The sequence below is a fragment of the Theropithecus gelada genome, chromosome 4 (genome assembly GCF_003255815.1).
Source record: "Theropithecus gelada isolate Dixy chromosome 4, Tgel_1.0, whole genome shotgun sequence".
Taxonomy (NCBI): domain Eukaryota; kingdom Metazoa; phylum Chordata; class Mammalia; order Primates; family Cercopithecidae; genus Theropithecus; species Theropithecus gelada.
In genome coordinates, this window is record NC_037671.1 from 1,748,033 (window position 1) to 1,817,887 (window position 69,855).

Genomic DNA, 69,855 nt, shown 5'->3' on the forward strand with positions numbered 1-69,855 from the left:
ACACAGACTGGCAAATTGGATAGAGTCAAGACCCATCAGTTTGCTGTATTCAGGAGACCCATCTCACGTGCAGAGACACACATAGGCTCAAAATAAAGGGATGGAGGAAGATCTACCAAGCAAATGGAGAACAAAAAACAGCAGGGGTTGCAATCCTAGTCTCTGATAAAACAAACTTTAAACCATCAAAGATCAAAAGAGACAAAGAAGGCCATTACATAATGGTAAACGGATCAATTCAACAGGAAGAGCTAACTATCTTAAATATATATGCACCCAATACAGGAGCACCCAGTTTCATAAAGCAAGTCCTTAGAGACTTACAAAGAGACTTAGACTCCCATACAATAATAATGGGAGACTTCAACACCCCACTGTCAACATTAGACAGATCAACAAGACAGAAAGTTAACAAGGATATCCAGAAATTGAACTCAACTCTGCACCAAGCGGACCTAATAGACATCTACAGAACTCTCCACCCCAAATCAACAGAATATACATTCTTCTCAGCACCACATCACACTTATTCCAAAATTGACCACATAATTGGAAGTAAAGCACTCCTCAGCAAATGTACAAGAACAGAAATTATAACAAACTGTCTCTCAGACCACAGTGCAATCAAACTAGAACTCAGGACTAAGAAACTCAATCAAAACCGCTCAACTACATGGAAACTGAATAACCTGCTCCTGAATGACTACTGGGTCCATAAAGAAATGAAGGCAGAAATAAAGATGTTCTTTGAAACCAATGAGAACAAAGATACAACATACCAGAATCTCTGGGACACATTTAAAGCAGTGTGTAGAGGGAAATTTATAGCATTAAATGCCCACAAGAGAAAGCTGGAAAGATCTAAAATTGACACTCTAACATCACAATTGAAAGAACTACAGAAGCAAGAGCAACCACATTCAAAAGCTAGCAGAAGGCAAGAAATAACTAAGATCAGAGCAGAACTGAAGGAGATAGAGACACAAAAAACCCTCCAAAAAATCAAAGAATCCAGGAGCTGGTTTTTTGAAAAGATCAACAAAATTGATAGACTGCTAGCAAGACTAATAAAGAAGAAAAGAGAGAAGAATCAAATAGATGTAATAAAAAATGATAAAGGGGATATCACCACCGACCCCACAGAAATACAAACTACCATCAGAGAATACTATAAACACCTCTATGCAAATAAACTAGAAAATCTAGAAGAAATGGATAATTTCCTGGACACTTACACTCTCCCAAGACTAAACCAGGAAGGAGTTGAATCCCTGAATAGACCAAAAGCAGGCTCTGAAATTGAGGCAATAATTAATAGCCTACCAACCAAAAAAAGTCCAGGACCAGACGGATTCACAGCTGAATTCTACCAGAGGCACAAGAAGGAGCTGGTACCATTCCTTCTGAAACTATTCCAATCAATAGAAAAAGAGGGAATCCTCTCTAACTCATTTTATGAGGCCAACATCAGCCTGATACCAAAGCCTGGCAGAGACACAACAAAAAAAGAGAATTTTAGACCAATATCCCTGACGAACATTGATGCAAAAATCCTCAATAAAATACTGGCAAACCGAATCCAGCAGCACATCAAAAAGCTTATCCACCATGATCAAGTGGGCTTCATCCATGGGATGCAAGGCTGGTTCAACATATGCAAATCAATAAATGTAATCCAGCATATAAACAGAACCAAAGACAAAAACCACATGATTATCTCAATAGATGCAGAAAAGGCCATTGTCAAAATTCAGCAGCCCTTCATGCTAAAAACTCTCAATAAATTCGGTATTGATGGAATGTATCTCAAAATAATAAGAGCTATTTATGACAAACCCATAGTCAATATCATACTGAATGGGCAAATACTGGAAGCATTCCTTTGAAAACTGGCACAAGACAGGGATGCCCTCTCTCACCACTCCTATTCAACATAGTGTTGGAAGTTCTGGCTAGGGCAATCAGGCAAGAGAAAGTAATAAAGAGTATTCAGTTAGGAAAAGAAGAAGTCAAATTGTCCCTGTTTGCAGAGGACATGATTGTATATTTAGAAAACCCCATCGTCTCAGCCCAAAATCTACTTAAGCTGATAAGCAACTTCAGCAAAGTCTCAGGATACAAAATTAATGTGCAAAAATCACAAGCATTCTTATACACCAGTAACAGATAGAGAGCCAAATCATGAATGAACTTCCATTCACAATTGCTTCAAAGAGAATAAAATACCTAGGAATCCAACTTACAAGGGATGTAAAGGACCTCTTCAAGGAGAACTACAAACCACTGCTCAGTGAAATAAAAGAGGACACAAACAAATGGAAGAACATACCATGCTCATGGATACGAAGAATCAATATTGTGAAAATGGCCATACTGCCCAAGGTAATTTATAGATTCAATGCTATCCCTATCAAGCTACCAACGACTTTCTTCACAGAATTGGAAAAAGCTGCTTTAAAGTTCATATGGAACCAAAAAAGAGCCCACATTGCCAAGACAATCCTAAGTCAAAAGAACAAAGCTGGAGGCATCACGCTACCTGACTTCAAACTATACTACAAGGCTACAGTAACCAAAACAGCATGGTACTGGTACCAAAACAGAGATATCGACCAATGGAACAGAACAGAGTCCTCAGAAATAATACCACACATCTACAGCCATCTGATCTTTGACAAACCTGACAAAAACAAGAAATGGGGAAAGGATTTCCTATTTAATAAATGGTGCTGGGAAAATTGGCTAGCCATAAGTAGAAAGCTAAAACTGGATCCTTTCCTTACTCCTTGTACGAAAATTAATTCAAGATGGATTAGAGACTTAAATATTAGACCTAATACCATAAGAACCCTAGAAGAAAACCTAGGTAATATCATTCAGGACATAGGCATGGGCAAGGACTTCATGTCTAAAACACCAAAAGCAATGGCAACAAAAGCCAAAATTGACAAATGGGATCTAATTAAACTAAAGAGCTTCTGCACAGCAAAAGAAACTACCATCAGAGTGAACAGGCAACCTACAGAATGGGAGAAAATTTTTGCAATCTACTCATCTGACAAAGGGCTAATATCCAGAACCTAGAAAGAACTCAAACAAATTTACAAGAAAAAAACAAACAACCCCATCAAAAAGTGGGCAAAGGATATGAACAGACATTTCTCAAAAGAAGACATGCATACAGCCAACAGACACATGAAAAAATGCTCGTCATCACTGGCCATCAGAGAAATGCAAATCAAAACCACAATGAGATACCATCTCACACCAGTTAGAATGGCAATCATTAAAAAGTCAGGAAACAACAGGTGCTGGAGACAATGTGGAGAAATAGGAACACTATTAAACTGTTGGTGGGATTGCAAACTAGTTCAACCATTGTGGAAAACAGTATGGCGATTCCTCAAGGATCTAGAACTAGAAATACCATATGACCCAGCCATCCCATTACTGGGTATATACCCAAAGGATTTTAAATCATGCTGCTATGAAGACACATGCACACGTATGTTTATTGTGGCACTATTCACAATAGCAAAGACTTGGAATCAACCCAAATGTCCATCAGTGACAGACTGGATTAAGAAAATGTGGCACATATACACCATGGAATACTATGCAGCCATAAAAAAGGATGAGTTTGTGTCCTTTGTAGGGACATGGATGCAGCTGGAAACCATCATTCTCAGCAAACTATTGCAAGAACAGAAAACCAAACACCCCATGTTCTCACTCATAGGTGGAAATTGTACAATGAGATCACTTGGACTCGGGAAGGGGAACATCACACACCGGGGCCTATTATGGGGTGGCCGGGGGGGATGGCATTGGAAGTTATACCTGATGTACATGACGAGTTGATGGGTGCTGACGAGTTGATGGGTGCAGCACACCAACATGGGGCAAGTATACATATGTAACAAACCTGCACATTGTGCACATGTACCCTAGAACTTAAGAGTATAATAAAAAAAAAAATTTTATATATATATATATATATACACACACACACACAAAAACAAAATCAGCCGGGCGCGGTGGCAGACGCCTGTAGTCCCAACTACTCAGGAGGCTGAGGCAGGAGAATGGCGTGAACCCAGGAAGCGGAGCTTGCAGTGAGCCAAGATGGCGCCACTGCACTCCAGCCTGGGCGACAGCGCGAGACTCTGTCTCAAAAAAAAAAAAAAAGGTTGATATATCCTATAGTGGTGAAAATTGATTCAACCAAGCTGTTGAGTTATCTACTGAATTCCTCTCCAAAGTGAAATTTATTCAAAAGAAGAAATTAATAGGATGATACATTGATGAAATCAGCCAGGACACAGGCAGGTACTGTTTTGGCGTTGAAGATACACTAAAGGCTTTGGAAATGGGAGCTGCAGAAATTTTAATAGCCTATGAAAATCTGAATATAATGGGATACGTTCTTCATTGCCAAGGCACAGAAGAGGAGAAAATTCTCTGTCTAACTCCAGAGCAAGAAAAGGATAAATCTCATTTCACAGACAAAGAGACCGGACGGGAACATGAGCCTATCGAGAGCATGCCCCTGTTGGAATGGTTTGCTAACAACTATAAAAAAGTTGGAGTTACGTTGGAAATTGTCACATATAAATCACAAGAAGAGTCTCAGTTTGTGAAAGGATTTGGTGGAATTGGAGGTTTCTTGCGGTACCAAGTAGATTTCCAAAGAATGGAATACCAAGAAGGAGACGATGAAGTTTTTTACCTTGATGACTACTAAGTAGTTGACATGGGTCCGGCAAAACAGTGCCTCATTCTCCAGCATCCAACCCAAGAAGCATACTCATGGTGGAATCCAAACAGATCCTTGCCTTACAACTGGAACATTTCCAGAACTTAATCCATGAGCACTGGATATTGAAAAGAAAACTGAAACAAAACCAGACCCAGCCCTACACTTTGGTTTGTGATGGTGTCAGCCCAGCAGCCTACCACTAAATTCCTAAATGCCACTTTGGACTAATTTTAAAAAGAATCCCAGTTTTTACTTTTACTCAATGGTGAAATTGGCTGCTCTTGTATTTTATTTAAAAAATGATTTTTTTAACCTTTATACAAAGAAACAAAAATACTTTAACTGCTGTAAACCTTCAAAAGTTAATAGAAGTGAGATCATACTGGTTTCTTATTTTGATTGGAGAGAAATTAAATTGCTGCATTTCGCAGTGACCCATTTACATGGCATTCTCAGCTTAGACTGCATGAGAAGAAATATATGTGGTGAAATGTTGGAACCATTTCTCTCTTGGTCTCTGTTTAATGTTGAAAGGGTGAGCTAATAGGAGGCAATTTCAACTTCACTCCCTCACGCTACCCCTTCCCCCTCCAGGCTGGCCATTTCAAGGATGCAAATTGCATTGCAAAATCAAACTGAATCATGAAGTATTTGGGCCAGTGCACTGTTTACTTCCATCTGTTTGCAGACACATTTGTGCCTGGTGTTTGGGAGCTCTTTGTATCAATGTTCTGAAAAGGGTCCCTATAATCTTAACCTACTCGAAACCAGTTTGGGATGAATATGATGGGGCTTCTGTGCTATTGCTGGGATTGGGAGAAATAAAACATGCAATTTAAGTGGAAGCGAAAAAATTAAAAATAAAATAAATAAATCCATTGCCTGATTCCATGTCTCCCTCCAATTACTGCCCCCATTTCTCTGGTACTCCTCATAGAATAATTCCTGAGTCAATTGTCTCATGATGTTTTTAACATATCAAATGGATTTATGGACAGTGTTTCAAAAGTCAAATACTTCTACAAGGCTTGTTATGAACACAGATGTCCCCAATCTTTCATGTACACCATCTCCTGAATCCTAGAGGCAATCTACTTTATTTTGCCTAATATTTTGATGGTTACATCTGTGCCTCCAAATAGTGTGTTATAGTGCTGTTTTGTTTTTCACTCTTATGTATCATCGTTAGTGTATAGCTCCCTTTCATATAACCCTGTCCTCTCAATATAGTCATTTTATAATTTTGGTTAGCTGGGTGTTCACTATATTATTATGACCACAGAAATGCTATTCACAGCTAGACTAGGAAATGCTATTCACAATTAGATTAGGAAATGCTATTCACAAGGATTATTTTCCTTCCTTGAATTGACTTTTTAATTTCCCTGGAATTAATAAATGTTTTATCCCTTCATGTGCCCAATTTCTGTTGTACTCATTATAAAATCTCTTCCAAATTTCCCTCCTGGGCCTCTGCTGTAGTTTGAATGTGTCCCCCAAAGTTCATGTGTTGGAAACTTGATCCCCAATGCAGTGATATTGGAAAATAAGGCCTAACAGAAGCTGTCTGAGTCATGAGGGCAGAGCCCTCATAAATTAATATCATTATTGTGGGAATGAGCACACAATAATGATATTGTCTTCTCTCTTGCCCTTGACCCACTTGCCATATGAAGACCCAGCAAGAAGGCTCCTGCCAAATGCTGGTGACTTGATCTTGGATTCCCAGCCTTCAGAACTGAGAAAACAAATTTCTGTTCTTCATAACTGACCCAGACTATGGCATTCTGTTATAGCAGTATAAATGAACTAAGACAGTCTCCATGAATATATTCAACCATGTCCCATGTTCTACCAACCTCATCTTTGTGAAGACACTTCCCTCAGTCCTGCCACCGGTGGACTGGTGCATGCACATCTGGGCTGACTTCCAAGATCTCTTCACCTCATCCTGGGCATCCTTCTGCTTCTCTCTTGTGTTGGCTCTCCTACTGCCTGGATCCCATGTGTCCCCTTTTTTGGTTTTCTCCATCATTTTTGTTTCTCATTTCATATAGCAGTATCCTAAGGGAACGTGGAAAGTAAAATCTGAAACCCTAAGCTTCTGAAAATGTCTTTAGTCTACCCTAGCACTTATTCCAACCTGGACTTGGTATGGAATTCCATATTGAAAACATTTTTCCTAGGAATTTCCATGACATTCCATCAACATTTTTTAGCTTCCAATGTTGTTTTTCTTGCCTTTTGATGTTTTTGGGATTTCTTCTTTTCCACCCACCTTCTAAAATTTCATTGTGATGTGTCTTGGTGTGGGTCTGTTTTCATCTACTATAGTAAGAACTTGGTTGGGGCCATTACAAGTAAAATTTTTGTCTGTAAACTTGGAGAGATTTTTTTGATTTTAAATAATTTCTATCTTTCCATTCTTTTAGAATTTGCAGTTGCTGGAAATCCTTGATAGCCTAGTATTCGTATAGTTCTTCTGTCTTTCTTGACATTGCTTTTCCATTTTTAATATTTAGTGGTAGTACAAATTTACTCTTCCAAGTCATCTATTGAAATACTTATTTAAATGATCACTTTTTGATTTCCAAGAGTTCTTTTTGGTTCTCTGATTATATATAATTTTATAAAATCCTATTCATCATTTATAAATGCCATATCTTACTATTTCTTTTAGGTATGATTAGGTATTATATCTATTTAGGTATTATATCTATTAGGTATTAATGGTGGCAGTGGACCTGTTAGATCTCCTGGTTATCTGCTTTCATGATACCATGAACTTTTCTTCACCACACTTAGCTCAGCAGTAATTTTATATTTATCTTTGTAAGTTCTGCTAAATGTGCATCTCCTTCACGACAGTGCAAACATCAAATTGTCAGCATCCTACTTTTGCTCTTTACTGTATCTTCATGGTCTAGTAGATCACATGATTCATCAGAGGTCTTGAAATACATGCCGGATGAGGAAATGTAAGTGTGGTTAGGCAGGGAATTCACACTTCTTTGATGAACTCCCCTTGATGTTCTCCCGAGCAATGCATCTCATGACCTCCTGTCATAGAACATTCAGGGACATTGAAAGAGTTAACTGGCATGGGATACAGAGTCATATTCACCACCAGATGGACAGGGAATCAATGAAAGATGATTCCATTAAGAGAAAATTCCCTGGGTCCACTCCACCTCCACCACCTGCTTAACCTATCTGAGTCTCCCTTTTCCTGTCTATACAAAGATATCACATATTGAGTTTCCCATGGGTTTGCGTTGAGGTCAAATTTGACTCTCTCAGTAAAAAACATGGTATCATATCCTGAGGTATATTAAGCGTTCCGCTACTCATAGCTACTATCCCTATACTGATTACAGCACTTGGATTGTTTCCATCATTTTGCTTTTATAAACCAAAATTCAAAAAACATTCTTGAACATATATTTTTTAGAATGTGTGTTGTTATCTTCTTAGGAAAAATTCTTGAAAGAGAAATATCTGCATTGAAATGTAAGCCCATTTATATTGTTAACATGTTTTGCAAATGTCCCCTCTAGAAATTTATACCCCAGTTTTTCATCAGCCTTTATGACAGCGTATTTTCCCTACTTCTGGCTAATATGCTCATCATTTACTTTCACATATTTCAAACTGACAGATTTTAATTTTCATTCCCATTTCTTTTTTATATATATATATGTAGTTTAAGTTCTAGGGTACATATGCACAACGTGCAGGTTTGTTACATACGTACACATGTGCCATGTTGGTGTGCTGCACCCATTAACTCGTCATTTACATTAGGTATATCTCCTAATGCTATCCCTGTTCCCCCCACACAATAGGCCCTGGTGTGTGATGTTCCCCTTCCTGTGCCCAAGTGATCTCATTGTTCAATTCCCACCTATGAGCGAGAACATGCAGTGTTTGGTTTTCTGTTCTTTTGATAGTTTGCTGAGAATGATGGTTTCCAGCTGTATCCATGTCCCTACAAAGGACACAAACTCATCCTTTTTTATGACTGCATAGTATTCCATTGTGTGTATGTGCCACATTTTCTTAATCCAGTCTGTCACTGACGGACATTTGGGTTGATTCCAAGTCTTTGCTATTGTGAATAGTGCTGCAATAAACATACGTGTGCATGTGTCTTTGTAGCAGCATGATTTCATTCCCATTTCTAATGTCATGTTCTCATTTTTCCTCATATTCATGAATCATAGAGTATATTGTCTGATATTTGATTGATTCTTTTCCATTTTGCTTTCTAATATTCTTTATTATTTTCCAGTTGGGATATAGGTACTTTAAAAATGTTGAATTTAACTAAGGAAAAAAAAAGCAGCTCTTGATATCTGACATTGACAGAAGGTTTCAGTGCTGTTAGAAGCTGTCCTATTGCTCACCACTAGGCCATATTATTCTTTTCCTGGACATAAACCATATTACAAAACAACATTAGACAAGGACACTCTGGGAACATGATAAAGCAAGACAAAATAGGGGCACTATATAATTTAGTGTAAGCACAGACAAAAACCAAGGCACTGTGCAACTCACAAAATACCAAACCTCTCCCCCTGCTGGCTAATATGAGTGATGGCTGTTTCTTTACCAACCACAACTTTATCCTTGTTCTGCTCTGCATTTATTATGGGTAAGATTTATTGAGACAGGCATAAAAATGTTCCTGCTTCTTAATAACACCAAATCTAGAGTGAACTCCTACTTCCTTAGCTCTCCCCAAAAACATCCACTCAAAGACCAAATCCTATACTGCATTCTTTCTAATACCCTCATGCTAAGATGATGTGCATTCTCTTCTGTGGCAACGAATATAAACCCCAGTTGTTCAACTACAGGTGTTCCTGGTGGTCTTTGGCTGAAAGACATTGAAATATGCTACCTTTCGTCTTTCCAATTTTTTTACATGTCTTTAAATTTGATCACCGGCATATGTTTGTATATTTGTAAGTTTGTGGTTGACATAGAGAAGTTTTATTTTTTATTTATGGCTTTTCATCTTTGGGTCATGCTTAGAGAATCCTTTTGTACTTCACGATTGTAAAACTTAACATATATTTTCATCCAGGTACAGATGATATGAAGAGAGGGAAGTCCCTGAGTGAAGAGAAACACAGAGATATGTTTGATTTGGGGAGAAAGCTGGGGGTGAAAGCTGGGGCTAATGAGCAAGAAGCAAAGAGTTCTAAGGTGGAGTTTTAACATTTAAAACCTGGTCAGGTGTGGTGGCTCATGCCTGTAATCCTAGCACTCTTGGAGGGCAAGGTGGGCGGCTCACTTGAGGTCAGGAGTTCAAGACCAGCCTGGTCAACGTGGTGTATTTACCAAAAAATACAAAAACTAGCCAAGTGTGGTGGCGCATGCCTGTAGTCCCAGCTACTTGGGAGGCTGAGGTGGAAGAATCGCTTGAACCCAGGAGGCGGAGGTTGCAGTGAGCCATGATTGCCCCACTGCACTCCAGCCTGGGTGGCAGAATAAGACTCTGTCTCAAAAAAGAAAAAGAAAAAATTTAAAACTTTTGCTTATAATTTTAAAATATGTCTACAAAGCCTATGAGATATTTTATATGGCACCTTCAATAAATACTTTCTCTTGGGCTAAGTAATGACTTATATATCTCCTTGTGTTCATCAGGTTATAGAAAACAATAATACCAAGAGTCTTAACGAAATATAGACAAGGATTAGCTCTGGTGATAGGCATTTTTGAAAATGTATGACCTTGAGTTGATAAATCATGCTTTGGTAATCTGTATGTACACTCTAATTGTTAAAATACATATTGAACTTTCTTAGGCCTGCTGTATTTTAGGGATATGTCTAAGACCCACATAACCAAATCCAAGGGTTCTATGTGAAGGTAATTTTAATGTATTTCAATCTAGGAGTCAAAACGTATCCTTTTTGTGGGGGAGATTGAAAACTAAGAGCACTCTAGATAAACACTATCAAAAATGGTAACTACTAGCTACACATGGCTATTTATATTTCAATTAATTGAATAAAACTTTAAAAAATCAACTGTCACACTATCCACATTCCAAGTGCTCAATACCCACATGTAACTAGTGGCTCCCATATTGGACAGTGCAGATATAGATCAACTTCATCATCACAGAATGTTCTGTTAAACAGCTCTACTGCCATAGACATTTTTATGCTCCTCTCAAAAGAAAACCTAATCCCCAGTGAGATGGTATTTGGAAGTGGGTTTTAGAGGAAGTGATTACGTCATGAGGTCAGAACTCCCATGAATTGAACTTGTACCCTTATAAAAAAAGATTCTAGAAAGTTGTCTTGCCCCTTCTGCCATGGGAGGGTGCAGTGAAACGACAGCTATGAGGAAGCAGGCCCTCACCAGACACAGAGTTAGATGACACCTTGATATTGGACCTCCCAGCCTCCAGCAATGTGAGAAATACCTTTCTTTTGCTTATAAGCCACCTAATCTAGGGTATTTTTGTTATAGCAGCCTGATGGATTAAGGTAACTGCTCTTGGTGCTACGTGGGCCTCAAGTCAAGTGCATTAGACGCATTTGAAATGAAAGGGTGACTGGTTGTGGTGGCTTACGCCTGTAATTCCAGCACTTTGGGAGGCCAAAGCAGGATGATCGCTTGAGCTCAGAAGTTTGAGACAAGCCTGGGGAACATAGCAAGATCCCATCTCTACAAAAATATGTTTAAAATCTACAAAATATATATCTATTTGAAACTAGCTGGACATGGTGGCAAGTGCCTGTAGTTCCACCAGCTTAAGAGTCTGAGGCAGGAGGATCGCTTGAGCCCCCGGAGAGTTCACTACTACAGTGAGCCATTATCATGCCACTGCACTCTAGCTTGGGTGACAGTGTGAGACTCCATCTCGGAAAAAACAAAAATGAAACAGCCAATACTATTTATCATAGAGACTGCAAAATCAAAGTGAGTCAGGAGTGAATCTCTATTTTGTGCTTTCAGGCACAAATCGTTCCCAGCTCTAAAGGGGAAACGTATCTGCTACCTCTGTTCCCAGACTAAGGACACTCTCTGCATCCAATCTACAGGTGATAGGTTCTCTTCTATAAGAGCCCAGGGCAGGGCAAACTTAGCGCTAGCTAAGTTTTGAGATGCAGGGAGTCCTGCTCGGGGAGAAAAATTTGGGGAAATGAAGAGGCAAAGGACCAGTCAAGAACCCTCCATAGTTTACCCAGAACAAGATTTCTCAAAGTGCAGTCTGTGGAACCCTTGTGGGCTGCTGAAACCCCTTCATAAATCCACAAGGTTAAAACTATTTTTATAATATAATGAAGACATTATTTATACTAAAGTAAAACTTGACAAGAATGGAGGCTATGGTACCAAACTGAAATAGTAGCTATTATATTCTTAACCACTTCTTAATTATAGAAGAAAAAACAGGTTTCGCTTAAATATGTCCTGGTTGAAGTATCAAAGAATGATTAACTTTATTAAATCTCTATTCCAGAATCCACATTTTAATATATCTTAAATGATTAAGTGGTAAGTACATATAAGGTACTTCTACCACATTCCAAATTAGGATGTTTGAGGCCAGGCACAGTGGCTCACACCTGCAATTAATTCTAGCACTGTGGGAGGCCTAGGCAGGTGGACCATTTGAGGTCAGGAGTTCAAGACCAGCCTGGCCAACATAGTGAAACCCCATCTCTACTAAAAATACAAAATTAGCCAGGAATGGTGGTGCACACCTTTAGTCCCAGCTACTAGGGAAGCTAAGTCATGTGAATCACTTGAACTCGCGAGGTGGAGGTTTCAGTAAGCCAAAATCGTGCCACTACACTCCAGCATGGGTAACAGAGTGAGACCCTGTCTTAAAACAAAAACAAATTAAAATGTTCCTATCTACAAAATCATTTTGTGAATTGTACTAGTCTATTTTTTATGGAATATCCTTTTTACTTGAAAGAATGAATGACAGGAATGATTATCATTTAAACTTGAATATTTGGCTGACACTTTCTCAAAAATGAACATGAGCCTGTCCCCTCCACATAATCCACTGACAGTATTATTCCCAATGATAAAAGGCGAGCTCTCAAGAGAAAAATTAGAATCCTGGAGAACTTGTACCCACCATTGTAAGCCTGACGGCTTCCCAATACTTAACAACCTTTTCTGGTGATATCTGTGGTAATATTAAAAAATTGATTTTTTGATAACTTGTAGTTAAATGTGTCAACACTGGAAGACATAACGTGGTGAAATTGTATTTCTTTTCTTTAAAGTCATGTATTATACAAGATGCATTCAATGTGGAAGACAGACCTATGTGTTTTAATGTAACAGCATGTGAAACAGTTATTGATAGTTTCATGTTCCACATTACAAACAACCTTTAAGAAGCTAACACTTCTATCATTTTAGTGTAGTATCAAGGATGAATATCCACAATTTTCTAAAAATGGTATTGAAAACATTCCTGGCCTAGTGAGGTGACTCACACCTGTAACCCCAGCATTTTGGGAGGCCAAGGCAGGAGAATCGCTTGAGCCTAGGAGTTCTGCCCCGGAGTTCGAGACCAGCCTGGGCAACAGAATGAAACCCACATCCCTACAAAAAATAAACAAAATTAGCTGTGGTGGTGTTTCATGCCTGTGGTCGCAGCTGCTCATGAGGCTGAATTGGGAGGATCACTTGAGTCCAGGAATTCGAGGCTGCAGTGCGCTATGATCGCACCACGACACTCAAGCCTGGGTGACAGCATGACACCACATCTCCAAAACAAACAAACAAACAAACAAAACCCCCCACAAAATCCAAAACAAGAATAGCAACAAAAATATGATTGTGTGAGGATGGATTTTTTTTTTCATACACTTCAACCAAAATAACAGATTAAATGAAGAAAAGGAGATGAAAATTCATTAATCTTCTAATGAGATACATAAGATTTACAAACATACAAAATGTAAAAAGATGCACTCTTCTCACTATATGTTTATTTTGGGAAATACTGACTTTGCATAAAAATATTTCTAACTTGCAATGCATTATTAATATTCTAAATGAATAACATAAATAATTTTAGTTTCTAGTATGGTAAATGTTAACATATATAACTCACATAAAATTACCTTTGGAGTCCTCATTAATTCCTAAGAGCATGCAGAGATCCTCAAACCAAAACGTATGAGAAACGATGACGTACTCCTAGCTCTGGATTAAGGGAGAATGTGTGACAAAGAGCATTTGGTATAGGAGGAGAGGGGCCAGGCCTTATCCTGTCTCTAGGACTGTGGCAAGGGCTTTGTGTGACCTAAGTCAGGTCAACCTAGGCTCAGGCTTGGGTCTGGCCCTCAGCCCCCATCTTTTTCATTGTTTTGTTTTGACAGAAGTCTATGCCTGTTCTTGTTCTTGTATCTGAGTCCTGGTCTCCAAGTCTCCAATCTCCTCTGTCACAGCAGTAGGAGTTACTTTTTCTGTCATTGTCCTCACAAGGCCTGGGGTAGCCCCTGCACACAGGAGTCTCTGTGGTATCGAGACCAATTGTTAGACCCATCCAGCTCTTGTCCTTCCAAAGCTGTTTCCTGGATTGTTCTTTCCATCTTTTCCCCAATCTTTTTCAGGAAATCAAATTCTGGAATTAGAGACCAGATCCCGGTTTCTCACCTTAGATAAACTCCTGTTAGGTTTCTAACAGGAATTTATTTTTGGCTCACCTACCCCCTCTCCCTGCCTTTGGCTGTAATAATCCTAGTGCTGGTTCAAATCCAAACTCATGGATGTCTAGACTGTAATTCACAGTTGGTTGGAAAATAGGGTCCATAAGCCTAGGATCACTTTTTTTTTCAGAAAAGGGAACTATAATTGTGTGCTATGGTATATGAAGGTTGGTGTGGGAGGGAGGCGAGAACAGCACTTGTGAGAAAAGTACAGGCGGCACTGATGTCAACATGAGCGGTTGTTTCACTGTAGCTGCCACAAAACAACATGTGGTCTGCAGCTACATTAATAAAGAGACTGTTTCTAGAATAGGGAGGTGCTGTACACTGGTCATTCATTTAGCCAATATTTGTTGAGTGCTGGCGATATGAAATGCTAGTTTTACATCTGGAAACTAAAATCAGGCAAAAATTGCTGGCCTTGAGGGGCACATGTTTTAGTGGGAAAATACAGACTATGAACTATAAGCAGTGTAACTAAGGAAAGTGTTTCTGGCAAAAGGTGCTGAGGCTGTGGGGCAGGTGATCCAGATTGTGGGTGTGTGGGGAGAGGGAAGATGGCTGTTTTACTAGAGTGGTCTGCGTGTGTCTCATTGGGAATGTGACCTTAGAGAAAAGATGAATTATCTATGAGGCTATCTGGGGCAGGTTCTTTCCAGGCAGGGGAATCCCCAGTGCAAAGGCACCAGAACAGGAGCACATCTGTGTTGTGTGAAGCGTAAAGGGGGCTCAGATAGCTGCAGCAGAGTCATTGAGATGAGGTCAGAGATTTGGGGAGATCATGTAGGCTCGAGGATACTGGAAGGGTTTTGACTTTGCTCTGAGTGAGATGGGGGAGATACAAAACAGCTGTCAGCAGAGTAGAGACTGGTACATCTTTTAAAAGGATCACCTTGGCTGCTATGCTGAGAACAGAATTGAGAGATGAGGGGTGAGTGAGAAAGTGGGAAAGCTGTAGGAAACTAGTGCAGTATTTCAGACTAGAGATGCTGGTTGCTTTGCCTGGGGTGTGAGCAGACAAAAGAGTGGGAAGTGATTGGATTCCGTACATATTCTCAATATGGACTTCATAGCACTTCCTAATAGATTAAGTCTGGGGTATGAAAAAGAGGAGTCAAAGAGGAACCCCAAAATTTCAGGCTGTGCAAGTAGAAAAATGAAGTTGTTGTCAGCAGAGATGGGGAAAATTCTGAAAGGGGCATATCTGAGGAGGGGGCACCACAAGCATTCAATTTAGGAAATGTTGAATCTCAGATGTCAGGCATTCAAGTGAGGCAAGTTGGGAATTTAGGAGAAATGTCTGGGCTGGGAAAATAGATTTAGGAGCTAATGCCGTATTAATGATATTTAAAGCATAGAGCATGCATAAGTCACCAAGGGAGTGATGGCTATAGAAGAGAAAAAGGACATGGACTGAACCCTGGACCTTCAGTGCTAAGGGATTTCATCAGAACACACTCCGACAGCAGACTGCACAGTTCTAACACCACATCTAGAAAGTATGTAAATCTGAGAATCTCAAATTTTAGTGTGCATAGGAATTACCTGGACAACTTTCTAAGATTCAGGTGGTCTGGAGTTGAGAATGAGATTCTGTGTTTATAAAAAAGTTGGGGCAGGCACTGATGGTCTTCAGATCACACTTTTAGTAGCAAGAATGTAGACCAGGATTCCCACGTAGCTGTGCGTCAGCCTCACCTGCAGCTTGTTATTCCTGAGCTCCATGTTCCACTTCTGAGATGGTGGGACTGGGGAAAGGCCTGAGTATTTTGTAACAAACCTACAAGGAATCCTGGTGATCAGCCAGAGTGGGAACCACTGAGGTCAGCGATCAACAGTGCCTAGGGTGGGAAAGGGTCTTAAGTTCACATTTAAATGCGATTTTTTCTAATTTAAACATAAAGGACTTTATCTATCTATCTATCTATCTATCTATCTATCTATCTATCTATCTATCTATCTATCTTCATTAGGTTGGCATTTATTTTATTTTGGGAAGGCCTGTGAGAATAGGCTTAAAGCTACATAGCTAGGATCTGAATCTATAATCCCATCCTAGGCGGAGTCTCACATAGGAATCACTGCCCCTGATGCTGGGCAGAGATGTCACTGTTCATACCAATGGAACTCTAAAGCTAGACACTGGACCTTGCAGATAGAACTGCTGTCACAACTGCTCCTGGCAATTGGACATCGCTGCTGCCACTCACACCACACTTACTAAAATGTATGCACAGTACCAGCTTGTGTCACCAGGCCGAGTCAGAATCCAGCAAATGGTTATCTGTTGGTGGAACCTAAGCCTCATCCCATATCCAGCTGTCAGAATGTTTGGAAAAGTGAGTTTTTCTCTTTTGTGGAAGGAGTTGGTGTCTGCCTCCTACGATGACTCTTTAAGTATGAAATTCTTTAAGTATGAAATCATACTCTTTAAGTATGAAATTCTCCTAACATGGAAAGAGGGTTCAGGTGCTGGGACACCGGAAGATAGAGTGGAAAAAGAATGAAAAAAAGTCAATTCCTAGAGCCGTAATCTGAGACTAAAACTGCATCTGGTACATCATAGACACTTGGGTTTGGTTGCATGAATGAGTGACTAATTAATTACATCTTTCAACTTATTCCCTTGATAGTCAGTTATGAAGTACAGCTTTTCCCTGATCAGTTTATAATCAGATAAGTAGAATGGCATTGTGAAATGGTGAAATGATTGCTCAAAACTTCTCATTAGGATTTTTTTAAATCTAGATTTCTAAGACTTCAGAGGACCTGTGTATACACTAATTTTTTTTTTTTTTTTTTTTTTTTTTTTTTTTTTTTTTGAGACGGAGTCTCGCTCTGTCGCCCAGGCTGGAGTGCAGTGGCCGGATCTCAGCTCACTGCAAGCTCCGCCTCCCAGGTTTACGCCATTCTCCTGCCTCAGCCTCCCGAGTAGCTGGGACTACAGGCACCCACCACCTTGTCCGGCTAGTTTTTTGTATTTTTTAGTAGAGACAGGGTTTCACCGTGTTAGCCAGGATGGTCTCAATCTCCTGACCTCGTGATATGCCCATCTCGGCCTCCCAAAGTGCTGGGATTACAGGCTTGAGCCACTGCGCCCGGCCTACACTAAGATTTTATACTAATATTTATATTTCTTTGTATATGCACGTATTTTCTGGAAAGAGCATCTGTGACATTTATGCTTTTGTAATCCTATTTTAGGAAACCCTCTCTCAAACCACATTTTTCCTCTGCTCTCACACCACCACAACAATCATCAAAACAGAAGACTTCTGTGACCAAAGGTGTGGAGGTTTTTCCCCACACTCCAAGCAGTGGAAATCAGCTGGGTATCCTCCAGTTCAACCTCAACACTATCTACCTGGAGATAGCATCATATCCCACAGATTGGGGGCTTAGTCCCCAAGACTACTCCACATGAGACACCAATCACAGGAGTTCCCACCACCTGCTTTGGGCTTCACTAATTTGCTGGAGTAACTCACAGAATTCAGGGAAACATTTATGTTTACTAGTTTATTATAAAGGATATTACAAAGGATACAGATGAAAATACGTGTGAGGTATCTGGGAAGCAGCATGGAGCTTCCATGCCCTTCCTGGACACACCACCCTCCTAAAACCTCCACTTGTTCAGCTATCTGGAAGCTCCCTGAACCCAGTTCTCCTGGGTTTTTACAGAAGCTTCCTGACGCCAGCATTCCTTCTCCCAAGGTATAGTGTGGGACCCTCTCTGGAGAGGGTCTTAAGACCCATAACCAGAAAGGCAGAAGATTAGAGTCCTGCCTTGGGGCAGGTGAAATGAGGCCAGAAGAGAGATTCTGATTCCTGAGCACTGCTGAGGTCTAACACACCCAACATTATTACAAAAGACTGTAACGAGGGAATATAGGAGCTAGGAACCAGTAACTATGGCCAAAAACCAATAAATAACACCACATACCCCCACTGTCTTAGTCCACTCACGCTGCTATAACAGAATACCTTAGACTGGGTGGCTTATAAACAACATAAATGTATTTCTCACAGTTCTGGAGGCTGGCAAGTTCAAGAGCAAGGTGTTGGTGATGATGGCTCCTTTCCTGTTTCATAAACCTGTGTCTTCTCCAAGTGACCTCACATGGCAGAAAGTGAAGAGAACTGCCTGGGGTCTTTTTGATAAGGGCAGTGATCCCATTCACGGGAGCTCTGCATTCATAACCTAATCACCTCCAAAAGGCCCCACCTCTAAATATCATCACACTGGGGATTAAGTTTAAACATAGGAATTTGGGTGGGGGATTGAGGACACAAACATTCAGTCCAGAGCATCCATAAAAGTCTAAAAAAATTATCCTAGGCTTGTCACCATGCTACTCAAACTCTAATCTATGAATAACTGATATTAAACCATTTCTTCACAAACTCTTCCAAAAAGGAACACTGCCCAACATATTCTATAACGAATGTTCTATAAGGCTGGTACCAAAACCAGACAAAAAAAATCACAAAAAAACTACAGATCACTATTCATGAATATAGATGTGAAAAATCTTCAAGAAAATACTAGCAAACAACCCAGCAGCTTACAAAAATAATTATACACCATGACAAAGTGACATTTACTCTAGGAATGCACGGTGGGTTTAACATCCAAAAAATCAATTAATGCAATATATAATATCAATAGAATAAAAAACTCCATGATTATCTCAATAGATGCAGAAAAAAGGTTTTGACCAAATTTGATACTCTTTCATAATAGAAACAGTCAACAGGTGGGTACAGTGGCATGTGTCTATAGTCCCAGCTACTCAAGGAAGCTGAGGCAAGAGAATCGCTTGAGGCCAGAATTCTGTTCAAGGGCATCTTGGGCAATGTGTTGAGATCATGTTACTAAAAAAAAAATAAAATAAAATAAAGAAAGAAAGAAAGAAAAAAAAGTCAACAAACTGGGAATTGAAAGAACTTTCTCAGCTGGATAAAGGGCATCTATAAAAAACCTACAGCTAACATCATACTTGTATTAGTCCATTTATGCATTGCTATAAAGAAATATATGAAACTGGATAATTTATAAAGAAAAGAGGTTTAATTGGCTCAAGGTTCTGCAGGCTATACAGGTTTCTGCTTCTGGGGAGGCCTCAGGAAACACAATCATGGTGGAAGGTGAAGAAGAAGCTAGTACATCTTACATGGCTGGAGCAGGAAGAAGCGAGAAGGGGGAGGTGGCACACACGTTTAAAAAACCAAATCTCACTACGAAATCTCAATGAAAACTCACTATCATGAGAACAGCAAGGGGGAAGTCCACCCCCATGACCCAATCACCTCGCACCACACCCTTCCTCCAACATTGGGGATTACAATTTGACATGAGATTTGGGCGGGTACACAAATCCAAACCATATCAATATTTACTGGTGAAAGACTGGTTGCTTTCCTACTAAGATCAGCAGTAAAACAAGAATATCCACTCCCACCATGTCTATTCAACATTACTGAAGGTTATAGCTAAAATAATTAGACAAGAAAAAGCAATAAAGTATATTTAGATCGGAAAGAAAGAAGTAAAACTATATTCACAGATGACATGATCTTTTATATAAAAAATCCTAAAGAAGCCACTAAAGAGTTATTAGAACTACTAAGTTCAGCAAGGATAAAGGATATAACACCAGTATACAAAAATAAATTATATTTCTAAATCCTTGCAATGACAAATCCAGAAATGAAATTAAGAAAACAATTCCATTTGTAATAGCTTTAAAGGAACAAAATACTTAGAAGCAAATTTAACAAAAGAAGTGCAAATCAAACATTGATGAAAGAAATTAAAAATCTAAATAAATGGGGTAAAGTTCATGGATTATATTTAATATAACTCAATGATTATATTTCCAAACTGACAGATTCATCACAATCCCTATCAGATTCCTAAATGACTTCTTCATAGTAATTTGCAAACTGATTATAAATTTATAAAAAAATTAAAGGGACACAGACTATGCAAACAATCTTGAAAAAAAGAACAAAGGGCCAGGCACAGTGGCTCATGCCTGCAATCAATCACAGCACTTTGGGAGGCGGAGGCTGAAGGATTGCTTGAGGCTAGAAGTTCAAGTAGAAGTTCAAGACCAGTCTGGGCAACACAGCAAGATCCTGTCTCTACAAAAAAATTAAAATTAGTGGGGCATGGTGGTACACACCTGTCATCCCAGCTACTTGGGAGGCTGAGGCAGGGGGATTGCTTTAGCCTAGAAGGTTGAGGGTGCAGTGAGCCATGATTATGCCACTGCACTCCAGTGTGCGTTACACAGTAAGAAACTGTCTCTAAAAAATAAAAAGAAGGAAGAAAAGAACAAAGCAGAACTCATTCTTTCCAGTTTCAAAACGTCACATAAAGTAATGGTAATCAAGACAGTGTGGTACTTGTGTAAGACAGACATAGATCAATAGAATAGAAATGAAATTCAGAAATAAAACCATGTGTCTATGGTCAACAGATTTTCAGCAAGGGTGCTGAGCACATTCGATGGGGGAAAGAACAGTCTTTTCAACAAATGGTACTGGGGAAACTTGATAGCCACATACAAAATGATGCAGGGGACCTTATGGTGGTTGAAATGTGTACTCCGAAAGGTTTGTCTAAGACCTGACCACCAGGACCTGTGAATGTGAACTTATTTAGAAATGGTGTCTTTGTATATGTAATTAAGTTCAGGTTCCCAAGAAGAGATCATCCTGGATTTAGGGTGGGACCTAAATCCAATGACTGGTGTCTTAATAAAAGAAAAGAGAGGGAGATGTGACATAAACACAGAGAAGAGACACAGACAAGAATGCCATGTGAAGATGAAGGCAAAGATTTCAGTGATGTATCTCCAAGCCAATGGAACAACAACGACCAACAGCTACCAGAAGTTAGGAAAGTATCATGGAATGAACCTTCCCCAGAGCCTTCAGAAGAAACTAATCCTGCCAACACCTGGATTTCAAACTTCTGGCCTCCAGAACTGTGAGAGAATACACGTTTGCTGTTTTAAGCCATCAAATCTTGGCAATGTGTTACACGAGGTCTAGGAAACTAATACAGGACTTTACCTCACACTATATACAAAAATAAGCTCAAAATAGAAGAAAGACCTAAATGTTAGTGGTGAAATTACAAAAATTCTTGCAGGAAAACCTAGGTGATAAATCTTTATGAACTGGCCGGGTGCAGTGGCTCACACCTGTAATCCCAGCACTTTGGGAGGCTGAAACAGGAGGATCACAAGGTCAGGAGTTTGAGACCATCCTGACCAACATGGTGAAACCCCATCTCTACTAAAAATACAAAAATTAGCCGGTCGTGGTGGCACACGCCTGTAATCCCAGCTACTCAGGAGGCTGAGGCAGGAGAATTGCTTGAACCCAGGAGGCAGAGGTTGCAATGAGCCAAGATCACGCCACTGCACTCCAGCCTGGGCAACCGAGTGAGACTCCATCTCAAAAAAGTATAGATATATATACATTTGTGAACTCAGGTTGGACAATGGATTCTTAGATACTATGCCAAAGTACAAACAAAAGATATTAGATAATATTGAGAAAAATTAGATGTCATCAAATTTAAAATGTGTATGCTTCAAAGGACACTATCAAGAAAGTGATCCACAATATATACATATATCAAAACATCACCCTGTACCTCATATGCGTATTTACTAACTAACAGTAAACATTTAAATCAAAAAATTAAAATAGTTTTAAAAATTAATTTTTTAAAGAAAGTGAAAAAAAACCATAGGAAAGGAGAAAAGATTTGCAATCATACATCTAACAAGAGATCTGTTTCTAGAATATATAACAATCTCTTACAACTTAATCACAAAACACATATAATCCCAATTTTAAAATGAGCACAGGAGGCTGAGCGCAGTGGCTCACGCGTGTAATCTCAACACTTTGGGAGGCCGAAGTGGGTGGATCACTTGAGGTCAGGAGTTCAAGATCAGCCTGATGGTGAAATCCTGCCTTTACTAAAAATACAAAAATTAGCTGGATGTAGTGGCACACACCTGTAGTCCCAGCTACTTGGGAGGCTGAGGCACAAGAATCGTTTGAACCCAAGAGGCGGAGGTTGCAGTGAGCCAAGATCGCACCACTACACTCCAGCCTGGATGACAGAGTGAGACTCTGTCTCTAAATTAAAAAAAAAAAAAAATAGAATGAGCAAAAGTTATGAACAGTCATTTCCCTAAAGAAGATATACAAATAGCCAATAAGTTCACAAAATAATGATCAACAGTATTAGGGAAATGCAATTTAAAACCACAATGAAGGCCAGGCATGGTGGCTCACGCCTGTAATTCTACCCAGCACTTTAGGACGCCAAGGCAGATGGATCACAAGGTCAGCAGTTCGAGACCAGCCTGACCAACATGGTGAAACCCCATCTCTACCGTGGTGGCATGCACCTGTAATCCCAGCTACTTGCGAGGCTGAGGCAGGAGAATCTTTTGAACCTGGGAGGCGGAGGTTGCAGTGAGCCGAGACCATGCCACTGCACTCCAGCCTGGGCAACAGAGCGAGACTGTCTAAAAAAAAGAAAAAGAAAAAAAGAAATCAACCGGGCGCGGTGGCTCAAGCCTGTAATCCCAGCACTTTGGGAGGCCGAGACGGGCGGATCACGAGGTCAGGAGATCGAGACCATCCTGGCAAACACGGTGAAATCCCGTCTCTACTAAAAAGTACAAAAAAACTAGCTGGGCAAGGTGGCGGGCGCCTGTAGTCCCAGCTGCTTGGGAGGCTGAGGCAGGAGAATGGCGTAAACCCGGGAGGCGGAGCTTGCAGTGAGCTGAGATCTGGCCACTACACTCCAGCCTGGGCGACAGAGCGAGACTCCGTCTCAAAAAAAAAAAAAAAAAATCACACACACACACAATGAGATACCACTTCCCAGTCATAGAATGGCTAGAATCAAAACATTGGATAATAAGTGTTGTTAAAGATATGCAGGAATGAGAACCCTCAGACACTGCTAGCAGGAATGTGTAATTACATAGTCCCTTCGGAAGGAGTCAGGCTGTGGCTCAACTGATTAAAAATGGAGATACCAAAGGACTCACCAATTCCATTCCTAGGTATATGCCCAATAGAAATAAAAATGTGTCACACAAAAATTTGTAAATAAACATTCATAGATGCATTATTTTTATTAGCCAAAAGACAGAAACAATCCAGATGTCTATAAACTGATAAATAAAAAAATGTGATACATCCATGGAATGTAGGAAAAAGCAATGAAGTACTGATACATGCTATAATGTAAATGATGCTTGGAAACATTAAGTGAAAGAAATTAATCACAAAAGACCATATATGATTATATTTACATATGAATTTTCCAAAATAGGCAAATCCATACAGATACAATATAGATTAATTCTTGCTTAGGGTTTGGGGTGAATTCTTGCTTAGGGTTTGGGGTGATGGGCAAGCAGGGATAAGAGAGTAATAGCGCTTCTTTCTTCCCGTGCCAGTATCGCTCTCGCAATCATGGTTAACCTCCCTAAAACCCGCCGGACTTTCTGTAAGAAGTGTGGCAAGCACCAACCCCACAAAGTGACACAGTACAAGAAGGGCAAGGATTCTCTGTATGCCCAGGGAAAGCGGCGTTATGACAGGAAGCAGAGTGGCTATGGTGGGCAAACTAAGCCGATTTTCCGGAAAAAGGCTAAAACTACAAAGAAGATTGTGCTAAGGCTTGAGTGCGTTGAGCCCAACTGCAGATCTAAGAGAATGCTGGCTATTAAAAGATGCAAGCATTTTGAACTGGGAGGAGGTAAGAAGAGAAAGGGCCAAGTGATCCAGTTCTAAGTGTCATCTTTTATTATGAAGACAATAAAATCTTGAGTTTATGTTCAAAAAAAAAAAAAAGAGAGTAATAGCTACAGAGCATGGGGTTTCTTTTTCAGGTGATGATAATATTCTAAAATTCAATGTAGTAATAGTTGCACATATTGGGGAATATACTTTAAAATTTGATTGCATACATTTTTTTTCCAGATTTATTGAGGTATAATTGACAAAAATTGTAAATAAAGCATAGAGTGTGACTTTTTATTTGTACATAATATTTGCACATATTTATGGGGTACATGTGATATTTTGATACATGCATAGTATCTAATAATGAAGTTAGGGTATAGGATATCCATTACCTCAAGCATTTATTTCTCTGTGTTGGGAACATTTCAAGTCTTCTCTTCTAGTTATTTTGAAATACACAATATATTGTTGTTAATTACAGTCACCCTACTGTGCTACCAAACACTAGAACTTATTCCTTCTGACTGTACGTTTGTACCCATTAACCTACCTCTCTCCAACACTGCCCCCTGCGCCCCACCCCACCCCCACACACACACCCTTCCCAGCCTCTGGATACTATCTTTCTGCTCTTTACCTCGATTAGATCAACTTTTTTAGGCTCGCACATGTGAGTGAGAACATGCAATATTTGTCTTTCTGTGCCTGGCTTATTTCACTCAATATCAGAACCTCCAGTTCTGTCCATGTTAGTGGAAATGACAAGATTCTGTTCTTTTTAAAGCTAAATAGTATTCCATTGTGTATATATGCCACATCTTTTTAATCTATTCATCCATTGATGGAGAGTTAGGTTGATTCCCTATCTTTGCTATTGTAAATAGTACCATAGTAAACATGGGAGTGCCAGTATCCCTTTGATACATCAATTTCCTTACCTCTGGATAAATACCCAGTGGTGGTATTGCTGGATCACATATATCTATTTTCAGTTTTCTGAGAAATCTCCATACTGTTTTCCATAGTGGCTGTACTAACTTACCCTCCCACCAACCGTGTGCAAGAGTTTGTCTTTACATCCTGGCTACCATTTTTGTCTTTTTAATAATAGCTATTCTAGCTAGGGTAAGATGATATCTCATTGTGGTTTGCTTTAAATTTCCCTAATAATTAGTGATGTTGAGCATTTTTTTCACACACATGTTGGCCATTTGTGTGTCTTTTTTTAAAGAAATTTCTATTCAGATCCCTTGACCATTTTTAAGGGGATTATTTATTTTTTTACTGTTGAATTGTGTTCCTTGTACACTCTGGATATTAGTTCCCTGTTGGATAATTTGAAAATTTTTTTCCCATCTACAGTTGGTCTCTTCACTCTGTTGTTTTCTTTGCGGTGCAGATTTTTAGTTTAATATAGTCCCACCTGCCTATTTTTTTGTTGTTGCTGTTGTTGTTGCCTATGCTTTTGATGTCTTAACCATAAAATCTTTGCCTAGATCAATGTTCTCGAGCATCTCCCCTATGTTCTTTTTTAGTAGTTTTAAGTTTTGGGTCTATCATTTAAGCTTTTAATCCATTTTTGGTTGATTTTTTAATATGGTAAGAGATACAAGCCTAGCTGCATTCTTCTGCATATGGATATCCTGTTTTCCCAGCACCATTTATTGAAAAGGGTGTCCTTTCTTGGTGCCTTTGTTGAAAGTCAGTTGGCTGTAAGTACATGGAATTATTTCTGGGTTCTCTATTCTTTCCATTGGTCTATGTGTCTGTTTTATGCCAGTACCATGCTGACTTGGTTCCTACTATAATAGTTACAAAGCTATTACTATAGCTGTGTAATATATTTTGAAGAGAAGTAATGTGATGCTTCCAGCTTTGTTGTTTCTGCTCAGAATTGTTTTAGCTATTGGATGGAGCTCTTTTGTGGTTCCATATGAATTTTTTTCTTTTATTTTTGAGATAGGGTCTCACTTTGTCACCCAGGCTGGAACACAGTGGAGCAATACCAGCTCACTGCAGCCTTAATCTCCTGAGGTTCAAGCGATCCTCCTGCCTCGGCCCCCTAAGTAGCTGGGACTACATGCACATGCCACCACACCCAGCTAATTTTTGTAATTTTTGTAGAGATGGGGTTTTGCCATGTTGCCCAGGCTGGTCTTGAACTCCTAAGCTCAAGTGATCCACCTGCCTCAGTTTCCCAAAGTGCTAGGATTGCAGGTATGAGCCACCGTGCCCAGCCCATTATGAATTTTTGGATTGTTTTTTCTATCTCTATGAAGTATGTCCTTGGTAGGGACTACATTGAATCTGTAGGTTGCTTTGGGCAGTATGATCATTTTACTGATATTCTTCCAATTCGTGAGCATGGAATGTCTTTCTATTTGTTTATGTCCTCTTCAATTTCTTTCATCAGTGTTTTATAGTTTCCCTTGTAGAGATCTTTCACCTCCTTGGTAAATATATTCCTAGGCATTTTTTGTAGCTATTGTAAATAGGAACGGCTTCTTAATTTCTTTCTCAGCTAGTTCTTTGTGTATAGAAATAGTACTGATGTCTGCATGTTGATTTTGTATACTGCAATGTTACTGAATTTATTTATCAGATCTCAGAGCTTTTTGGCAGACTTTTAGGTTTTTCTAGATATAAGATCACAACACCAGCAAAGAGGGACAATTTGACTTATTTTCCAATTTGGATGCCTTTTATTTCTTTCTCTTGCCTGATGGCTCTGGCTAGAACTTCCATTACTATAATGAATAGGAGTGGTGACAGTGGTCATTTTTATCTTGTTCCAGTTCTTAGGGGTAAGGCTTTCAGTTTTTCCCCATTTAGTGTGATAATAGCTGTGGGCTTGCCATATATGGCTTTTATTATTTTGAGGTATGTTTCTTCTGTACTTTGTTGAGAGTTTTACCATAAACAGATTTTGTTTGTTTGTTTGTTTGTTTTTGAGACAGGCTGGAGTGCAGTGTCGAAATCTTGGCGCCCAGGCTGGAGTGCAGTGTCGAAATCTTGGCTCACAGCAACCTCCACATCCCGAGTTCAAGCGATTCTCCTGACTCAGCCTCTCGAGTAGCTGGGACTACAGGCATGCGCCACCATGCCCAGCTAATTTTTGTGTTTTTAGTGGAGACAGGGTTTCACCATGTTGGCCAGGATGGTCTCGATCTCTTGACCTCATGATCTGCCCGCCTCAGCCTCCCAAAGTGCTGGGATTACAGGCGTGAGCCACCACAACTGGCAACACATACAACCTAACAAGATTTCACCGGGAACAAATAGAAAACTTGAACAGACCAATAATGAGTAATAAGACTGAATCAGTAATTAAAAGTGTCTCAATAAAGAAAAGCCCAGGACCGGATGGCTCTCTTGTCAAATTCTACCATACATACAAAAAAAAATTAATAGCAATACTTCTCAAAATATTTCAAAAAAAACTCAAGAGGAGGGAATTCTTCTTAACTCATTTTATGAAGCCTGTATCACCCTGATACCAAAAGCAGAGAATACAAAAAAAGAAAGAAAGAAAGAAAGAAAATTACAGGCCAATCTTCCTAGTGAAAATATATACAAAAATCCTGAACAAAATGTTAGCAAACTGAATCCAACAACAAATCAAAAAGATAATATACCACAATTAATAGGGATTTATCCCAGGGATACAACGGTGGTTCAACACGCACAAATCAATAGACATGAACATTTTTTTCATCTTATTTGAAAAGCTGGATAAAACTGAATGTGGAATTGGGAGATTTGTTTTGGGTGACCACTCTACCATTTCCAAACTCTGTACTCTATCAGAACTAAGTTGCAGGGTGCTTGAGGGCTAAGAAGCTTTTGTCCAGCAGACAAGAAGGAACTGTTATTACACAGCCTTTGACCCTCTAAGGACTCCAGCAACCTCGTACTGAAAGGAGACTCCTTGTCTCCTTCTCTGGGGACGCTTTTGTTCAGAAATAAAACTTTCATGCTGCAGGTGCCTTGAGGACATGTGGGTGACCTTTACTAGAAGGCAGTGGAGTGAAAGTTTTGGGAAAAGTGACAGAAACAAATCCTGTACTGGAAGCTCATTGAAAACTAACTAAGTAAACAAATATTTTAGTACCTCAACTGAAATATAAGCATAAACAAAGGTTGACTATGATTGTACCTGGACAGGATGAGTAAAAAGGTAAAGTGGTCTGTTATCAGCTATTTCTGTATTTTGGTTCTGGCTCTCTCCAGCAGTTAACAAATGTCCTTTCTTTCAACAAATATCTATCAAGAGGCTAACATGTGCCAGACTCTACAGAACAGGCTTACAGGCATAATACCACAATGGAATAGAAATCTAACAGGCTCCAAGATCAGGCTTGTCAAATAAATGTACCACAATTTATATACCTTATATATATCTGGTACACAGGCACCAGAACATAAGATTAAATATGTTAAAGGAATGTTTATCTAAGTATCATTTTTAAAAGAAAAATAAAACAAAAATTGGAAACAACCAAATGACATTAACAGAATATATAATTAAGTTGTGGTATATTCATGTCATGGAAATGAACTACCGTGTCACACATCAACATGGATGAATCCAAAAATAATAATGAGCAAAAGTAATCATATACAGTATAATTCTATTTATATAAAGGCTATAAATAAGCAACTGTTAGGGATACACAGACAGTAAAATTTATAAAAGTTAGGTGATAATTATACAAAATTCAGGATAGTGGTTAATTCTGGCTGTGGGGGAGAGAGATATGAATGAGGAGAGTATACGAGGCTCCTGGGATGTAGTAATGTTCCACTTCTCAGTTTGAGCAATGGGCACCTGGACATTTATTATTGTTCTTCTAAATATATAGTTTCATTTGTATATTGTATTGTGTATTGTATATTCTATTTCACATTAAAAAGAAAAAAGACCAAAAAGAAAAAAAAAAGCGTTAAGTGTGACTCAAGATTTAAGCAGACACAGTGCAAGGAAATGAAAAGGTGGATATAATTTGATGGGTTCAGGTTTGGACAAAGTGAGCTCCTGAAACACAGATTTTTATTCTTAGTCATATTATGTATGAAATTGCCCTGAGATCACCAGTTGCTTTTATGCTAGATTTGGAGGGGAAAGAGGGCAGTTGAACTCAGCAATTTATGTGTCCAGCACTGAAAATCTTCAAGGTGAACAATTACTAATAGGTTATGTGTTAGGTTACTTTTCAGTCCCACTCAGCTCAAAGGGTTTGTCATTACCCTACTGATTGGCACTTCTAAGTCTTCCGTCTGTTGCATTCTGATGATCTGTTTCTATGCAAGACATAGAATCTAAAGCTGAGACATAGCAATAGAAGACCAGAGAACAGACACAGCAACAAAGTTTGTATGAGGCAAATCAGGAGGGTAGGAATGAGATTTTGATGTGCATCCTGGCCAAATTCCAGAACTAGCAAAGAGAGGGCCAGTTCCTAATTCCAATCAAAGCAAATTCAGCCACCTTATCTTCACACAGAAGTGATTTACATTGATTTTTAAATCTCTTTAAGGGATTAGGGAGCCTCTGAAATACAAAGGAAACTAAACTGATAGTAATGTAAAATGAGCAGTGACCTATCATACCAGCAAACACTGTCAAAAACAGAAAGCTAATGGTGGGACTGGAGTCTAGAACACAGGAGTTATGTTTATCCAGTGCTGCACTGTACAACAGGGCAGTCACTTGCCACATGTGGCAATTTAAATTTAAATGAAATTCAATTAAACATTCCATTCTACAGCTGCACTAGCCACATTTTGAATGCCTCAACAGCCACTTGTAGCAAGGGCTACAGTACTGAGAAGCACAGACATAGAACATTTCTATCAGTGGCTGACCTAGCAATATCCAGGCTAAAGGGTGTTCTGCTAGTAAAGCAAGGTGGGCATCAGAATTATCACAACTTAAGAATAAGATTCCTGAGAGCATCCATTTCCATTTATTTGCTTCTCTGCTTGCCAACTCTGAACCCCTGCTTTCCCAATTTTCTAGTATCTGGAAAGAAAACAAACTGACTAAAAAACATAAATTTCATTCTGCTTGACAACTGTAATTCTCACTAAATTTATAAATTTGCTTTCTGATTTATCAATGAGTGACAAAGGCATGAGTTTGAGAAAGGATGAGTTTGATTACCTCTGAGTGGATCCAAACATTAGGAAGGTCTTGCTTAAGTGGGTGACAGAAAGTGACAAAAAGAGCTGGAAGAAACATGAGAGACTATTATACTCTCTTCCCTAACCTTCTTCCTTTTCACCCTGCTCACCTAAGCCAGGTTAGAATCCGCCCTTTGCGAAGCACCCTGAACCTTGCTATTGTAACCTTTACTACATTATCTGTTTATACAGTGATCTATGCCATTAGCTGAAAGCTATTCAAGGGCAGAGACTTCTCTTTATTCACCTTCAGTAACTAACACAATGCCTAGCATGTAGGAGGCTCTCAAAATTAAGTTTCTCATACAACTAAATTGTACAGGGCAAGTTACACTTTTAGGGCCTGGCTAGTAGTTATCTGACGAAGGTATGATATTAAAGACCATATATTAAACTACATCAATCTCATCAAAATAACCTTGGAGGGCTGGGAGCAGGGAGAATAAGAGAAGCAGATTAGAATAATTCTTTATTCACCCCATCGCCCAACCCCCGTCTTCCCAAGTGGGGAAACTAACATTTATGAAACAACTAATACATATCTACACTTTACAAACACAATAAGTCCCTCCACAAATGCAATCAAATATTATTATTGCCATTTTAAAGATGAGGACACTGAACACTAGAAAGGATATGCAACTTGAACAAATGCAAGCCAACTAAAAATAGTTAAGCTAATTTTCAAGTCCAGAACTATCTATCTGCGTCTGATACAAATGGGAATATTCACTGAACCCTGGAGAGATGAGAACACACATTTAAAAAAAAACGGGGGGTTCACTTAAGAGATATGATTTTATCATAACAGCACTGAAACTTTAATCTTTTATTTTTCCTATTTGACTTCTTAAAAAGGGTGGCATGGCCAAGAATTTTCTTTGATATGGTTTCACAATTGTATTCACTTTCTCTCCATTCTGAGACTTTTCCATTAGAATATTCACTTTAATCCGACTTCTACTGCATGGCTGGAAAAGAGGATATGCAATAACTCTTTCAAACTCCTTTATCTCTTTCTTTACTCTCTCACGCTTCTCATATGTAGGTAGCTGGCTCTGGCTTCTTCTTAAGATCCTTTCCTTGAGTCTTTGCTCTGTAAGTTCTCTCCCTCGAATCATGCGTTCCTGGTGATCCTTAATCTGCATCTGTTCCCTGTCATTTACCTGCTTTCTTCTCTGTGCGTTCTGGATGCCATGCCCTTCTGGCACAATGTTTGGTAATTTTGTTTCACTGGGGGGTCGCAGTACTTGTCTAAATGATTTGTTCTTAAATTCTCCAGCCTGTCCTGTTTGATGTATGTGCCTTTCTATGTGTTTCACCTCTCTCTCAGGTATCAAATGGCACTGTTTTAGTCCTTCTATGCTTCGGGTTGTTTTCTTCTCCATTTTTTTCTTGATTTCATTGCCTGTCTCTTCTTTCATCATTTCCACTATTATTTTATTATAATAAGACTCTGCTTTGGCAAGCCAGTAGTCAAGAGAAACAGCTTGCTCCCTACAGAGGATTTCACACTCCTCCTGATATTTCTGAGTTATCAACTGTCTTGCTGCTGTTGTATGCACACCACCTAGATTCTGTCAAAGTGAAGTCAGAAATTTATAATGTGATCATCTTTTTCCTTTGAACACATTTAAACAGGAGCCAAGCCCACCCTCCCTAATGATACCAGAACAGCTACATGCTCTTTACTTTAGCTTGTTATTTTATTCCCATCACTCCCAGGTGAGCCTGTGAGCTCTGAAAGTATGAAGTAGTCACCACCACAAATCAATAAGTAGTTTTAAAAATGTATGGTGTTGGAAGTTTTCAAAATGATACTTTGTTTTGCAACTGTGGATATAGCTGGGTAACATTTGCCAGTGTAGACATACTACCTGAATGTGTCACTTGGGCAGAAGGATTTTAAACCTAAGATTCCTTCTCTGTGTAGTTCCAAACTGTATGATGTGAAGATAATTTACTTACCAAGATCTTTTTTTCCAGTGGAGACTGCTGACCTGCAGCAATCCTAGGATCTTTAGATGATGTACCCCAGGCCAATCTGAAAGATAAAAAAGCAAAGGTAGATTCAAATGTAGGAGGTGTCAGAACAAACTTGCTAATAGGCAGGACTACAGCAGGGCCATTTCCCGCATGGGAAACCACTGCATTCCTATGGTAGAAAATAATGAATGCTCTTTTAATAAGAGGATCTTTCCTTTCATATGAACAAGCATACTTTTCCTGTGGACTCAGCATGAACCACTGTGAATCTCGTATTGGGGATTGTGAGTGGGAAGAGACATGCTCCTTGGTGAGGTGTTGTCTAAGTACATCTATGTCAGTCTGCTCAGTCCTCAAGCCTCCTCTGTGTTCTGAGACGATTCTAGGTTCTAGTTTTCTAGATGATTCTAGGTTTCTAGTTTTCTCTTCCTGCAGTTTCTTGATCCGGGCCCTCTCTGCCTCTATCAGCACATACAGCATTTCTGCCCTCTAATCTTTTGTTCTGAAATTTTTTTATTTGATTGCTCAGCCCTCTGCTTGCCTGCCTTACAATGCCAATCATCCTTCACTCTAAATCTATTATGAGACTATTCCCTGTTGAACCCCTCAGGATGGGAATTTGTGATTACTCTGGGTTTATTTATAGAGGAGGCTGATGGCAACACAAATGAAAACTATCAACCTTTATGTGTCATCCCTGGTCTAGCCTGAGTTTACTGTGAGGTCGTATTTAAGCCCCTGAGGATGTCTGGCATTTCCTCTCTATGCCTTTTATATCATTTACAGTTCAAAGGATGGGCTTTACAGTCTGACATGGCTAGATCTGAATCCTAATTCCACCACTTCCTAGGTGTGTGACTCAGGGCAAGTAACTTCTGTCAGCTTTCTCATCTATAAAATGAAGATGTAAGACAAAAATCTGCCTCTCAGGGTTATAAAGAACAAATATGAATTAGATGTAAAGAACTTGGTAAGTTCTCAATAAATTCTATCTGTCCTTCACAGGTCAAGTTCCTGACTATAAAGTCTTTCTGGTCTACTCTGTCACAGTCATTTTCCTTTCCTCTAAATACTTGACATATTTTAATTCTACAACTCATTTGGTAAGTTCTCAATAAATTCTATCTGTCCTTCACAGGTCAAGCTCCTGACTATAAAGTCTTTCTGGTCTACTCTGTCACAGTGATTTTCCCTTCCTCTAAATACTTGACATATTTTAATTCTACAACTCATTTGAAAATTAATCATGGTTTACACTGTGATATCTGTATTCATATATCACTTTTAACATTTTGGTGCTGACATTTAGGCTCATAAGGAATGAAAACTGTAATTTACATCTACAAATATGCCTCTATATTGTTGGAAAGGATCTGATATCAAATATTTGGTCTCATTGACCTCTTAGGAACATTCTTATTTGTCTATGTAAGCTTATTTTGAGATTTTAAACATACGATCACCTTACTTTTACTTCTCTGTACATGGCTTCTAGCACAGTACTTAACATTAGAGTCTGTGATCCCAAATTCTCAAAATTAATGATTTGTTGATTGCTGATGATCCTTGACACATAATATCTGAGCATCTTTTTAAATATCTGCCATAACATTGTATCTATCTTTTTATTAAATCATTTCCCAGTCTTCCTTGAAGTTTACAGATATGTTTGCTTTATATGTATGTTCTGGGCTCTCACATTTTGTACCTCCCGGCACACTTTTATTGTATTCTAATTATTCATTCATGTTCCTTGAGGTCAAAGAACAGATTTCAACTTTGCAGGTTCAGCCTCAGCTCAAAACCTGGCATAGTTGCTCAATAAATATTGAATAGATTGTGAGCTTTTGTTGGGAAAAGGATATGCCTTTCAATGCTTTGTTCTTTACTGCAACTCACAGGGGATGTTGGGTGAGTGTTTTTCAAATTAAAAAGAGAAAATTGAGAAGGGTAGAATTTCAAGTTCCATTTTCAAAGGAGACACACAGATAAGTGAGAATAAAAACTGTCTACGACAATCAGCTCAACAACACATCTCCCTTTGTCAGACAGAATAACAAGCAATTTCACAGTTAAGTGATAGGGCTTGTCACTCTTCAGCAGTTTGCTGAGTTTTAACCCTTTAACTATGGTGTTCTCTCCATTATCACAGAGAAAGGCAGATGGGAGCCTCTCCCAGCGAAAAGACTACAGCTTGTGTCCTTCACAGGACAAAATAGTGATGGCTCCAGAACTTTCATATGAAGGAACTTAGCACAGCTATCAGAGTGTGCTAAGTCCACCACGGGAGGACTAGCAGGAAACTAGTAAACAACGACAAGCTGCCCCTTCAGGGGAAGTTTCTACTTCGAATATAAGTTACAGAGTAATGAAAATAGCAAGATTTCGGAAAGAAACTTATTCCCATGTTTTATAAAAGAAAAGGGAAATGTCAGCTGTCCACTTAATGGATAACGAATAATGAATTAAGAGTTCGATAAGCGGCAGGCACAACTAAAAGCCAAACTCGACCTAAGTCTTATGAAATCCTACTTAATGAGCTTCTTGACTACTGCTAGCCTCACTTATCTGGCAGGAGTCGAAGGAGGGGAAGCCCCAAGCTCTTCTGTTCTACCACCTCCAAAGTCCTGAGCCCCTTCTCAAGTGTCCCACTTCATCCCTGCTTCCTTTCGTCCCGTGGGACTAAGGATTCCTCCTGCCTTCACCCTCACCACTTGCTGTCCCTCAAGAAGCCGACTCACCCCTTTCCAAGCGCGGTGAACCGTCCGCAAAGCACACAGGCCGGCTGCGCTCTGCAGAAAGCCCACGCTCGCCAGCGGGACCCAAGGAACGCGAGAACTATACATGCCAGAACACTTAGCTTTGTTTTTAACTACTGTGCAGCCGCAAAAGGGAAATACCAGCTCAGGACCCAGAGGAGTTGTAGTTCTCTAATCCAAAGAAGTCATTATTCAGCAAAGTACGCTTTTCAGGAGGATATTCCCCCGCGATTGGGTTCCCGTAGGATGTGAAAAAGAGAATAAACATCCCAGGATTCGGTGCTGGTGGGAAAATTTGCTGGAAGCGCAGCACTGGTTACCAATTTGGTGCTCAACGTCTCAGTACCAGCCTGAAAGTTGAGCCGCAACCTCCCTTAGAAGACGTGACTCTCCATCTCTAAGGCTTCCGAGACACGGTTCGCAATTAATTATGACGTCACAGCCAATCGTCAGCGTAAAAAGCGTGACGCTCTAGCCGGCTCTAGCTCGCTGCCCCGCCGCGGGCGCAGAGCTGGCGCTCTAGCCCACGGAGTTGGCCAGCTCCTCTCGCCGGCCCCAGGAAAGGGTTCCAAGTCCTTTTAGTACCCGACGCTGTCTGGAAGTTCCGGGCGTTTCGGCTCCTTGGTTGCAGAGGCAGGAGGCGTGCGTGAGAGGAGGACTCGGGTTATATACTCCTACGTCCTGGGACGGAATAGTTACCACCTCTGGGGCAGGAACTCTTCTCTCTTTTGTTAATAAACTTCTAACTCCCTCCTTAGACCCGACTGCATGTCTGTCATGGACCTCGCCGGTACTTGCTCCAGCTTTCAGTCGGACTTGGATTTCTGTTCAGATTGCGGCTCGGTCTTGCCTCTGCCCGGGGCTCAGGATACGGTCACCTGTACTCGCTGTGGCTTCAACATCAACGTTCGGGGTGAGAGGCTTGTACGCAGGGGTCCTGGCGGAGGGCCCAGGATCGGAAGCTTGGGGAACTCAAGATCGGTTGGGTTGAGGAGGGGATCCTAGAGCAGGATATCAGGCAGTTGTACATTTGGTCCAGCGATGAAAACTGAGGGAAAGGATATAGGGCCTCCTGGCCTAACCAGCCAGGGGAGAGGGGAAGTTTCCGGTGTCAGCTCCCTCAGGTTGTCTCCATAACCAGTCTTACTTGCCTGTGCAGACTTTGAGGGGAAGGTTGTGAAGACTTCAGTTGTGTTCCACCAACTGGGGACAGCCATGCCCATGTCGGTGGAGGAAGGGCCTGAGTGCCAGGGACCTGTGGTAAGTTAACGAGATCAAGAACTGGCTCCATAAGGTGGGTAGGAAAGAAATGGAGGAGTGATTGCAGAGATCTGGAGAGTTTTGTGCCCAATTCCAAGTGGGAAAAGATGTAAAGCATCGATGTTTGAGAGGCGTGATCGCCTGATTCCTGTGGGAAGTAAAGGTATGATATGACCAGGCCTCCATAACCCACCAGTTTCTTCCCAGGTTGACAGGCGCTGCCCTCGATGTGGTCATGAAGGAATGGCATACCACACCAGACAGATGCGTTCAGCCGATGAAGGGCAAACTGTCTTCTACACCTGTACCAACTGCAAGTGGGTATCCTTTCCCCTCCCTTTGCTCAGTCTGTTTGCTAACTAATAAACAAATCCAGTGATTTATTTTTTTGTACTGAACGGCTGTTTCTTTTCGTCCCATCCCTTATTTCTGTGCAGTTCTGGTAATAGGGAGATTTGTAGATTTGTAGTTTTTATTTTTTAAAATTACACTTTTTTAACCCTTTTTGTAACCAGTGAAATAAACCTTTTAGGTTTTTTGTTTTGTTTTGTTTTGTTTTTTTTAAATGGACAGGGTGTCGCTCTGTCACCTAGCCTGGAGTGCAGTGAGGCAATCTTGGCTCACTGCAACCTCCGCCTCCTGGGCTCAGGTAATCCTCCCACCTCAGCCTCCAAAGTAGCTTTGGGACCACAGGCACATGCCACCATGCCTGGCTTTTGTTTTGTTTTTTGTATTTTTAGTAGAGATAGGGTTTCTCTATGTTTCCCAGGCTGGTCTTGAACTCCTGAGCTCAATCAACCCACCTCAGCATCCCAAAGTGCTGGGGATTACAGGCATGAGCCACCCTGCCTGACCTTCTTGTAGGATATTTAAAAGGAAATGAAGAAAAAAAACCATAAGAAGCAAGTACTGTTTAGTGGTCACCATCTTATACTGCAGTCTTCAACCGCAGTCAAGGTAGCTTTACTTTGGAGAGAATTAGTCACACATGATTTAGAGAACATGGGCTTTCTGAATGCTTTTAAAATCTCATCTTTGTCTTTGGTGTTCTGCAGTCACTATAGTATATCAAAATGTGATTTTCTTTTATTCTGTTTGGGATTTGTTGGACTTTCTGAAACTGAGAGTGCATTGTTGTTTTTTGTTTTGTTTTTTTTTTTTGAGACAGAGTCTCGCTCTGTCTCCCAGGCTGGAGTGCAGTGGTGTGTTCTTGGCTCACTGCAAGCTCCGTCTCCCGGGTTCACGCCATTCTCCTGCCTCAGCCTCCTGAATAGCTGGGACTACAGGTGCCCCCCACCACGCCCGGCTAATTTTTTGTGTTTTTTAGTAGAGACGAGATTTCACTGTGTTAGCCAGGATGATCTCGATCTCCTGACCTCGTGATCCACCCGCCTCAGCCTCCCAAAGTGCTGGGATTACAGGCGTGAGCCACTGCGCCCAGTCTAGAGTGGATTTTTTTTTTTTTCATCAACCTTGGAAAATTATCAGCCATAATCTCTTTTAATATTCTCTTTCCCCCATGTTCTCAGTCCTCACATTCTGGACCTCTAATTAGTTACTAGAATGAGATTTCTCTCTTCTGTCCTCCATTTCTCTTGCCCTCTTTTCATATTTTCAATCGCTTTTCTCTTTATGCCACCATCTGAGTGATTTCTTCAGGTTCCTCTTCCATGTCACTAGTTCTGTCTTCAGTTTATTTCAAGTATTATTATTTTTTACTATTGTTATTATTTTGAGTTCTATTTAATTACTTTTCAAATCTCAATTTTTAAATAATTCTCAGTTCCTTAATCATATTTTAAATTGTTCCTTTTACTAGTCTTTAAATATATAAAATATTAAATATAGTTATTATATTCTATGTCTCATAATTCTGATATCCGTGGATTTTGTGTGTCTGATGCTGCTGTCTGTTTCTGCTGTCTCTCTCATGGTGCTTTTTTCTTTGTTTTGTAATTTTTGACAATAAATTTGAGTTTTTTGGAACTTGAACTGTAGGAATTCTTTGAGGCCTTGGGTAAGTGCTGTATTCTCAGCATTTGTGTTTCTTTTCTAGGTGCCTTGAAGCACTATCAAGCTGGAATTACTTTAAATAAATTCTTGGCTTCATGTTTTTTGGAGCACACAGATAGTATGAATTTGAGCTGCAAATCCATATAAGGGCTAGCTTATGGCTAGAAATTCTCAGGAGAGAGTTTTCTCTCTTTCTACCTACTGAGACAGTCAAATTCCCCTTCTATAGAGTTGAATTTTTTTCTTTTCTTGTTCACTTTTACAAAAAAGGGCAGCCTTTTGCAGTTCCCAAATTTATGCACAGGATCTCCTATCAACCTTACACATTTTGTCCCTCATTTCCTATGCTTCCAGTGACTGTTGCAACAGTATAAAGGGCACCATAGTGTCACTGTCACATTTCATAGGGACATCAGTTTTAACTTCACTGTCTGGATTTCTGGTTTTACAGAACTTTTAACCAGTATGAAGACTGCCTTTACTTTCTTGCCATCTCATCAAAAGATTAAAAATATTCATAGTCAGATATATCTTTTAAAAGTATTTTTTTCCTATCACTGATTGTCATTTTACCAAAAAAAAAAATTAAAAAAATTAAAAGAAGAATTTTTTCCCAGCCTGTGGCTTGCCTATTTATTTTCTTAACCCTCTTTAAATGAGCAGAAGTTTTAAGTTTTTATAAGGTCCAGCTTATCCTTTTTTTTTTTTCTTTTACAGCTAGTGCTTTCTGTGTCCTAAGAAATCTTTGCTTTGAGATTATAAGTCATTGGATATATTTTTAATCCCAGAATTTTTAGTTGTCTTGGAATTAGAATTAGAGGCTTGTTTAGGGGAGCCAGTCCTCAATGATGTCATAAATAAAAGTCCTTCCTAGGTTATTTGATTGCATATCTTATCTTATACTACTAGAAACTCATCTTTTGGTGAATATAACAAGTCCTTTCTTTCCTCATAGGTTCCAGGAGAAGGAAGACTCTTGACCTTTTTCCTGGGCAACTCAACAGTCCCTCCCTCCTTTTGGAAGGTGAAGGATACTGGGTTTTTAGACGCCTTGTCCATCCCATCTGGTTGCAATGTGTTGCTCCTAGAAGAGAGTCAGATCATCATGTGGGGATTACCATTGTTCCTGGAGTACTCACTCCTACCCTTAATTGAATTTCCTTATTAAAGTTACATTTTCCTAAAAGACCCTGACATATGTATGTTACTTATAATCTGTCTTATTCCAAAAGGAATTTAAATGAGTTTACAGAGATACATGAAAAAGAAAAGATGGAAAAATAAGGACAAAAAAGTAGAGTCAGGAATGAGGCTAATATAAACAAAAAGCAATTGTAAGTATTGCCATACTATTTAAATCTATTTGGTTCCTGAGTTTAGGTTAAGAAAAACTAGGGATTTGGATAGTGAGACATTTAACAGAAATTTTAACCAGATCTCTTTAGCATATAAATTTGGACAGCAAAAAAACTGATACTAAGTGATCACTATAGGTATTTTATTACTATTGAGATAAATACAATATATAGTTGACCCTTGAACACCACAGGTTTGAACTGCTTGATTCTACATATATGTGGATTTTCTTCCACTTCTGATACCCATAAGATAGCAGCACATTTAAGCCCTCCTTTTCCTCTTCCTGAGCCTACTCAACATAAAAATGTGATCAACTTCTACTTAATGAAGAGTAAATATATTTTCTTTTCCTTATGATTTTCTTAATGTTTTCTCTAGCTTACTTGATTGTAAGATTGCAGTATATAATACATATAACATACAAAATATGTGTTAATCAACTGTTTATGTTATTGGTAAGGCATCTGGTCAATAGTAGTTAAGTTTTGGGGGAGTCAAAAAAGTTATATATAGACTTTTGGCTGTTCAGAGGGTCAGCACCCCTTACCCCCATGTTGTTCAAGGATCAATTGTATATCTATTATAATAGATTCTTACATAGAAAGATAGAAAGAAAAAAGTAAAGTCACAAGGAATCCTACTCCACAGAGATAAGCAAATGGTACTGTATATCTGTGCTTGTGAATATATATGTGGCTCTGTATATGTGTTGCTATATATGCGTTTGGTTTTTTTAAATGGACTATACTAGACATGCTGAACTGTATCTTGCTTTTTTCTGTTTGAACCAAAAACTTTCAAGAGGAACAAATACATACTCAGGTCCTGCATTCCTTGGCTTAAATTGTGATCAAGGGGTTACTGTAGTAATTACCATATAATTGTGAGGCCCTTCATATACTTATTCAGAGCTCTCAAACATAGCTATCTTGTTTGACCCCCACAGCAACCTGGAGAATGGGCAGTGCAGTCTTCCCCATTGTACATTTCAACTGTTCTGGCAGTTGACTTTCCTGACCCACGCCTGAAATCTGAAACACACCTGTTCACGTTTTCACCCTACTTTAAGCCTTTCTCTGGCCCATAACAGTGACTGGATTAAGCTCAATTTCTTAGCAAAGCATACAGGTCCTTCCATATAACCACTGCCTACCTGTCAAGCCTCATCTGGCACTTCCTCAGATTCAAGCGGTACAAAACTCCATTTCCTGTAGTGCACACATCAACTTTTTAAGCTGCTCTTCTTAAAAAACCTACTTGGCCTTCCTGGTTCTTGTTTTACCACTTTCTTTTGCTCTCTAAGAAACCTGCATATATTTTTATAAAATGGCCTATACTGCAATTTACGACCATTTCTCTGCCTCATCATACTCATCACCCCAGAGAGAATGAATATGTTGGCAGTATGTAACTACATTCAGATTTACAAATCCGACTTGGCATTTGTTAATGCCCCAATGTTTCATATTTTTGTTAGTTTTCAGCATGCCTATCTTTTCTACTACACTGGGCGCTAAAAGGCAAGGTCTGGGCATCTTACGCGCCTCCATCTTCAAGGCTTAGCACAGTGACTGAAAAAAAAACCACGCTGAATGTGCACTAAACTGAATTGCTTAAACACTTACAGGCACAAGGCGAGGGCTAGAACCACATCGCTTGACTCTTAAGTGTGTTTCCAACTGCTCCCACATCCCGTTTTCATTAGAGAAACCCAGACCAAACAAGGAAAGGGAAATAGGCCGCCGTAGGCTCATTACTATTGCTCCTTAAGTTTCCTTGCCGGTCCAGCTACCCAGACAAGGTAAATGGAAATCTGCGGCAGGACTCAGCTTGGTGCACACAACTCCGCCCTCGCCACACCCACTCTGCAGCGTCTGGCCCGGCCCTACTCATCTGGGCGCCCCTTCTACTTCCGCTAGGCTGTGAGTACGCGTGCTGCCCTTGAGTCTCCCTCCGCCTCCCACACCCGCAGTGACACCCCTTCCGCCAAATTTGTTTCTCTTTCTTTCAGCGCCTGCGCGCCGTCACGTTACGGCGGAACTAATCCAGCGACGCCTGCGCTTTGACGAATTTGGTGCCGCGGAAGGGAAAAACGGGGACAGCAGCATGCGTCACACCCGGAAGCGGCGAGCCGGAAGTGGGGTTGGCCAGGTTATCCCCAGGGGTGGAGAAACGGAGGCCCAGGAGGAGGGGGGAAAAAAGAAGGTGGAGGATTCTGGCTACCACTCTGAATCCGATACCGCTTCTCTTAGACCTCAGAGACAGAAAAAGGGAAGGGTGTCTCATCCCATCCCCTTTCCTCCTTCCTCCCTCTCCTGAGCCTTAGCCATGGCCGAGGCAGGGGCTGGGCTGAGCGAGACCGTCACTGAGACAACGGTTACCGTGACAACCGAGCCCGTGAGAAAGGCGGGGGGGCGGTGCTGTTTAGGGGTCTGGGAGATACTGGGAGGGAGGGGACAGGGATTAGAAGAGTTGTTGGAGGAACTGGGCCTGGGAATATGGGAGGTGTGGGGTTGAATATCTAGGGCTGGGAGAATCGGAAGGTATTGGAGCTATTTAGAGTGGCAGAGATGGTGCAGGAGGCTGGTCAAGGATCATGTAATAGGGAGGTACAGTTAGGATATAGGTGTTGCTGCTTGGGGTGGTTATGTGTATAAGTAATGAACGAATGGGAAATTGAGGATTAAGGAGCCAGGAAGATGTTGGGAGGAAGTCAAAGGTAGTGTAAGAAAGCATGGTTGGAAGCCAACTTATCAATATTATCCATGCTTATATTTAAATAAATATTTATTGAATGGATGAATGTAAAAGGAAGTAGCAGGAATGAGGAAACAAGAAAAGGAGATGAAAAGAGGCATTTTGAGAAATCAGAGAGCAAAGATGTAAATGGAGAAACAAGAAGTATTTTTCCAAAAACATGTTAAGTTGCCTTCAAAGGGAGAAGATTGTGTTGGGCTTAATACTCTTGGATTAAAGGGAGCTTGGTAATTAATAGATTAATAATACTTGCTACTAGAGATGCCAGGATGCCAGAGAATAGGTGGATAGGAGGTAGAGAGAGCTGGAGCTTGAGAATGAGAGAGGTTTTGTTTGTTTGTTTAATGGGAAAAAGAAGAAGGGATCTGGAAAAAGGGAGATCAAAGATTAGGTGCTGGGGACTGAAAAGTAATTTTCATGTATTAATACTACCAAGGATGATGTGGGGAGGAAGACGGAGAAACAGCGAGGATTATATTTTCCTTTGAAGAGTTGCTGGAACCTTCCCTAGGTCAGGAATTGTGCCTTCTCTTATACTGGTGATATAAGAACAGGAAATAATACTTATTCCTCAAGGGACTGTCTGAGGTCAAAGACCTGTTCTGTTTTATCTTCTCGCAACTCCCCTGGTGCTATGTCTTGTGGTACTGATTGAGCGGAAGAAGATAAGAGAGGAGGTTCCCTGGGAGGGAGTGGGAAAGGTTAGTAGGAGGGGACTAGATAGGTACGCTCATCCTTAACCTTCTAGGAGAACCGGAGCCTTACCATCAAACTTCGGAAACGGAAGCCAGAGAAAAAGGTGGAATGGACAAGTGACACCGTGGACAATGAACACATGGGCCGCCGCTCATCAAAATGTGAGTAATTGTTGGCCCGCGTAGCCCTGGAGTTCTGGCTCCCTTCAGCGTATCTTGTATCTGCTCATATCCACTGGCTTTCCGGAAGCCCCCAGATGCTCATGGTTTTGTCGCTTTTTTGGTGGTTCTGTGGTATCAGGGAAAGAGGTAGGAAAGGGCTAGAACTGGAATTGCCTAGGTCTGATGACAAGAAGTATCAGAGGTGGGAGAAGTAGGGCTTTGAATTCATGGCTCTCTAAGAGGACAAGAGGAGTGGGGCCTGAGTCCCAGAGGGTGGGCCTGGGGAAGGTGGATCCTGGAACGTAGGAGAAAATAGGAATTTTCACTGAGTTTGAGTGGGAATGGATCTGACTATACATCTTACCCTTCCTCCTCTTTAACTGGGCTCCTCCCTCTAAATCTAGGCTGCTGTATTTATGAGAAACCTCGGGCCTTTGGCGAGAGCTCCACGGAAAGTGATGAGGAGGAAGAAGAGGGCTGTGGTCATACACACTGTGTACGTGGCCACCGCAAAGGACGGCGTCGTGCAACCCTAGGACCGACCCCCACCACCCCTCCCCAGCCTCCTGACCCTTCCCAGCCCCCACCAGGACCAATGCAGCACTAAATTCCTCTCTCCTCCACCATTCCTGTGTCTGTCTGGCCCTGAATGTATTCATGTGGCTACTTCTCCAGCCCCTTCCTTCCCTCTCTTCTGCCTGATAGAGGAAAGAGGAAGAGGAGGGTGAACAGAGATCCTGGAATTATGACTTGCTGCTATTCCAACCCAGCCTCCTGGGTTCCCCCAGTCCTCATTTTTCCTCCCAATACCCACCCTTCTCTCTCAAGGGATCTAGTCAGCTTGGTCCCAGTCTCTTCCTTTTGTTCTCACTGCCAAACTGCCTGTCCTGGGATCTAGTTATCTTGGCCCTGCACGCTACATGAGTAGCAAACACTTAAATTGGGTTTTCAACAGTCCCAGCTTTCACTGCCAGGGTCCCAGTCAGATTCCAGGAATTTACACCCTAGCTTTGCTTGCTAATCCGGGTTTAGAGCTATCCTACTAAAATATTTAATCCTAAATCTTAGTCCTTGACTGTGAGATATGAGGTCTTACAGGAGACCTCAGGGCTCCCAGCCCTTCTCCTCCTGCTAACCCTCCTCACGCCCTGAAGAGGAGTTAGAAAAGAGGTCCTTGTCATTCTCACCTCTTATGGAAAATAGAACAGGAAATAATCATATCCTTTCTTCCCACCCTTCTCCTGTGATTTAGGATTTCTGACAAAGATGGCTGAGATTGGTCACTTAGAGCCAACTATCTCCTCCGCCTTTTGTTTTTCAGCTTCAGAGACAGATCCAATATAGTCCCAGGGACCTGAGTCTCTAGGATAGGAAGGAAGAGGGAAGGAGCAAAGAGATTGGGGTATATCCCCTGTGCTACACTCTTACCTCTTAATTCCTAGACTTTGATTTCTCTGCCAGCCCAGATGTTCAGTTCTCTTGGCCCTCTCTACCCCTTACTGGGATTTGGTTTTCATTTTCCAGTCCTTTTGCCATACACAGTTGCAGAGATCAGTCAAATCCATACCACCGCTGAGATCTCATTTATTGCCACAGATGCACAAAATAAATAACCCAAAATCACAAAATGTGTTAAATATGGGCCCATTTATACATATGGGGAAGGGTGTGAGACTATACACAAGGATGAGTTTGGAGATATCTGAAGTATTCCCAGGTTGAGGAGGAGAGAGGGGAAGTAGCACCATTGGCTCCTTTCTGTGAGTATGTGCAGGGAGAAGTTTCAAGAAGGTTCTTATGGAAAAAAGGCTGTGAGCATAGAAAGCAGCCATAGGAGGTTGGGGAACTAGCTTGTCCCTCCCCACCCCGAGATCCCCCAAAAGGGGTACGAAGCTTCCCAGAGGGCCACAGGGCCCAGACCAGAGTCAAGCTTCTTGTTTTAGGAGGAACCTCAGTGGACAGGCAGGGTAGCCCAGTCCTTAGATCTGTGGGGAAGGCCCTGAGCCCTTCTTTGGAGCTAGGAGAGGCAAGAGTGGGGAAGTATTTGACCAGCAGAGCCTCTGTGTAGGAAACATGGTCACTTTACCATTACTGATGGGGAGGGCTTGTTCCCCATTGCAGGCCTAGAGTGGTTTGAATGGGAGAAGTCAGGAAGTACTGTAGCAGCTGTAGGGAAGAGAAGGTTCTGAGAGCCTGAAAGCAGGAATGAGTTTGATTTTGAGCAGGGACGCGGAAACGTGGAGACCAGGTGAGATCTCATTTTTTGGGGGGGAAATGTGGGTTGGGATTAATACTCCTGCAATGGGTGTGTGAATGTGTTCGCAGAAATGAGTGGGGAATTCCACGCCAAAAAGAAGCAGCTGCAGGGCCAGTGGCCGGGCCAAACTTCTAGTTGGACTCAGCTTTCCGCTGGTACAATGCGGAGCGGAGCACGAGGGTCGCAGGTGCAGAACAGCGGGAAGATGCGCTCCCCCAGGGGGGCGGACGCCTGGAAGGCATAAAGCAGGTCCAGTGAGCGGCCGTCGTAGAAGGCTACGCGGCCCCGCTCCCAGTCCAGGTCCACGCGAATACGCCGCGGCGGGGGCTCGGCTGCGCCCAGCAGGGTGGGCTCGGGTGCCGTGAGGGCCCACAGGCGGCCGCCGCGGCCCTCCACGGCCCACACGGCCCCCGCAGGGCACAGCCTCACGCAGCCCTTGCGTTGCACGGATTCCCCGGCCGCGCCCACTGCATAGTGGCTCTCCTCGTCGTGCTCATCCTCCCCAGAAGAGTCTCTGCAGGAGGCAGCGTCCACAGTCTCCACCTCCCAGCAGTGGCGGCCGGCCCCGAAGCCCTGCGCGCCCAGCACAGCCGGGAGCTGATCGAAGCGCTTGGGGCCGTCAGGGGGCGCGAGCGTCCCTGGTGGGGCCAGTTGAACGCTGCGGTGGTCGGCGGAGATGAGCAGGCGGCGGTGTGCGGTCCCAGGGTCCAGGGTCAGGTCGGCTGGAGAGCGGGAGGCAGGGAGAGGACCTCATGAGAGAGTTTTCTATATCACAGGCAGGGTAGGGTGGAGAATAGTCAACGGAGATCACGTAAAAGACTGAGTGCTAGTGACCCCACAACAGCTCAAAAGGCGGCTGCAGGACCAAAAAGGAGCAAGGCATGTGAAGAGCAGGCCTGGGCAATATCGGACCTTGTACTGATGCACCACTTCTGTAGAACTGGACCTGGGGAAGCATCATACTGGTCCAGGGCAGGGAGCATAGCAGGAAGATCAAAGGAGAGGTTGTCCGGTTTGTGGGGTTGGGGGAGGAAGAGTGAGGCTGATCTGACTTGGAGGGAGGAGTAAGGACTGATACCTCAATCTGCAGCATCTGGGGTGGGGCATGGGAGGTGGGTCAGCCAAATGGGGATTGTTCATCTAAAGAGAAAGCCATACTGATACTGGAACCTCAAGTGATGGGAGGGGCACAGGGAGGAATCCAAGGTATCCTGAGAAACCAGCCCACCCACCCACAGGAATGGGGGTGGGTGGACAGGCCTATTTCTGTAGAGGGTGTGGGGCAGAGGAGGAGAGCAGGTGGTGATAGCCAGAGACCAGAAAGAAAGAACCATTGGTCTTATATGTATGAGGTGCTTTGAAGAAAGATTTCTGGATTAGGGGTGCCGGAAGCAATCTGGACTGGGCAAGATGGTGGATGACCAGGAGGGTGGACCATCTTCTCTAGGCAGTTTAAAGAAGGGTAGAGGCACCCTTCTTCTTGGGAGTGAGTGAGGAAAGAAGGGTCAAGGAGATGCTGGGGTCCCCTTCCAGAGAGGAGTGACGAGAGGTGGTGGAAGCAGAGATTTCTGAGAGGCACCTAACCTTCAGGGATCTGTTCTTTGAATCTATGAAAAAGGAAGAGGGAAAATGGCTGGAATATGAGGAATCGAGGACAGACATTGTTATAGGCTGAACTGTGCCCTCCCCCACTCCACACACACACACAAAGATAGGTTGAAGTCCTCCAAACCTCCTTTCAAAGAATATGACCTTACTTTGAAACAGGATCTTTACAGAGGTAATCAAGTTAAAATGAAGGTCATTAGGGTGGGCTGTAATCCAGATTGCTGACTTATAAAATGAGGAAATTTGGACACAGAGACAAATGCATACAAAAGAAAATGTGCAGACCTATCACCCAAAGAACATGTGAGGCTACCAGAGGCTAGGAGACAGGAATGGAACAGATTATGTCTCATGGCCCTCAGAAGGAACCAACACTGCTGACACCTTCATTTCAGACTTCTACCTCCTGAACTTTGAGATAGATGTCTGTTGTTTAAGCCACCTACTTTGTGGTGCTTCATTACAGCAGTACTAGGAAACTAATGCAGACATCAAAAAGGACCTGATCACTTTTTAGGGCTAAAAGGAAGAAAATCTAACACAGACTGTCATTCAATTCCCTTCCCTCCCTTCTTCTTTCCTTACCTGTCAGTCTATGAAGCATGTTTTTGACCACTGGATAATCTTCAGGGAGATCATCCTCTGATTTAGATGACTTAGGTGTTGGGACTTCAAATCTAGACAGATGAGGGGAAGGGTTAGGAAATCAGCCCTCTGCTGCTAATGCCCCCACGCATACCCCATTCACATCTCTGGAGGGAGAAGGGATGAGGCTGTACCCCAGAAAACCTGCCTATTAATGGCAACAAAAGTGTGGGCCCAGTGAGAACGTGATGGCTATGGCAGCTCGTGTGAAAAGGAAGGAACAGAAAAGTGGAACTCACCGTCTCCATGTCTTCCTCATATCCTAGGATGGGCAGAAACAAACATGGATGTGAGCTCTGGGCTTCATTCCCTGGGGCATCCCTCCCTATCTCCCCCCTCCTCAGGTGAGCTCTGTCTGAGTTGGCAGTGTCCCTCCTCACCTTTCAGAGTGATCTCACCTCCTTACCCCCCGTGCTCCTTTTCCTCTCATTCTCCTCCTTCACCTTTCATGATCCCTTCTTCCTCTCACTCCATCACTTTTCCCTCATCCTCCTAACTCCATCTCCACTGTCCTCCCCCTTTCCACTCCCCAAAGGTTCTCAATTCTCTGTTCCCAGGCTTGTCCATGACTGTTTCTTGTCCCCAGAGCCCTTGCCTTCCTCTGCTGCCTCCTCAGTCCCATTCTGTCTCTTTCAGTGGCCCCATCCTTATCCATCGTTCCCAGTGCATCCCAGAAAACCATCTGTCCCTTCTGCCGTCCATCACACAGCCCAAACACACACCCAGAGCCCTCGGGCTAAGAGTTGGTATATAAAAGCCTTACAATAAAGCTGCTTCCCCTCTTGCAATAAAAGCCCAGTGGCGTTTATTGGGCCCTTTGCTTTGTGTCTCTGGACCCTGGCCAGGGAGGCAGCTAGACTTGAATGTGTCCCAAAGGCCCAGCAGATCCATAGAGCACTATGGGAGCCAGGAGAGGGCGCTGGATGCTCCCCTCCAAACACTGGGATCCCGACCCCTCCACTTCACTGTCTAGTGCTGATGTCTGGAGCAGGCCGATAATGTGGAGAGAGGGAGCGAGAAACAATTTGCCTAATTCTGCCAATTACACCCAGACTAATTAGGTCTATGAAGACTTCAAAGGGCAGAAGCAAAACCCAAGACCAGCTTGGCTGCTGGGGAGAAGCCAGTCAGGAGTCCCAGACGCCCGGGGGTCGGGCAAGGTAATGGGTTGGTTGGTGGCCAAGGAGCCCGGGCCCAGGAGAGGCGCGGGGGTAGACGGGTGGTAAGACTGGGATGTGGAGAGGAGCCAGAGGCCCCGGCGGCCGTTCTCCAGCACCTCGCCTCCACCCATGGCCGCTCCTGCCTGGGGCCTTGGGAGGAGCCGAAATAACAATAACAAACAACACACAGCTTAGCTTGAGCCGGAGTCTGGGACCAACCCCCACGACCCTACAGGGACGTTTGGATTTGCCCCAACCCCTTGCTCCCTTCCTCCATCCTCTTGTCAGTCCCCTCCTCCCTAGTTTTTTCTCCGCCAGCCCAGTCTCCTGCTCCCGCTCCTCTATGCAGGTTCTGCCCTCGCCCACCATCCTCCCAGGCCCCCTACTCACCCTCACCTGGGTCGGCTCCCACTTTCGCCCGCCTCTCCCTCCCCTCCGCCAGCTCTTCTCCCGGGCGCCTGCGGCTGCCCTGCAAAACTTGTGCAGTTCCCGTGCCCTTCGCGGCGACTCCAGGGCTCTGCGCGTACTCCAGTACCCCTTCTCTGCCTCCCCACTATCTTCTCTCCAGCCCCTCTCACAAGGCTCAGGCATCCGTCCAGCCTCCTCCCCTGTGGACCAAGTGTCAACTCCATCCATCGTCCTTCCGGGCGCCTCTCACCTTGAGGACCCAGGGTCAGCCCTCGCCCCCTCATCCTTTGCTTTTCTCTGCCCACCCCATCCTTTGCCTGAACTTCCACAGGGCCTCCGGCTCCAGACTTGCCATTCCCGGCTTCCCCGGGGAACCCATGAACCTCCGGCTTCCACCAACAACTCCACGACGCGCGCCCAACCTCACCTCTCCGGGCGGGTCCAGGCAGCCCATGGTGGGGATGCGCCCCCCTCGGCGTCTCCCCGCACGGGCCCCAGGCTCAGCCAGCTTCTCTCGCAGCTCACGGCTGATTCGCACCTCCACTGCCAGCCGCACATTAGACCTCAGGCTGCGGCGGGGACACGGCAGGCCGCAGCAGGGGCAGGCGGTGGGGGAAGCCTCGGTGTCGGTCGCCGGCGGGGTCCCCCAGCGGCGGGCCAGACACGCGCGGCAGAAGCTGTGCTCGCACGCCAGAAGCACCGGGTCCTCGAAGGAGCCCCCGCACAGAGGACACGTCGCCAGCTGCTCCAGACGCTCCACCAGCCCCGGGCCCAGCTCGGGCGCATCCATGGAAAGTCGGGATCTGGACGCCGCCCCTTGCGCGACCACCGCGACCGCCTTCGAGCGCGCAGATGGCGGGCCGCCCCTGCTGCTTGCTGTGTAGATGCCCTTCTCTCCGACTCCCGCATTAACTTTTGCCGCTTTCCGCCCCTCTCCTGGGATTGCCTCTGTCTTCAATCAGAGTCTTAGTCTCGGCAAATCTCTCCACGACATCAGGCTTTATAGGGAGGGAGGAGGCTCCCACGGGAGGTAAACACCAGGCCTTGCGTAATGCCTCATCTGGTTCTCCCGCTTCCCGGGTAAGGTTTGGGGGAGCAGGGAGGGGAGAATAGCACACCTGGGTCCCCGAGCCTAGGAGGTGGTCACTAGAGGGCGGTCTGGAGCGGGGTAACCCTGTGTGGGGAGGGTAGCCCCCTGTGAACCCCCGAAGAGCCCCAATTTTACCTTCCCCTCGGCCTGTGGTACGCGCATGGGCCGAGTGCCCAGACTCACTCTTGGCATGTGCGCCCACATTGCCAAGGTGTGATTCACTCCAGGTGGCTGGCACACCTACATCTGGGGGCTGGGGGCCGGAAGTAGAGATCCTGGTTTGTGTGGCTTTGGCAAGCCTCTTGAGTGTTGATGTGTGGTTTTCATTCCCGGTGCCTCTCGCCTTTCCATCTTCCTTCCTTACCTATTAAGGGCTTAAGGGCACTCTGAAGTTCTGGAGTAAGGGGTGGGGAACAGGCACCCACACTCCGGCCTCAGGGAGTCGGGGCAGAGCTCTCGCAACTCTACCTCTGGCCAGCTCCCAGGGCCTCTCCTTAATTTCTTCGTGAGTCTCTCTTTCTGGTTCTTTCTCTCTGTTTTTCCCTGTGTGTGTTTTTATTTCCAGTTCTCTCTTTCCTTCCTTCTTTGGAATGTACCCGGTATTATCTATTTCAACTCTGGTAGTTCACAGAGGCCCAGAGAGTTGGAATAGCCAAGGTCACATAGCAAGGGAAGGACCAGAAGTGGAGCCCTACCCTGGTCTTCTGACTTGTGTTCTTGCTGTGACTCAACCCTGCCTTTTTCAGTTACAGATCCCTGGGACCCCTCCTGCTTCCTGATATTTTTCTGGTGTTCCTTTGTGCCTTCATTCCTCACCTTCATCTCTCTTTCTCCTTACCTGCTCCTCTCCCAGCCTCTCTTCTTCCTCCCTGCTCCCTCCTCTTCCTAGCTTCTCTACCCTTCCAATGCCAGGCCTAGCTGACTGGATACTCATGGGAGTGTGCACATAAGTAAACATCCAACTGTCTACAACTATGATCACTCACACTATTATATAACATGTGTCTGCATCCATCAATGTCCAGATGCCCAAATTGCAGACAGAAGCATTCACGTAATACAAACATCACAGCTAAATATAATGTGTATGAATAGCCTCATACACATTGAATATCACTGGGATAAATGTTCAGTATTATTTAGGAACAGATGGACATGCTCAAAGAAAACAGGCAAAGAGACAGATACTCTATCATTAGTTTTATAATTAAAAGAACAAGAGTATAACAGCAGGAAGTCTTTATGGAGCAGCAGGACTTTATTAGGCACCCCCTCCAGGCACCCTTCTTCCCCCTCCCCCATACTTATCAGGGAGACACTCAAATATGACACCCTGATAAACCTACACAAACAAACACACGTACATTCATCTTGGAACAACCCTCCCAGCTCAGTGCTCATAAAACACACAGAAATCCAAGCATAAGACTACAGTTGTGACTGCAATCTATTTTGTAAAAGATGCACTTCTATGCTATGATAGGTAGCATAGAGAGATGATCGCCTGACATTGCTGGCTTTGGAGACTGAGGCAGGAAGTCACAAGCTAAGGAAGTGAGTGACCTCTGGAAGCTGCAAAAGACAAGGGAATGGATTCTCTAGCAGACCGTTCAGAAGGAACCAAGCATTGCGGACACCTTGATTTTTGCCTGGTAAGATTCATTTCAGACTCTAAACTACAGAATAATAAAGTAACAAATGTATATTGTTTCAAGCCCCTAAGTTTGTGGTAATTTTTTACAGTATCAATAGGAAACTAATACACAAGATTGCCTTTTCTCCTCCAGTCTCTGGCTCTCTGAGTCTATTTGCACTTCTGTGTTGTTGCACCTTCCAATTTGTCATATTTTCTGGATGTCTCTGCCTCTCTTGACCTTTTTTTCAGTCTTCTGTTATCTCTTTTCCTTCATTGTCCTGGTTTATCCCCAACTCCAAGGCCTCTCAGGATCTTTTTGGATCTGGGCTTGAAGTACTGGAGGAATATCTCTGAGACTCCTCAAGAACCTCAATTGTCATCAATCCAAGTGCCTAGCCATGGCCCTCATGAGCTTGTCAGCGGTTAACAGCTTCAGTTGCACATTAGAATTATCTGGGAAACTTTAAAACTCCTGATGCCCAAGTGACACCTCAGACCAATTAAACAGACACTCTGGAGATGTGTCCCAGGTATCAGTACTTTTAAAAGCTTTCCAGATGGTTCCAGTGTTTAGCTAACAGGGGAACCATGGTCTTGAACGGTGGATGTTCATGTGGACCTGGCACTCTATTTTGCTCCTTGTGCCCTGGCTGCAGTGCTTTCTATTTGTTGTTCTCGGAGCATGCCACTGCTGCTGCAGCTGTACTGCCTTTGCACTCGCTCTTCTCTCTACTTGGGCCCCTGCTCCTCCAGAGCCTCACATGGCTTTCTCCATTTTCTCACTCATGTCTCAACCCAAACGTAACATTCAGAGAGGACTTCTTTTACCATCTGTATCTCAAGTGGTCTATCTCAAAGACATTCACTATATATTTACCCATATTTATTATCTCCATGGTATTTATTACTGTCTGCAATGATCTATTTATGAACTTTTGATCTGTCTCTGTCCAATAGAAGGTAAGTGAACAGGGACCTAACCTTTATGTTCACTGCTGCTTTCCCTGCACCTAGAATAGCACCTGGCACACAGTGAGTCTTAGGCCCAGCTGTTGAATTGCTCATTTACAATCTGAGAGGGTGATTTGATTGACTCTACTTAGACCTTCTTATCCTTCTCAACCAAGAGTCATGCCTCACTGGCAGATTCCAGGCACGGTGCTGGGAAACACTCATGTGATATAAGACATATGGTGCTCAGTCTGGCTAGGAAGCTCATGACTAGTTGTCATTTACCTTCCATAACCAGATGGTGAGGATTCCTGCTAACAAAGCTTCAGCTCAGCCTTTACGTCCTGGTTACAATGAGTTCATACCTAATGGTTCCAGGACACCAGTAAGGAAAAAGGCATTTGGAGACAGACTCTGCCTGGAAACATCTCACTTCTCAAGACCTTCTCCCTCCCTTTCCAGAATCCCTCACCACTCTACACTTGATCCTCTAATCACCCCCGAGTTCATTCTATTTCCAGAGAGCCGGAAGGGTGGATGTGATTTTATGTGTGTCGGCTTTGCTTGGCTTGTTCCAGTTGACCATGACAGGATCCTGTCTCTCTGCTAGGATCCACCTCTTCCTTCCTTAACATAGGTGCCTCCCAAATAACTGTTCCCACCCCTTTCCACCTCCTTCCAGGACTCCTACTTGTAGTGTTGTGGAGTGTGACAGCTCAATACCCATGCATGGCACTAGGGAATGTTAGAGGTGGGACAGGCCTTCATCCATCCCTTCTTTTCCTTCTCTTCATTTTTTTCCTTCTATCCTTTTATTTATCCTTCAGTTTCTCTCCTCCAAATTAGCAACATCCTCATGCTTTTAAAAGCCCCACAAGTCTTTAGAAGCTTTCAAGAGGAAGAGATAAGTATGAGGAGGAGTTTGGGAGACTGATCACAGGACAGTCATGGTTCCTGCCCTTAGGAAGTGTGATAAGCCAGGTAAAGTGTATCCATCATCAACAAAATTTAGCATTATTGAATTGGAGTGTGTAATAAGGCAGATGAAGTGTATCTATCATCAACCTAAATCTGTCATTACCAAATTTAAAGGGGCAGTGAGGGGGGAAGAGTGAGTGAGGTTTCTGTTGACAGCTTGAAGGACAATTGGGAATCATTTCAGGAAGTCTTCCAGGAGGAAGTGACCTGTAAAAGAAAGGAAGGTTGTGTTGAGTGGAAGAGAAGTGAAAAGGCCTGAACAAAGAATGTGAAGCATCTCTGGGGAGAAAACTGGATTGGGAAAAGAAGGCCTAGGAGGTAAGAAATCCAAATGAAAGAGACCATATTTCTTTCTCAATTCCCACTCACTGTGCCCTTCCCAAAGATTTTCTTCAATCTCGATTGTTTCTATAATGACTCATTTTTTTAAGGACTTGGACGTTTACACTATGCTTTAACATAACTGGAAATTCTATTAGACCAGAGCAGTTTTCCTATACAACTACTCCAAGGACTCTGAGTAAAACTCACCCTGATGTGGGAGGCAGTTTTAGGAGGAGTGGCTTGAGGTAGGGATAGAGGAAAAAGATCCAGCCAGATTAATCCAATCAATCTTGATACTCAAATACATGACTATGTTATAGAAATGTCACCTTCACAGTCCATTCTCTCTTTTAACCCTAGAACAGCTGTAAGGCCAAGTCCAGCCATGTTACAGTGAGGCCTCTGGGATTCTGGCGTGGTAAGGGATTTGACTAGGCTCAAACAGCCGGCAAGAGGCAGAGCTGGGACTGAAATTCAAACCTGCTGGCTCCAAAGTCTGTATTGTTTTCCTTAAATATTAACTTCTTTATTTTGAGACTTTATTTTCTCTTTTCTGTCCCTCCTGGAAGCCTCCTTCCTTTCTCTGCCTTTAAATTTCTGCTTAGGGCTAACGGTTTCTCTGAAATGTTGCCCATCCTTCAAGTTCATCCTAGGTGCTCACTTACTCTCTTTCCTTCTAACAACACACTTGTCAATGTCACTGATATTTCTATCCATCATTTAAATTCTCCCTTAAACGTTCACTATTTGTCTTCTCAATTTTCTCAAGGCCTTCTTGTTCACCAAGCCCTTAGCACCTTCCAGTTTATTTGTTTGTTTGTTTGAGACAGAGTCTCGCTCTGTCACCAGGCTGCAGTGCAGTGGCATGATCTCAGCTCACTGCAGCCTCTGCCTCCCAGGTTCAAGCGATTCTCCTGCCTCAGCCTCCCAAGTAGCTGGGACTACAGGCGCGCGCCATCACACCCAGCTAATTTTTGTATTTTTAGTAGAGATGGGGTTTTGTCATGTTTGCCAGGCTGGTCTGGGACTCCTGACCTTAGGTGATCTGCCTACCTCAGCCTCCCAAAATGCTGGGATTTCAGGTGTGAGCCACTGCACCTGGCCAGCAGTTTCCTTTTAAGAGCTGTGCATTCACTCGTCCATTCATTTAATCATTCAACAACTATTTACTAAGCACCTACTATGTACCATGCATTGTTCTAGGAGTTAGGAACAGTGGAGAACAAGCCAGTCATAGTCCCTTGTCCTCTGGTAATTTAGATTCCACTGAAAAAGGCCAACAATAAGCAAGTAAATAAATAAATTAACAAGATAATTATAGATTGTGATCAGTGCTTTGAAGAATACAAAGTGGGTAATATAAGAGGAATTAACTGGAGGAAGTGTGCACTACTTTTAATAGGATGTTAGAAAAAGCTCCTCTGAGAAGGTGATGAGAGGGAGCTGCAGTGAGAAGAGTTGGGGGAGAGCAAAAACAGCAGATGCAAAGGCCCTGAAGTGCGAAAGATCTTGAATGTACGAAGTGTAATACAATGGTTTGATGTGAGATTGGAGAGGTACTAAGAGCCAAGCTGTGTAGGACCTTAGGGACCAGGATAAGGAATTGATCTTTGTTCTAAGAGCAATGGAATGACACTGAGGAGCTGTAAGTGTGATATTTACATGGTCTAATCGATGGATTGATTGACTGATTGATTGATTGTAGAGATGGATTCTGGCTGCGTTGCCCAGGCTGGTCTCAAGCTCTTGGCTTCAATCAATCCCCCACCTTGGCCTCAGCTCCCAAACAGCTGAGATAATAGGCATAAGCTACCACACTCAGCATGATTTACGTATTTTGAAGCTCATTTTGTCCTAGTAGTCTTTTCTCTCAGTTTTCTTTTCTAATTCCCATCCCCCTTCACATTGTTTACATTCAAGATGATAATCTCATTTCCATGTCCACTTCCCCATCAGGGAGAATAGGTCTTCCAAACAAGTTATTTATTATCCCATATAAGGATCGCTAGTAAGTGCACCAAATGTAGCTAATTTTTTTCTGGCTCCCACCTCTATTAAATACTTCAAAGAATCATAGATTTGTAGAATGTTAGAGTTGAAGGGAACATTAACAATGTGTAGTCTAGCCCTTACAATATGGATAAGAAAATTGATGCCCAGAGAGATGACCTAGCTGGTGCGTAAGTAGGGAAAACTTTCTGATCCTCATCCCTCAAGAATGCAGGAGCACGTTCCTTCCTGTCTTTTAGGCACCTATTTCAATTAAGAAAAAAATATTGGCTGGGCGCAGTGGCTCATGCCTGTAATCCCAGCACTCTGGGAGGCTGAGGCAGGCAGATCACAAGGTCAAGAGATCGAGCCCATCCTGGCCAACGTGGTGAAATCCCATCTCTTCTAAAAATACAAAAGTTAGCTGGGCATGGTGGCACATGCTTGTAGTCTCAGCTACTCAGGAGGCTGAGGCAGGAGAATTGCTTGAACCCAGGAGGTAGAGGTTGCAGTGAGCCAAGATTGTACCACTGCACTCCAGCCTGGCGACAGAGCGAGACTCCATCTCATTAAAAAAAAAAAAAAAAAAAAAAAGTCAGGATGTCCTAACTGGATTCTTGGCTTCAAGGTCAATCACCATAGGTCGGTAGTGCTGCAGCTACTGCTAGCATAGTGGCCACTGGCCCAGCTGCCCTACCGCCATGGACATTTCATGTTTATTGGGGCTCATCCATGCTCTTCTATCAGAAAATAGGCTCTACCTCATTTCTGCATTTCAAATCTCATACAAATACATTTAGTTGGAAGGACTTAATTCATGTCCAGAATCCTAGCTCCAAAGACTCTGAGAAATAGAGATTTTTACTTTTCAATCTCTTCAATAGAAAGGAAGTGAGGTCAATCCACATATGTAGGGTTGGCAGATAAAATGCAGAACATCCAGTTAAATTTGAATTTCAGATAAACAATGATTTTTTAGTATAAATATCTCCCAAATACTGTATGGGGCATACTTACACAAAATAATTGTTTATTATTTATCTGAAATTCAGATTTAAATGGACATCCTGTACTTTTATTTGATAAATCTGACATTTTAACAAATATCGAGCACAGAGACTGAGAGCAGAAGTCCTTAATTTAGGCGGGGGACATTGAGGAAGGCCCATCTTCTGAGGTGATATTTAGGGGGAGACCTGAGAGATGAATAAGAGATCGTCATGCACAGAGAGGAGAGAAGGGCATTCCAGGAACTGGTAACAGCTTTGCAACAACCTAGAGGCAAGAACAATTTGGGCTAATTTAAGCAAAGTTGACACATGATGAGTTGGGACTAAAGATGGCACAAGATAATAATGAAGACTTAGGCAGAGACTAGAGCAAGCGAGATCTTAAGTTTTAGTAGTGGAATAAACAGGAACGGAATGAGGGAGACCCAGGTCACTACCTGCTAATGGCATTCCCAGAGTTGTATATGGCAGTCATCCCAAAGAGAGAAAACGATGCCAGTAATTTAGGTGAGAAAGGATGGTGGCTTGAGATAGTGGGATCCAGTGGAGCTGAAAATGAGCAGGCCAATTTGAACTGTATTTTGTAGATAGAATTGACAAAAGCATTGAAGTGGCCTTTGGGCAATGAGGGAGGGGAAAATAAAGGATGAATTTCTAATTTCTGGAATGGATGACTGTGTAATTGCAAAGCTGTTACAGAAATGGGCGACATTCTTAATGAGTTTTGGATGTTGAGATGGGATCACAAGAGAGGGGGTAAGGACAAAGTTATGCGATATTTTGTTTCAGTTGGACAACAGTCCACAATAACTGCTTCTCCTCTCTGCAGAATATTCCCTAACATGCACTGAGACCTGTTTCCTCTGTCCTTCTCTCCTTCCTCCCTGCCTTCCCCTTCATCATTTTCTCTTTTTTATTCTCTGTCCTTTCTTTCTGCTCTGTAGTCATCCTATTTCCTCGACAGATTCAAAGTCTCAGCCAGTGAGATAGATGGAGTGTAGGCAGCTAGAAATGGAAAGGATTCCTGTGCTTCTGTGATTCACAGTCTCCCAGTGGGCCTTTAAACCATTTAACCTCTGTTTTCCAGACCCCAGGAAGAGGTGAGGCTGGAAGAGGTAAAAGAACTTGGACTGGAGCAGCAGGGGAGGCCCTGGAGGAAGGAGCAGGCATCACCCTCCAGCAAATGGGCAATCCATTAGTCCAAACTCCTCATTTTAAAATTGAAAAAACTAAAGTCTTTGCCCATTTTGAATAAACCAGATAAGAAATTATACAGTATGAGGGAACATTGACACCACTTAGAAATAGTAGGGTGTCAAGATGTGACTTGACTCTTGTTAGTTTTGTGACTACAAAGTGAAAACAATTATATCAAAAAAATTGTTTTAGGGATGATAAAAGTAATTTATATTTATTCATCCAAAAATACTTATTAAGGACCTACTATGTGCCAGATACAGTGTTGAAAGATGGAGAGTCAGTGGAGATCAACACAGACAGGAACCTGCCCTCATGGGAATTAAACTCTAGTGGGGAAAACAGCTCATTGACAAATAAATAAGTGGAATCTATGGTAGGTACCATGAAGCAACATAAAGCTGGGAAGAAAGATACAAATACTAGCATAGTTTTCTCTCTTTGGGAATGACTGCCTTATACAACTCCGGGGAATGCCATTAGCAAGTAGTGGCCCTGGATCTTCCCCCATTGCACTCTTGCCTATTCCACTACTAAAACTTAAGTTTTTGCTTGCTCTAGTCTCTAAGTCTTCATTATGATCTTGCGCTATCTTTACTCCCAACTCATCATGTGTCGACTTTGCTTAAATTAGCCCAAATTGTTCTTGCCTCTAGGCTGATGCAAAGCAAAGCTGTTAGTGTGCCTGGAATGCCTTTCTTTCCTCTCTGAGCATGAAGATATCTTATTCATTTCTCAGGTCCCTCCTTAAATATCACCTAGGAGATGGGCCTTCCTCAGCGCTGGATGGAGTGCTGGATGGAGTAGACAGAGTTACAATCTCAATAGATTCTATTTGAGCAAAGATTTGAAGGTGGTAAGAGAAGTCGTCAAGTGCTTGTCTGAAGGAAGGATCATCCAGATGAAAGGAAAGGCAGAGGCAGAGGCAAAGGCTGTGGTGCTGAAACTGCTCATGTGTTTGAGATTTAACATGAGGCCATGTGGCTGGGTCAGAGGGAGCAGCAGGTGTGGAGTAGGAAGTCAGATAGGCGACTGACCGACTGTGCAGGGCCTTGTCATTGTCAGGACTTTCTTCAGTACTGGATGAGGTGAGCCTGGCAGGGATTGGAGGTGGTGGGAAGGGACTGCTTTCTGGACGTGAGTTTCTGCATTGGTTGTGGAGTGTGAGAGCAAAGGAGGAGGCAGGAAGCTCTAACAAGTTTGGCCCCAGCATGGGGACAATGGAGCTGCCAGTGACTGCAGTGGGAAGAACTGTGAGGAGCTGGCCTGGGCAGGAGGACCAGGGTGGCATGTTAGACATGTGAAGCCAGGAGGCCTGTGGGCCATCCAACAGCGCTGTGAACTATGCAGCCCAATGTAAGCATATCTGAAATTAGGAGTGGTGGAGAAACAAAAAGAACAAGGATAGTTCATATTAACACAGCAATAATTTTGTAATTTTACAGTTTTCAAAACATTAAAGATTTTACTACTTTCTTAACTACTCCAGGAGCTTGTGTCACATTCCAGTCACAGGGAGGAAACAGGGGCCATGCAGGGTAAAGGTCAAAGCCTGCATGCTGGGGCTCAAGTGCTTCTTCCCCAGCAGTGTTAGAGCACCGACTCCCAGGAACACAGAGACTTGAAAAGAGTGTCTGGGTCGTGGACTGTGAGTCAGAGAAACCAAGCCAGGGGCATGCAAGGCAGCACAAGGCAGAGCAGAGGAACCCAGCAAGGGAGGCGGCAACACAGAGTGACCTAGAAAAGCCTGATGAACTGAGAGCCAGCCCACAGCAGTCCCCATGTGCCTCTGCGTCTTGGTCCACATGACAGACTCTCCCTCCCTTCCTTCCTTCCTCTCCTCTGGTGACCAGTAGCCAAAACATCACCGGCACGCTCCTGGCATCCAGCCTGCCAATTAGTTCAGGAGCCACTCCCTCTGACTGCCTCCTGAGCCTCCGATGTTACCTCCCCCGTCTCCCAAACACACCCCTCCAGCTCTGTCCTGCCTGCCCTGAATCTCTGGAAGGAAAACTGGCCCTGGGACCTGCCTCGGACTCTCTGGCTCCCCTCATCCAGCCCCTCCCTCCGCAGAGGACGGTATCTCGCACACTTTTATCTGCCATTTCTGGGCACCTTTGCGAGCGTCCTTGAAACTAGCGCTTGATAGAGTTATCCACGCCCATGTGAGGCTCCCCTGTCCCCTGGGTGGCATATGTGGCAGGAGAAGCAGGGAGGAGCTTCAAGGAAGCAGAGGAAAGGAACCTATAAGAGCTCTTGGGATGGCTTCCAGGAAGCTGTGAAGATAGAGCCATGCTGAAAGGAGAAAGGCAAAGGCTACAGAGAAGTGAACACTGAAGAGAAATTAGGCAAGAATAAGGCCTACAAAGTTAGAGGAAGGGAATGGGAGGGCAAAACAACAGCACCAGAAAGGAATGAGGAGGCCGGGCATGGTGGCTCATGCCTGTAATCGCAGCACTTTGGGAGGCTAAGGCGGGCGAATCACCTGAGGTCAAGAGTTCGAGACCAACATGGAGAAACCCCGTCTCCACTAAAAATACAAAATTAGCCGGGCATGGTGGTGCATGTCTGCAATTCCAGCTGCTCGGTGAGGCTGAGGCAGGAGAATTGCTTGAACCCGGGAGGCGGAGGTTGTGGTGAGCCAGCACGCCATTGCACTCCAGCCTGGGCAACAAGAGCAAAACTCCATCTCAAAAAAAAGAAAAAGAAAAAGAAAGGAATGAGGATCAGGAGTCGGGGGGAGAGACATGATCTTACAGAAGGGGCTGGACCTGGGGAGAAGATTTTGTCAGAACTATGGAAAGTTTGATATGAGATTGAAGAAGGAGTGATAGTAATACTTTTTACATTTTTGGAACATCTTCATATATTTTATTTCATCATTCATTCATCATAGATATCATTACCCCCATTTTACAGATCAAGAAACTGAGGCTCAGAGAGGTGATGTGAGTTGCCCGAGATCATACAGCTAGTAAGAATGTACATTCTCCTCTATACCACAGAACACCTGCTTCTGTATGTGGCATATTAAATAGAAAAATGAGATTAGACATTTAGAAGTTGAGAATTCTCATCCAACTAACACTTATGGGGCACTTTTTATGTGCCAGGCAATATGCTAGGCACTGAAGATACTAAGACACCCTGTTTTCAAAAGACTGACCTTCTGGTTAAGGAGTGATATGAATGGTGCAAACCAGATGGGGGGCGGGGCTGCCCATAGGCTGAAGGCTCCTCTGGGGGAGGACAGCTTAGAGAAGTTTTCACAGGGGCTGTCTGGGAAGAAGGGAACTACTTCCCCAGTGGATGGCAGAAGGGGATAGCAGAGGGTATTTCAGGGAAAAGCAAGCAAGCAGTGTGTGGAAGAGCTCCAAGGAGTTGAGATCCACAAAAGAGGGATGTGTAGGGAGCTGGGTGGAAAAGCTACAGAAATAATGGGAAGAACAGTGATATTAATTAAATTCATTATCTGTTTAAAACCATTGCATAGGGCAAGGCATAGTGGCTCATGCCTATAATCCCGGCACTTTGGGAGGCTGAGGCAGGAGGATCACTTAGCCCATGAGTGAGAGACCAGCCTGGGCAACATAGCAAGACTTGTCTCAATGAAAAAAATACTAAGTATTTTTAAAAGGCACAATACATAGCTGTAATAAGAGTTGAGGAGGAATCTTACAACTATAGTGTTACAGGAGACAAAGGGTGTTTCTCCATTATGTTGCGGTGATGGGAACTTAAATCTTAAATGAGATAAGGATATATTTGAGTCTTCCTATATGCCAGATGGCATGCAAAATGGTTTTATATACATTATGTAATTGAATTCATGTAACGGTTAAAAATAGTGAAGATGACCTATTTGGGTTGACATGAGAAGATCTATAAGATCATGGTTAAAAGAAAAAGTGCAGAACATTATGTGCTATAAATTGTGATCCATAGTAAAGAAACACATACAGGGGAAGGGTTTTGGTTAGAGGGAGTACAGAGCCAGGGCAGCCAAGAGAAGGAGGTGTGTCTGAGCCTGGCACAGGCTGCGTGCCTGGGGTTGCTGCTGAGAGGGATATGAAGCTTGTCATACTGAGGGCATAACTCAATCCTATTACATTAGGCAAGTCTCAGAGAGTTTTCAAGTGGAAGTGAAACACACTCTGATGACACAGGTTGTAGAGATTGTTCTGTCTGCAGGTGGAGAATAGATTGGAGACAGGAGGAGAGCAGTCAGGTAGGAGAGACCCGAGGGGGTGGACAAGGCTGGCCCCTGGAAATGGAGTCGAGGGAGAGGAAGCAAGGGTGAGAAATTCGGCTGAGGAAGTGAGTGGGTGACAGATCTTCACATGGCTGGTTGGAGGGGGGGGGAAAGGAACACAGAATACAATTAGATTATTTTCAGGATTTTAATCGCAGTTATACATGCAAATAAAAAGTCAAACAAGTAGATGAGTTAATTTTTTTAAACGGCAGCCCTCACCCCCATCTCCACTACTTTCAACTCTTTTAGCTGTTTTGGCGTTCACCTTCACATCTGTAAATACAAGGATGACATTATTACTATTTACTCTTCTAATTTTAGGCGTTATCTATTATTGATTTTCTGTTATGAAAGATATAACTTTTTCTTATAACCACAACCTCACTTGGTCCCACAAACACATATCCTCACTATTTCCACTGTCCCTGGTTTATAGCTATTTCAAAAATACATACATACATACACACACACACACAAACACACACACACATATTTCTATGTGTATAAAACACAGATGTGTAAATACACAGAAACATGTCCTGAAGGATCAAATCAAAGTAGGATTCAGGAAGATCATAGCTAAAGAAGACTTTCGGCTGGTGCGGTGGCTTATGCCTGTAATCCCAGCATTTTGGGAGGCCAAAGTGGGCGGATCACCCGAGGTCAAGAGTTCAAGACCAGCCAGATCAACATGGCGGAACTCCGTCCCTACTAAAAGTACAAAAAATTGGCCGGATGTGATGGTGGGCACCTGTAATCCCAGCTAGTTAAGAAGCTGAGGCAGGAGAAGCCCTTGAACCCAGGAGGCTGAGTTTGCAGTGAGCTGAGATGCGCCACTGCACTCCAGCCTGGGTAACAGAGCAAGACTTCATCTAAAAAAAAATTTTTTTTCTTTTTTTTTAAAAAAGAAGATTTGAACCAAAAGGAAGAGAAGCACAAGACAAGAGGCCATGAAAAAGCAAGCCGCGCATTGTGTGAGTATGTGTGTGGAGGGCAGGGATGAGGAACATTTCAGAACAGAATCAATTCAGCCTTGTGCAGAAAGGAATAATGAAGGCAGGAGGCAGCAACTTCAGGGCTGTCTGATTTGAAGGAAATCTTAAAGGCTTTATCAGGAAAGGGGAATCACTAACAGTCAGACAGAAGCACCAGACTGAATGAAAAAAGATCACAGCCCCATATCCTTAGAGAGTGTCCTCAGAGACCTCAGGTGCCCAAGCATCTGCCATGCTGTTGATTTATTCTGCAGTGAGTCACTGGATCCCTGAAACTAGGGGCAAGGGTGAGATCATCACCCCAGAAGGCAGGGAGCAGAGACAACAAGGCCCTTGGGGTCCAGGGAGCTGAACCCGTCTGGTCAGAGGCCACTGTCACAAAACCAACAAAGAATTCATATCTAATAGGTTTTCCTCAGGGCTCAAATGAGTAGGTTTGGGAGTCACCGGGAGGCTGTGATACCAGGCAGGATGACAAACAAAAACAGCCAGCCAAGAAAACAAGCTTCAGAGTGTTTGCCCTGGCAGAACAAGGGATGTCTAGGTAGAAGCCTGAGAGAGGTCCCAACCAAGGCCACTGGCTCCTCCCTCCCCACAACTCAGAGCCACCAGGGACCTGGGCCATCTGTCCCCTTCCATGACCATGGAGGCTGAAAGTGTCAGCACTGTGACCTGGAATTATATGCCTGGACTGGAGAGGTGGACACCTTGGAAATAAACTCTAGACCCTCTATTTGAAAAGTTTTGTGGCTGGGAGTGGTGGCTCAAGCCTGTAATCCTAGCACTTTGGGAGGCCGAGGCAGGTGGATCACGAGGTCAGAAGATCGAGACCATCCTGGCTATGGTGAAACCCCGTCTCTACTAAAAATACAAAAAATTAGCCGGGCGTGGTGGCGGGCGCCTGTAGTCCCAGCTACTCTGGAGGCTGAAGCAGGAGAATGGCGTGAACCTGGGAGGCGGAGCTTGCAGTAAGTTGAGATTGTGCCACTGCACTCCAGCCTGGGCGACAGAGGGAAACTCTGTCTCAAAAAAAAAAAAAAAAAAAGCTTTTTGCATTGAGCAGGATTCTGCACGCATATATACACATGCCCCACTCCACTAATTCATCTTTTTCCCAATTCCCCACCTAAACCCTGAGAGAAAAAAAAAAAAAAAAGAGCAGCCTCTGACATTCAGAAGTTGGCCTAACAGCGCTAAACCATGTTATTCACCTATTAGGCATATACTATATTACAGAATACCAATCTCAGACAAGTTTACTCTTAGACCTTGATAAAGTGAGACAATGTAAGGTTGCTTCATAAGTTTTTCTGAGCACAGACCCAAAAAAAGGTCACTGTGCCACCCACAAAATACCAAACACCCCTTCTCTTGGCTAACAGAAATGTTTGCTACTTCTTTACCAATTATAGTTTTCCCCTCTTTTTAGTCTTCCCTCCCTATAGAAAATATTTATTTGGATATTCATTCACAGAATGCTCTGCTTTCTAGCAGCATTAATCTAGAGCAAACCCCCACTTCCTTAGACTTTTCACCAAATCACCTAACCAAAACCCAAATCCTATCACAGCTTTTTTCCTAACACTCTTATTGAGATGTCCCTCACTCCCCGTGGGGTACATTCTTTCTTGCTACAAGGAGTAATAAACTCAGCGTGTTTAATGACCGTTATGTTCCTGGGGGGTCTTTGGCTGGAAAATACGGATAACACTCAGTGTTCTTTGCTTCCTTCTTAACCCTCTGGGATCTGCATTGAAGACCTGGCCCCATGTTGTGTGGGAGAAGCCAGTACAAAGGCAGGAGGTGCTCTTAGAAAGGACAAAGCCAGAAACGCATTCACTCAACAAATATTTATGGAGCACCCACACATGTCACAGACTGTTCTAGGTGCCGTGGACAATAGACAAATAAAACAGGATCCCTGAATTTTCAGGAAGCTCTCAATCGGAGTAGAGGTGAGAAACACACATAAACAGATCATCTTGATTTGTGGAGATTAGTGCAGTGATCAAGCTAAGCCCTGGGGACTGCTGTGTGCTCATAGTGGTGGTGCCTAAACTAGTGTCGGAGACAATGGGGGGATCAAGAAAGGCTTTCAGGGAAGGAGGCATTTGAGGCCCTGGAAGGCTGAAGATAAGCTAAGAAAAACGAACAATGAAAGCGGATCAGGGAGATGTAAACAGTGTGGTGAGTGGGGAATTTTAGGCAATTTGAGCTTTCTAGAGTGAAAAATGGGAAGCAGGTCGGGGCAGGGGTTAGGCTGAAGGCATGCCAATGTGGAGTTCAAGCTTTATCCTTTAGAGAAGGGGGGCATTACTGAAAGTCCAACAAGTTCTAACATGACCAGATTATATTTTTAGAAATCATTTGAATATCTGCAGCTTACTTTAAAATACAAAAATTATAAGATGAATAGAAGGATGAAGGAATGGATCAATGGAAACATATTTGATAAAGCAAGTATAGTAAAATGCTAATGATAAAATCTAGGTGGTGGTATTTGGATGGTCACTGTAAAATTCATTCAACTCTTCTGTCAGAAGATTTTCAAAATAAAATTTTAGAAAAACATAGACTTTGGCCTGGGTAATGGAAGATGGATTGGGCAGAATAAGTCTGGAGGCAGGGAGATGAGAAAGTCAGCTGTTATAATCCAGTTGAGGGCTAATCTAGACAGTGCTAGGAGGAAGGTGGGTGGAGTCCTGTGGTAGGCGCTAACATCAAGGAGGTTGGGGCCTCAAGGACTGTGAGAATGAGGAAGAGAAAGAGTTGAGGATAACACCTAGGTTGGGTGACTGGGTGGGGGTTGGTAGCAACAATGACTCGAAAACAGGCAGCAGGAACAGGTCTGGGAAGGGGGACAAGATGACTTCATGACCCCAAAGTTTCTGTGGGAATATGCTTTGGGAGCTCGCAGACTCCTGCCTCCCCAAGGGGGCCACTCTGGTGGGGAAAAGGCTCAGTTCCATGAGTCTCCATCTCTTGACACTTGCCCCAGTTTTCACTGGATTTCCCTAGGAGTGGAGTGGCTCTTACTCTCCCTCCCTAGGGAGCAACTCTTCCACCCCCCTAATGACTTCTCCACTCCTACCATGCTTTTTCCTCTTTTAGCTTTTGAAAACCATTTTTCTCTTTTCTTCAGTTTTCCAGGTCAGATACTCAAATTTGACCCTCCCTGGAGAATATATCCACTATCTATTTTCCCTTCTCCTCATCTTAGCCTCCCACAAGTGTTGCCCTTGGCTCTCTTTTCCAATAGCATTGTTTCTTTTTTATGTCCTCACTTTCCTGTGGGTGACAGATTATGGAGTTGTAGGTTGAATTGTGTCTGCCAAAGACATATTGAAGTCCTAGCCCCAGGTACCTATGTATGTGACTTGATTCAAAAATAGGGTCTTGGCCAGATGAGGTGGCTCACCCCTGTAATCCCAGCACTTTGGGAGACCAAGGTGGGCAGATCGCTTGAGCTCAAGAGTTTGAGAGCAGCCTGACCAACATGGCAAAACCCCATCTCTACAAAAAAATACAAAAATTAGCCAGGCATGGTGCTGTGTGCCTGTAGTCCCAGTTACTTGGGAGGCTGATGCAGGAAGATCACTTGAGCCAGTGAGGCGGAGGTTGCAGTAAGCCGAGATCATGCCACCGCATTCCAGCCTGGGTGATAGAGCCAGACCTTGTCTCAAAAAAAAAAAAAAAAAAAAGGCGGGGGGGAGGGGTCTATTCATCAAGTTTAAATGAGATCATATTGGATTATGGTGGGCCATTATAAGAAGAGGGAAATTTTGACACAGACACATGGGAGACGGCCATGTGAAAATGCGGTCAGAGATTGGAGTGAGGCATCTACAAGCCAAAGAATGCCACAGATTGCCAGCAAACACCAAGAACTAGAAGAGGCAATGAAGCATTCTTTCCTAGACTCTTTGGAGAGAGCATGGCTCTGCTGACACCTTGATTTCAGAATTCTTGCTTCCAGAACTGTAAGAGAATGTGTCCATTGTTTCAAGCCACGCAGTCTATGGTGATGTGTTATGGAAGCCCTAGGAAACTAATATAGCAGATAAGTGTGTGTGTGTGTGTGTGGGTCCGTCTGTCTTGCAGGGAAATACCATGGAAAGTTATTATTTGTTATAACCATTTTATCATCTATTTTATGAAATTTTATCTTTTCAAGACAACTTTGCATATGCTTTGGGTTAAAAGACGTGAGTTTGAACATTCATACCATATTTGAAATATGGGAATGTAATGATACCTAATTCAAGCACTGGTGAGAAGCAAATGGAATAATGTATCTGAATCCATTTAGTTAACTGTTCAACATTGTAAACATGGTGTTAGTAGTATCATAACTGTGTGAAGAGGCAGAAAACACTTTGGACTGAGGAATGGAAATCTAGGCCCTTGGCCAGGGTTCAGTATTCACTTGACTTCCCAGTCATAACATTGAATGAATGGCCAGAACACTCTTTCAGTAAATGAGCTTCTGAGAGGCTCCTAAAGAGGCGACCCCTATCCCTCATGGCTGAGAAGACTGTGGTCATAGTTCAAGGTTAAGATCCAGGTTGGAAGACCTCCCCAAATTTAAACCTTGCTACAAAGTATTCTTTCATTTATGTTGAACCCTTCCTTCATTTACATCCCTTTAGGAACCAGGCCCTGTACTGCTCAAGGAGGGTGGGGGAGTGGAATGAAAGTGAGTGAGATGCTACTTCTGTTCTCCAGGACCTCACAGTCAACTTGCAGGAAGTGCTGCAGGGAGATGGCTGTAGTGGCTTTGGGAATGTGCACACTTTTCCAACAGAAAGAACCAGGAACGCTGCATGGGGAAGGCTTCCTGGAGGAGGTGAGGTGGAGCTGGTCCACGAAAATTGAGTGGGATTTCCAAGACATCAGTCTTTTGCGGGAAAAGAGAAATTAGGGCATGGTTTTAATTTAGTAAATATTTATTAATCAAGTACCCCGTTCTAGGGTCTGTGCTAAGTGTCAGGGGTTGGTAGAGCCAGGAAGCATAAAATCACCTTAAGACACTTGGGAAAGATCTCCCTTTGTAGTAAGGAAGTTAAATCTGTATACAATGAAAAGAAACAAGGCAAAAGGCGCGAAGTCCATGACCATGACGAGGGCTGTGAGAATTGTAAATAGGGAATTTGGGCGGTCCTGGCTGATTCTGAATGAAAGTCCGGAGGGGCGTTGCTTTCGGGTCTCGACCTGCGTGTCCCCAGCCCTTGGTTGTCCCCCTCCGCAGGGAGGTGAAGGCTGTTTATGTAATCGGCGGCGCCTCGCGGGCGACTGGGGGAACTGGCTGGGGGAGCCTGGCCAGGGCTGACTGCGCGCCCCTGGAATCCGCGCTCTGGGCGTTGGCTCTTTCCCGCCCCGACACCTGGGCCCGCCCTCCCGCTGCGCAGCCGCCCGCCGGGCAGCAGGGTGGTCGGGCGGGCTACTCCCCACGTCTCCTGCAACACCGCCTTCTCCCTACTGGAGCGAGGTGGCTGGAAAAGCCTAGAGACTCCTTGTCCCATCCGCCTCCCCAGTCCCCAGCCGGGCTGAAGGGAGGAAGAGGAAGGAATCCACAATCACCCCAAACAACGGCGCAAATCGTGGGTTTTACTGTCCAGAGGTAATTTCTTCTCTGTGTTTCCAACCTCCTCGCCCTTTTACTTTTTTGGGCTCACTCAGGAAACCGGAGCAGTCCTTCTCTGGGTTTAACTTCAGTCCCTCACATGGCGACACTAGGAATGATCAAGACTTTTGTTGCGGATGGTGATGTGGGTTTGAGAGGAGGATACATCTGGCCCTGATTCATTTTGGTTTCTGAGTACTATGGAGAACCAGAAAAGTTTTGCGTATGTCGGTTTTCAGGATGAGGTTCAGATGGGTCAAAGCCCTGTGCAGGGCCACAGGGGCTGCAGGA

General features: G+C 43.0%; 6 protein-coding genes across 9 annotated transcripts in view; 4 read left to right on the forward strand and 2 right to left on the reverse strand.

Annotated features, from left to right (window-relative positions):
- Nucleotides 1-4,853, forward strand: part of LOC112622193 (eukaryotic peptide chain release factor subunit 1-like) — an 8,016-nt gene extending 3,163 nt beyond the window's left edge. The window contains exon 2 of the mRNA XM_025381459.1: nt 4,190-4,853. Within this exon, the coding sequence (XP_025237244.1) occupies nt 4,190-4,219 (30 nt within the window). The 3' untranslated portion in view covers nt 4,220-4,853. The remainder of the gene's footprint in view (nt 1-4,189) is intronic.
- Nucleotides 4,854-23,964: 19,111 nt separating this feature from the next.
- Nucleotides 23,965-24,372, forward strand: LOC112622206 (60S ribosomal protein L36a-like). Its single transcript, XM_025381483.1, has one exon. It carries the CDS (start codon nt 23,992-23,994, stop codon nt 24,310-24,312), a length of 321 nt encoding a protein of 106 aa, XP_025237268.1. The 5' UTR covers nt 23,965-23,991; the 3' UTR covers nt 24,313-24,372.
- Nucleotides 24,373-31,252: 6,880 nt separating this feature from the next.
- On the reverse strand, nt 31,253-35,580 carry LOC112622186 (putative uncharacterized protein ZNRD1-AS1). Of its 2 annotated transcripts, XM_025381450.1 has the most exons (3): nt 32,669-33,033; nt 32,416-32,491; nt 31,253-32,024 (listed from the first exon to the last, which is right to left on the reverse strand). In XM_025381450.1, the coding sequence occupies exons 1-3, from the start codon at nt 32,911-32,913 to the stop codon at nt 31,269-31,271; spliced, it is 1,077 nt and encodes a 358-aa protein (XP_025237235.1). In that variant the 5' UTR covers nt 32,914-33,033; the 3' UTR covers nt 31,253-31,268. The 2 variants fall into 2 exon arrangements, 1 of the variants encoding a protein (XP_025237235.1); XR_003118951.1 differs by lacking the exons at nt 31,253-32,024; nt 32,669-33,033 and adding an exon at nt 35,175-35,580 and having other exon boundaries at nt 32,426-32,491.
- A 94-nt stretch (nt 35,581-35,674) lies between these two features.
- Nucleotides 35,675-39,659, forward strand: LOC112622202 (DNA-directed RNA polymerase I subunit RPA12). Of its 3 annotated transcripts, none has more exons than XM_025381480.1 (5): nt 35,697-35,825; nt 35,951-36,105; nt 36,352-36,452; nt 36,660-36,769; nt 39,421-39,659. In XM_025381480.1, the coding sequence occupies exons 2-5, from the start codon at nt 35,961-35,963 to the stop codon at nt 39,443-39,445; spliced, it is 381 nt and encodes a 126-aa protein (XP_025237265.1). In that variant the 5' UTR covers nt 35,697-35,825; nt 35,951-35,960; the 3' UTR covers nt 39,446-39,659. The 3 variants fall into 3 exon arrangements, with proteins under 3 accessions (XP_025237263.1, XP_025237265.1, XP_025237264.1); XM_025381479.1 differs by having other exon boundaries at nt 35,697-35,834; nt 39,421-39,629; XM_025381478.1 differs by having other exon boundaries at nt 35,675-36,105; nt 39,421-39,629.
- A 2,234-nt stretch (nt 39,660-41,893) lies between these two features.
- On the forward strand, nt 41,894-45,066 carry LOC112622205 (E3 ubiquitin-protein ligase PPP1R11). Its single transcript, XM_025381482.1, has 3 exons — nt 41,894-42,221; nt 43,330-43,438; nt 43,843-45,066. Exons 1-3 carry the CDS (start codon nt 42,153-42,155, stop codon nt 44,043-44,045), a joined length of 381 nt encoding a protein of 126 aa, XP_025237267.1. The 5' UTR covers nt 41,894-42,152; the 3' UTR covers nt 44,046-45,066.
- A 372-nt stretch (nt 45,067-45,438) lies between these two features.
- LOC112622188 (RING finger protein 39-like) lies at nt 45,439-50,758 on the reverse strand. Its single transcript, XM_025381452.1, has 4 exons — nt 49,944-50,758; nt 48,188-48,210; nt 47,889-47,980; nt 45,439-46,417 (listed from the first exon to the last, which is right to left on the reverse strand). The coding sequence occupies exons 1-4, from the start codon at nt 50,304-50,306 to the stop codon at nt 45,837-45,839; spliced, it is 1,059 nt and encodes a 352-aa protein (XP_025237237.1). The 5' UTR covers nt 50,307-50,758; the 3' UTR covers nt 45,439-45,836.
- Between the last annotated feature and the right edge of the window lie 19,097 nt (nt 50,759-69,855).

Coding starts and splice junctions, on each gene's coding strand:
- LOC112622206 (XM_025381483.1), top strand. CDS start 23,992: ATGGTTAACCTCCCTAAAACCCGCCGGACTTTCTGTAAGAAGTGTGGC.
- LOC112622186 (XM_025381450.1), bottom strand. CDS start 32,913: ATGCTGTATGTGCTGATAGAGGCAGAGAGGGCCCGGATCAAGAAACTG. Junction 32,492..32,668: donor ATGCTGAGTCCACAGGAAAA/GTATGCTTGTTC, acceptor TTTATCTTTCAG/ATTGGCCTGGGGTACATCAT. Junction 32,025..32,415: donor CACTGGAAAAAAAGATCTTG/GTAAGTAAATTA, acceptor TCACTTTGACAG/AATCTAGGTGGTGTGCATAC.
- LOC112622202 (XM_025381478.1), top strand. CDS start 35,961: ATGTCTGTCATGGACCTCGCCGGTACTTGCTCCAGCTTTCAGTCGGAC. Junction 36,453..36,659: donor CTGAGTGCCAGGGACCTGTG/GTAAGTTAACGA, acceptor GTTTCTTCCCAG/GTTGACAGGCGCTGCCCTCG. Junction 36,770..39,420: donor TACACCTGTACCAACTGCAA/GTGGGTATCCTT, acceptor CTTTCCTCATAG/GTTCCAGGAGAAGGAAGACT.
- LOC112622205 (XM_025381482.1), top strand. CDS start 42,153: ATGGCCGAGGCAGGGGCTGGGCTGAGCGAGACCGTCACTGAGACAACG. Junction 42,222..43,329: donor TTACCGTGACAACCGAGCCC/GTGAGAAAGGCG, acceptor TTAACCTTCTAG/GAGAACCGGAGCCTTACCAT. Junction 43,439..43,842: donor GGGCCGCCGCTCATCAAAAT/GTGAGTAATTGT, acceptor CTCTAAATCTAG/GCTGCTGTATTTATGAGAAA.
- LOC112622188 (XM_025381452.1), bottom strand. CDS start 50,306: ATGGATGCGCCCGAGCTGGGCCCGGGGCTGGTGGAGCGTCTGGAGCAG. Junction 48,211..49,943: donor GCCTGGACCCGCCCGGAGAG/GTGAGGTTGGGC, acceptor TGCCCATCCTAG/GATATGAGGAAGACATGGAG. Junction 47,981..48,187: donor ATGAGGAAGACATGGAGACG/GTGAGTTCCACT, acceptor TCATCTGTCTAG/ATTTGAAGTCCCAACACCTA.